This window comes from Amphiprion ocellaris, chromosome 3 (assembly GCF_022539595.1).
Source record: "Amphiprion ocellaris isolate individual 3 ecotype Okinawa chromosome 3, ASM2253959v1, whole genome shotgun sequence".
Classification (NCBI taxonomy): domain Eukaryota; kingdom Metazoa; phylum Chordata; class Actinopteri; family Pomacentridae; genus Amphiprion; species Amphiprion ocellaris.
Window position 1 is genome coordinate 21578488 of NC_072768.1, and position 60948 is coordinate 21639435.

General features: G+C 39.6%; 1 protein-coding gene across 1 annotated transcript; it reads right to left on the reverse strand.

Moving 5' to 3' along the window:
- Positions 1 to 9217: 9217 nt before the first annotated feature.
- On the reverse strand, positions 9218 to 60360 carry pik3c2a (phosphatidylinositol-4-phosphate 3-kinase, catalytic subunit type 2 alpha). The gene is made up of 33 exons (XM_023288273.3): positions 60210 to 60360; positions 55176 to 56428; positions 44278 to 44369; positions 42529 to 42689; positions 37366 to 37486; positions 35706 to 35817; positions 35404 to 35483; positions 35098 to 35161; positions 34409 to 34555; positions 34269 to 34302; positions 33824 to 34064; positions 29872 to 29994; positions 29299 to 29466; positions 28843 to 28960; positions 27844 to 27986; positions 25959 to 26150; positions 25723 to 25816; positions 25451 to 25545; positions 24408 to 24588; positions 24194 to 24298; positions 22286 to 22378; positions 21879 to 22008; positions 21061 to 21197; positions 20259 to 20428; positions 17341 to 17497; positions 15586 to 15695; positions 14850 to 15057; positions 14592 to 14716; positions 14232 to 14349; positions 14059 to 14140; positions 11660 to 11766; positions 11435 to 11560; positions 9218 to 11298 (listed from the first exon to the last, which is right to left on the reverse strand). Exons 2-33 carry the CDS (start codon positions 56340 to 56342, stop codon positions 11116 to 11118), a joined length of 5184 nt encoding a protein of 1727 aa, XP_023144041.2. The 5' UTR covers positions 56343 to 56428; positions 60210 to 60360; the 3' UTR covers positions 9218 to 11115.
- Between the last annotated feature and the right edge of the window lie 588 nt (positions 60361 to 60948).

The window sequence follows — 60948 nt, forward strand, 5'->3', positions numbered from 1 at the left end:
TGAGCAGGAGAAGGTGAGCTTCAGAGTAGAAATGAGATGGAAACCTTCTTGACCCGTGTGGTGAGGTCCTGTACCAAGAGTTTGAGCAGGTTGTGAAGAATCTGTAGTTCTTTGGTCTGAAAGCACAAGAAGAGTTGACTCATTATAGGAGAAAACAGGAGATAATGTTGGTTCTTCTGTCACTCTGCAGTTTCCTTAGACTGAATATCAAGTTTATATTTTAAATGATTTCCCATGTGAGCCCAAGAAGACTTCAATTAACTCCCTCCATCCCCTGGACACGTTTTATTACGATGTTAAATCTTTTTTTTTTTTTTTTTTTTTTTTTTTTAAACTGTTTTTGAGTTTTAATCATAGTTTTTACTCTTTGCTTGTTTAGTTTTGTCATCTGTGTGAAAGGTGCTAAACAAATAAAGTTGAATTGATAAACTGAATAATTGATCAACTCGTGATTGTGACAACAGAAGTATTTTCATTGTGATTTAAGGGTTTGTTTCATTTCTAAGATTGAGGTTAAAATCTTGACAGAAAAAAACTACAGAAATAAACTACATTTAAAAAAAGCAATTAAATCAAAGGAAAAAACATTTAATACAAAACTTTTAAAAAGAAAACTAAACATTAAGTACAATTAAATTATATTAAACAGACAAAATATTTAATTAAATAATTAAACAGAAGATACAAAACATGTAATTATGAAATTAAACAAATTTTTTAAAACAAAAATATGAAACATTAAAGATGAAATATTTTAGCTAATTAAACATTTAAAAAATACAATTAAACAAGAAGAATATTAAACCTTTTTTTAAAATACAAAACATTTAATTAGATTATTAAACCTTTAAAAAGACAAAACATTGAATTGAAAAATTAAATGTTTAATTAGAAAATTAAATCTTAAAGACAATAAAACTTTAAATAGGAATTAAACAGAAAATACAATGAAGCATATAAAAAGGAAATTAAACATTAAACGGTGGTAAAACGTAACCTTCTGATCTCCACAAACTTTACTCTTAAGTGAAGAGAATCAAAGTTTGTTGAGGATTTCTAAAAAACCCACACGTTAAGGTCTGAGAAGAACTCAGATGGACGGTCTAAATGTGAAATCAAGACTCATGGTCACAAGTTTTAAGGCTTTTGTTAACCAGAAAGTTCAAACTAACAGAGAAGTACTGAGAAACTTTTAAAATTTCAGTCCTCAGACTGTCTGAAGGTTCAAACTAACAGAGAAGTACCCAGGAACTTAGAAGATATCAGTCCTTGGACTGTCTGAAAGTTAAATCTAACAGAGAACTACTGTGGGACTTAGAAAATTTCAGCCCTCAGACTGTGTGAAAGCTCAGGTCCTGAGGACTCAGGAGGTCTGGAGGCTTTGGAAAGTCTTGGAACTGAGGGTTCAACCCTCCAGCACAAAGGCTGAAGTCCAACCTCCTGAGAAAAAGGGTCGAGACGAGACTCAAGTTAAAAAAAAAAAACTCGAAAATGTCAAAAAATAGATGATAAATGCGCAAAAAAAAGAAGAATTAGTATCTGAGCAAATAGCTCAGGGGATAAGAAGACAGACTACCAAGTGGAAGGTCACAGGTTCAAGACCCACCACCGGCATTTTCTTTCTTTGTCTTTGTCAGAATTTTGAGAAAATTTAAGAAGGGTCTGGTCTTGAACCAGCGACCTGCAGCTCTACAGGCAAATCCTTAACTCACTGAGCTACAGATCAGATGAAAAGAAATAAATTCGTCGTCCCTTTGGCATCGTAGTTCGTGAAGTGACCACATGGGCAGAGCCAAGGCGGAGTCTGGGTGGAGTCAGGGCGGAGAGTAGGCGGGGAGGTGGGTGGCGGCCTCCCCCCTCTACTCCCCCACCTCCCACCACACCTTCCCCCGCCCGACGAGTTCTTCGAGTCTCCATGGGTTTTCCCGAGTTTCTTGAGTTTCCACGAGGTCGGAGGCAGAACAAGTTGTCATGAAGAGGTGTTAAAGTCGGCCAGGATGGAGTGACTTTTTACAGCGACAAGAAGGAAGACGACGAGAAGAGCAGGTCTTTAACCACCATCCATAAAATCCATGGAGTCGCTCCAGAGAAATGAAAGAAGGTCAATTTTTATCAACCTCCATCCAGATGTTCAACTTGATATCTCTATTTTGAGATTTTTAGCACCACAAACCTTTAGTATCACATTTTATTATCATTTATTAGGACTTTAGCAGATTGAGTTTTTGTTGAGAAACTTTATTCTTGTCGTCGTGGGACTGCAGTATTTAAAACTGTTCCTTCTATTTGACCTCATGTTTATTAGTTCTAGTGGAGAAAGTTTGAATTGTCAATTAGTCTCTTAAAACCAAGTAATAAATTGGATTAGTCAAGAGGTTTAAATTTCTTATGTTGTCATATTTTAAATATGACAAAAAATATAAAGTGTCTTGAGACAATTTGACCTGTAATTGGCGTTATATAAATGAAATTGAATTAAAATTGTATGTATCTTGTAACGTTGGAGTAATTCAGCCATATATGCTGGAAAACACATTTTCTTTGACCATTAATCTGTTGATTGTTTTCTCCAGTAATTCATTTCTTGTTTTGGTTTACAAAATGTCAAACCCAAATATATTCAGTTTACTGTCATAAAAACCAAAAAGATTTACATTCATGATGCAGGAATCAGGCAGTTTCACTTTTTTATCTTAGTTTAGTCAGAAAGATAGATGATAACGTGTGAATTGTTGCAGCTTGTGAGCCGTAGAAGGTTTTAATCTTTGGGGCTGAGTGTCAAAAAACATTTAGAAACCAACATCAACAAAACACTCAAATTTGAACATCATTTGCACGACAATGTCAAATTAAAGGACATTTATTTCCAACGTAAATGTGTGATATTCATCCTCTGGAGCTTTCTCTTCACATCGTCTTCCACCTGGACTGGTTTGGTCGGGAGCATGTGCAACAAACATTTGAAAAACTGCACTTTACCATCAATGAATGACACTGAAGTTTAATCTCTACATAAATGAGACTGAGTCTGGATGTGCTGCTCTGTCATTAACTCCTAAGTTTAGGGAAAGTTCAAACAAAAGAGGACAGTTCAGATAAGACTTGAGAATGAGCTTATTTTGAACAAACATCTCAGACTTTCTGAGCTTCAGCACCTACAGCAAGATATTTTAACAACAAGCAACTCAAGAGATCCAGAAGTTGGAGAGAGTTAGCTTTAGCTGAGCCAAAGAACATGTGGGACGCTAACCTAGCAAACATTTCAGACTTTTCTCTGTGTATTCTGAGAAATAATTTCGTATTTAATGACAGAGCTACACATCTTAACTCAGTCTCATTAAAACAGACTCTAATTCAGTGTCATCCATCCATATTAAAGTGCAGTTACCCAAAATGTTTGTTGCATGAGATCCAACAAAACCTGTCCAGGTAGAAGGACACTTTGACAAACAGGAAGTGGAAGATTCCAAGCAGATTTATAGAAGGGGGAACCAGACTGTACTAAGTGTGGTCGAGTATAGAGGGGTGTTTTGTGGGTTTTTAAGGCTGATAATGATTATTAGTGAGACATTTGGAGTAGATATTCATTTGCAGTAAATGAAAGTATTTAAAATCTTTGAGTTAAACTTAGAAGAACACAAACTCTAACAGGAAAATTTGTGATACGTTTTTGTTTTGTTTACAGATGTTAAGTTAAAGGAGTTTTATTGGTGACGTATAACCAATCAAATCACTCCAGAAGACAGAGCGACCACAGGTAGATTAAGGTTCAGAGCCAAAGTAGCGCCATTTTTAAATGTATTTATTACTGTAAATCAGTAAAAAATAAAATACTGATAATCAGTAAATCAGTCAGCCCACAATTACAACAATTCTACAATGTATGTCTCTTTGCTTTGACTTATTATTTGTACAATATACGATGTATATGATGGCGTTTTTTCATACCGAAGGCTATACTATGATGTTTTCTAAGAGACATATGATGCTACTCTGTTTGTTCTGGCACTGGGCCACTGCACTCCTCCACTGTTGTTTTCTGGATTGTACTCAGCTGCATGCCTTCGTCCACCTGGCCTCCGTTGACTCGTCCCGCCTGCCGTCTCTGGAGCTGAAGCTGGATTGGAACAGACCAAAGTACAGTCCAATCACGATGCCAGCTGCCTCTCAAAAGGCTCCTTCATCTGGCAGGTGGCGGCACTTCTTCTGAGGGGAAGCTGAGCTGGCCCGGCAGAACTTTGGAGATGTGTTCCAGTGGTTGGTGGATGTGTGGGGAGATAGAGAGGGACCTTTGAATTGTTCACAAAGGAAAACAGGGAACCCACTGGTAGTTTTTGTTTAGGATGCTACTGCGGTGTGTTTTTGGGCTTGAAGAGGTGAACAGGAAGAGGTTTTTTTTCCGTATTGATTATCTTTTACTTTGTTCCTGGTTGGAATGCCCATCAATGTCAACATGAAGTTCACTTTTAGTTCTGTTTATTTATTTTTATTTTACTAACACCCATTTGCTTTTAACCCCCTCACATGTTGTGTTGTTGTAAACTTCCTCTTTCAAATAAATACTCGTCTCACCCTCTGGAAACCAGTGTTTGGACTGTTTTGGTGTTGCTCCTCACCTACTTCAGACAGCCGGGACAAAACAACGTTTTGTGGACCAAAGGCTATACTATGACGTTTTTAGAGCGACATGCTACACTATGACCTTTTTTGAGCGACATGCTACAATGACGTTTTTTGGGCAACATGCTGCACTATGACCTTTTTTGAGCGACATGCTATACTATGATGTTTTTTTGGTCGTGGTCTTTCTGGTCCTGCTCCAGAACGCCTTCATCAACTACGTCTTCTTTTGAAGAGACCCTCAGATGCTGCAATCTCTGACCTTAAGCAGGAACTGCTACTTTCACTCTGTAACGAGACGGTGGTTATTTTAAAGACCCAGCTCCTGGCGGCTTTGAGTGAAAGTTTAACACCCATCAAAACAGAACTACAGACAGTTAAATCTGAGCTGTCGGTCAGTATTTCAAACATCAAGTCCGACCCGGCTGCCCTAAAGCACACTGTGGGTGAAACGGAAACTTCACTCTCCACATCACCGACGACATCGTCACACTCCAAAGCGGAGCACTTGTCTGCTGAACTTTTAAAAGTGGACAATAAATGTGAAGAATGTGAGCAGCAGCAGCCTGTGAGCAGCGGAACAGATGTGATCAGAAAGAAGTCATTTTCTTTTTTCTTTTCTTTCTGGTTGACTTGATGCTGTCAGATGCAGATGTTGGAGCTGATTCTGATCTTTCAGGATAAAACGCTGCTTTTCCTTCACAGACTTTTCAGGAAATTATTCTCTCGGGTTTTCTCTTGTATTTATATTTTTATTATCTGTGATTATTTCATTATTTCTTTATTGTAAAATAAAGTTTGAGGCATAAAGACTCATTCAGTTATTTTATTCCTGAAATCTTTTACATAGCAGAACTAAACTTCCATTTTCCTTCTTGTACTTCTGATACTAGAACTAAACGTATCTTCAACACGGATCATCTGCTTTTAATGAATCAGCAGCAACATCACAACAACAAATGAGACAATTTTCAACAAATTAATGAAACTGATGTCATTTAAAAATATCAGTCTGCTTTAGTGTCAAATTAAAGCTGATTACTGACAACTAGAACATTAACGTTACCGTTTTAATCACATTTAAGTTTCCTGAACGTTACATTAATGTCAACCAGCCACAGTTTTATGAACTTAATGAACCACATTACAAGAACACAACACACTTCAGCTGTTTACATGAAACTCAACACATTAGCTTGATGCTACGTTAGCTTTAATCATGCTACGACTGAGCAGCTAGCTCGGTTAGCATCGCTAACATTAAAGCTAATATTTACTATGCTAACTTTCTTCTCTGGTCAACACACACTGAAACAAACTCCACCAACATCTGGAGTGCATGGCACAGATTACATCTGACACTAAAGCTGCATATAAAGTGCATTAAAAGCGGCACCGATACGAAAATAAACATTTACTTACCGAACTATTAGAGTCCTTTCAGTGTCTGCTGGTAGAATCAGTCGAAGGCAGAAAACTGGTTAAAACAAGCCAACGGGCAGGAAAACTGTCTGTGGAAAATGTTCTGCTGCTGCACCGATAAATAAACCAACAGTTATTATATCAGAATTAATCCAAACGAGGAGAGCAGAGTCTCTGCTGCCTCCTCCACTGGACCTGTCAATCATTCCAGACCGGACTGTCAATCAAGTAGTCCCGCCCCCTGGCTTTGCAAAACTTTCACGCTCTATAAAAAATTCAGTATTGATTTATTTTAAGATTGGCCACCTGATCTCTCATTTTGACCATGAAAACTAACGAAAAACATGTATATACAGTCTATGCACCGTACTCTGTTTGGCTCCACACTTGCTGATGACCACTTCCGGTCTCAGAAAATGAAAAAACTGACCTTTTTTCGTTTCTCTCTCTTACTGATTTTACTTTCTTGTTATTCTAAATATAAAACGAAAATCAAAGCATTTAAAAAAAAAATCGTATATCCCTTTTTGATCATGAAAAGGAAAAACGCCTTGTATTTCAATTTTAATTTTTGTATTTTAAAACGAAAATCAAATAACCACTCGTTTTTTGTTTTTCAATACCCGTTTCAGAACGGAAAATCCAATTACCAGATCCGTACACGGACCAAAAAGGCACGAGGTTGGAGGCAGAACAAGTTGTCATGAAGAGGTGTTGAAGTCGGCCAGGATGGAGTGACTTTTTACAGCGACTAGAAGGAAGACGACGAGAAGAGCAGGTCTTTAACCACCATCCATAAAATCCATGGAGTCGCTCCAGAGAAATGAAAGAAGGTCAATTTTTATCAACCTCCATCCAGATGTTCAACTTGATATCTCTATTTTGAGATTTTTAGCACCACAAACCTTTAGTATCACATTTTATTATCATTTATTAGGACTTTAGCAGATTGAGTTTTTGTTGAGAAACTTTATTCTTGTCGTCGTGGGACTGCAGTATTTAAAACTGTTCCTTCTATTTGACCTCATGTTTATTAGTTCTAGTGGAGAAAGTTTGAATTGTCAATTAGTCTCTTAAAACCAAGTAATAAATTGGATTAGTCAAGAGGTTTAAATTTCTTATGTTGTCATATTTTAAATATGACAAAAAATATAAAGTGTCTTGAGACAATTTGACCTGTAATTGGCGTTATATAAATGAAATTGAATTAAAATTGTATGTATCTTGTAACGTTGGAGTAATTCAGCCATATATGCTGGAAGACACAAAAAGGCACATGAGAACGCTTTACATGAGTAACAAACGATTTTCAAGACGTATTTCTTAAGAAAGCTAATTTGGTTCTGACAAAACAAACAAACAAAAAAAACAGCTAATATTTAATTAATTTATAAATGTACAAATGTTTTTTGTTTGTTTTTCTATATGTTCTTTGTTTTATTTTTTAAATTTTAAATACTTTTTAGTTTGTTTTGTCACCATTTAGGTTTGGTTGCATTTTGCTTGTAACTAATTTCTGTGTTTATTACGCTATTACTAAATTATTACTACGTTATTATGATTTATTCCTAAACTGAGAATAAATTCTGTGTTTGTGGTTTTGATAATAAAATGCAAGACAGAAAACAATGAAGGAATCATGAAGTTGGCTTGTGACTGCACTGTCTTTGAACTGAACATGAAAAATCTTAATAAAATACAATGAAGTAAGCCTGAGCCAGCACAACTTTCACCTGTATTAATGGAGGTATTCTTCATCAAGCTGTAGCCATGCTGTGCTCCTGGTTTAACTGCAGAGAAGCCTCACGTTTTACACACAGTGTGGCCTCTCGGGACAAAAACATCCTGAACCAAAACATAATCGCAACATGTAAATGGTGTGCTACTTCAAATCTGTATTCTAATGTTGTCAGCAAAGGATTCAGTTTAGACAATTGTGCACAAAACGTTTTTCAGCAGTTCATCTAGAAACAAAGTCACATCCACCGACTCAATCGACACCCTGATCAGGTGAGGTGGCTTTAGGGGACAATGATCAGATATTGGCTTGTAGCTCTAAGGGCCCTGAAATGAAGGTCAGCTTCATTACCAACATGGAGTTCACATTCAAGATATAAGACACAAGACAATGACTGCTTCTTATGGACTTAATGAGTGTGGTTTTGAGGCTGGCATGTGCAGCCATGTGCTGTTTGGTGGCTTCTCCTCGCAGCATTGGGTGAAGACCACGGTGAGGCCTACAAGACAGAAAATAATAGTTTTAGTACAATGATTAAGTGATTGGACGCAATTTATAACTGAGTGCCTGTTGAAGTGGGTATGCTGCATTGTTTAAAGAATGCATAAATTGAAAAGTTTGACATGACTCACCTCTCTTTTGTCTTTTGAGGAGAGGGTGAGAAGAAATCTCTTCAGGTGATAAAATAAATTTATTGCTTGATGAGGATGTTGGTAGTCATTTTTAGGAACTGGATATCCAGTTTTAATGTGTGTTATTATAGTTAAAATTAAAGACATATTGTATTGTTTGGAAATCCTTGTGTTTATTTTCTGTTAACCCTTATGTTGGTAGGCCTGAGGGGCTGATTAGGGGGATGCCTATAAAAGACTGCCAGTTGAGTGAGAGCGAGGAGAGGGGGAAGGAGTGCCACAAGACATTAGTTAACCACCTTTGCTGTTTGTGTTCTTTTAATGTGAATGTTGGTGAATAAACGCCAGGTTGGTCTGCATCTCATCTCGTCTCAAGCTTCCTGTTTTATCCAACCGCAAAACGGTCATCCTAACAGGCCCTTAAATGCAACTTTATTCAAATAACAGGATGGCACACAATGAGAGAAAGACAGGAGAGAGCTGTTTGGCCGTAACTGGCACTTGAATGTCTACATCTCCACTATTCATTGTCTAAGAAACTCTTTCAGACATTTCTGGATGAATGTGTCCAGCAACATAATCCCCAAAATGTCTGCCAACTTAACCACTTTATTCTGTGTTCAAAAAATACTTTGTCCCCTACACTAAAAAGAATGCATAGAAGTTAGTCAATTATTACATGCCGTGTTTATATTTTTGTTCAGTATATATAATAACACAATCTAAGATAACCAACAGTGTCTGAAACTCATTAAATTCACCTTCGTCCAACAAATTTCATACATAACCACAAAAGGACAAACAATTGTTCCAAAAACATTTAATTTGCTTTAGGAAAGAGGGATTACAGTACACACTGATCCATTCGGGCTAGAGGTCACCAATTAAGAATAAATAACTGGCCGTGTTAATACAAACTCTGCTTGCTTGCTTTGTACAGTTACTAAAAGAGTGGATCAAGCCACTAATATTCATAGTGTGACATCATGACTGTCTTGTAGATCTTTAAAAACCTTTTCAGATAAATCCATCTTAATTTCTTTATTAAACATTAACAACAACTTTAGATTTATAGTTAGCAAGTGGAGAGAAAAGCAGCTAATCTCTTGCTCAGGATCTTGTTCCCTTTTTGTGAAGATGTTTTCGGTTGAAGTTGCCTTTTCAGTGCTGATCTGCATCATTTCAGAACATTCAGGACCTTCTGGCCCTCATAGGATCAGACTGGTTCTGGATTTCACTGGCAGTTATTGCTAACATTGAACCCAGTCACTCATCATGGCGTCATTGCACCACCTCTAGGCACTGCGAGTGAGTGTGGTATTGCTGCCTGAGCTGAAACAGCCTCACGTCCAGACTCCAGGAGCAACGCGGTTCTTGAATAGTGGTTTTGAACCACCTGAAGGAAGCACTTAACTGATTTCTGATCAGCGTTACTGGGCAACCATAATCTCCATCCAGAGCAGAGCCAGAATGTGTTCCGAAGCTTATGATACAAATTCCCCTTTAAGGTGTGCTGTGTGAAAATAGTCAAGTAACACCACGAGCGAAAGACAGAGTAGTGTGCATTTAGTGGCATTCCACTGTTACAAACAACCTCTCTGGTTCCAGTCTGGCAATAGATCTGCTCTGGTAGAACTGCTGATATAGCTTTATAGAATATAGATTTTTCTTTAATAAGAACATATCACATTGTTAATAAAATATATATAGTAATAAGGCCAAGTTGAGCATTAAAAAGAGATTGTGAGCACAAACAAAGGCACCCTGATCAGCTCCCTACTTGGGAGAGTGGTTTGATTTACCGTCCTTTTCATTACGTTTGGCACATTTTTGGGGAATCATAAGGTCACTGATGATTTCCTGGAATCTGGTTTGTTGAATTATTCTATCCAGAAGTGTCTGCTGTAAAGCAGGAAACCCTGATGCCTTCTATTTGTCTATATAGAAAATAACAAGGAAAATGTAAAAATGAGCCCCTTTTCTAGTCCTTAAAAAATAAATGTGTCAATCTATATATACTCTTCTGAAAGTAAGCCGTTTTGGTCCTCTAATATCAAAATGTACAAAACATTACAGCTCTTCGTTATACTTAGGAAAAAGAGAGACGAAATAAGGAGATTGTTTGTCACAAAAACAATCTTGATTAGTTATGAAGGGAGAAAAAAAAACAGTAAAGAATGGAGACCATGCTCCCCTTTCAGGGTTTGTGAAATGGCCTGTTTGGTCGCCCTTCGAAGGTGCGTCTGAGAGAGTTTTTAACGCATTCATGCCATATGGGAAGAACCTCTGGAGCAACATGATAATTACATGCAAACTCATAAAATTCAGCAGAATCAAGTCAACATATATGTAGTTTGTGATACATGCTTTTCAGCAACAAGCACAGCTGCATTTTGCTATGATGTCTTAAGAAAACTAATTACAACAAGACTGATGTGAAAGAAATGGTCAATTTGGTTTGTTAGATTTCAAAATAAAATATTGCTGCTTATACCTCAAATATAACGATGTGTCAGATCCCCCCAAAACAAATTCACGTCCATCTCCAGACTCCCAGGTTCTGGAGTAGTGTTTTTATGAACTGAAAGCTGAGGTGACCAGTATTTTCAAGTAAGGTCGCATCTGCCACATTTCCCATATGATTTGAACGCAGCTGCTGTCGTCTGAAGAGGCAGAGTCAGAGTCATGAGAGGCAGGTGGGGGTTAGAAGTAGGGAACGGCCGTTAGTTTGTACCACTTGACCGTCTCCTTGCTGAGGTCAAAGTCTTTGAGTCTGAGCGTGATGCCGCCCAGAAAGTAGTTCTCACGCAGTGACTCAGCACTGAGCACGCTCAGTTGCAGCTCCCGCAGACCAAGGGTTTCTTTGCTGTAGCCACTGTACACCAGCTGTGGGAGGAGAAGCCAGAAAAGTGAGCAAAGTGTGTCTGTTTTAATTGTTGGCTGTACAGTTATTCATTTAAAGAATAAATACATAGATTTATGTAATGAACTATAAATGTAGGCATTCATTGTTTTTCCTAACCATCTCATTGAAAGTAGGGTTCCTGGTTTTCCTCGAGATCTTTGTCTTGCGTTTGGAAGTCTTGTGTGGATCTGGAAGCAGGTAGGTTTTCACATATGGGTTGGGATCTGTTCCATCTTCAGAAACCTGACAGGGAGGAAAAGGGTTAATTGTGTGACAACAGGTGGAGAAACAAGAAGAGAAAGAATAAAATAGGAATGTGTTTGAAATCAGTGCTGTGCTTACCAGGTCTCTAATGTGCATGACCATGATGAAGAGAGTGCTGTTCCTGTAGGAGATTGAGAGCTTCACTTCTCCTTCCACCCGGCCAGAGGTGGGACTCAGTGGAGGCTCTGCAACAGTAACACATCACTGTCATAAAATTGGAATTACAAGAACACACACATTTTTCCACAAGGAATGCAACCTCCCAGACTGTCAAGAGTTCTACTGTAACATCCTGAGGTGTGTAACATTTGACACAAACAACCTGAACTGCGGTGCAATGGCAAGGTGTGACTGGCTTCCACGTAGGTTTTTTGCCACAGCAACACAATCATGGCTCCTCACCCACTCCACTTGCTAGATTTGGCTCCCTGTAACTTCTTCCTCTTCCTAGCCATGAAATTCAAGTTGAAGGATCACAGTTTTGACAGTGACAAGATTCAGCACTCATCCCAGATGGTGCTTGACGTGTTTACATAACAGGACTTCCAGGGGGTGTTACTAGTGTAACAGAAGCGCTGAGATTGTTGTATTACTGCACAAGCAGACTACGCCGATGGGGATGGCAGTCAAATTTAAATCAGGTAGAGTTTCTGATTTTTATAGGCACAGTCTCACGCCCTGAGCGCTGCCAGAATATATTTTTAGAACTCTGGCTTACTGGTGTGCACACCAATCAGTACAACTAAAATGGGGCAACAGTGTCTCAGCCACATTTGGCATTAGAAGTATGATCTTCTACAATCTTATAATCGTCAATAATTTGAAAAAATGTAATATTGGGAGCATGATTGGTAATATTCTTGTGAAACATATTATGTAGGCAGATGATCTTGTGGTGCTTTATCCATTTAGCATACAGCAGTGCCTCATTCAACAAGAAAAGCACTCAGAGAGCGCAGTACTATGTCAAGGCTGCTCAGTTGTTGTATGATTTCTGACGGATAAGTCCCGTTAAGTCCGCAGCAGTGGATTTGTAGTAGGATCGCAATCATGTGATCGTCAGCAGGCAGCTGACGTAGCGTTTACTTGTTGTCATGGTTACAGTGATGTTGTGCCGCTATCTCGCAATGATATAGAAATCTTTAACAAATCTGTGGATCCAGACTATAAGCTGCATCACTGCCAAAATCTAATCAAGTGGTCCTTGTGTCATTTCTGACTTTCCATGAAAATTTCATCCAATCCAATCCAGACTAACAGATGGACAAACATCGTCACATAACTGCTGCGTTCCTTGGCAGAGTAATTATACGTGTATGGTATGGAACAAAATATCAAATAGAATGCTGGTAAGACATAATCGTCAGAACAAACAAGAAGGAATGTCTAAAAATGTTCTGACTTCAAATCGTCTGATAAAAGTTTTAGTGGCAGTAAAAGTCAAATACCCTTTTTTTTTGTTTCATTACAGGACAACTGACGGTCATGGTGACACTGGGATGGTTGTGTCTTTGTGAGATATTGACTTATATTCTTTTAAAACCACATATTCTTACTGGGTTTATGTACAAGATGTACAATTTCACAATTCTACAATTTCATTTAGCAAACACTTTTATCCAAAGCGACGTACATCTGAGAGTAGAGACAACACAAGCAAGGATCTAGTCGGGAAAAAAAAACCTGGATGAGAGCCATAAAACAAGTTCAAGTGTGATAATAGCACTGTGGTGTCTATGGGCAGTGCAGATGTAATAGGATTTTTTATTTTTGCAGTCTGTCAACTTCAGAGGTTCAGTGAAGAGCTGGGTTTTTAGTCTTTTCTTAAAAACTGAGAGGGACTCTGCAGATCGAACAGAGTTTGGTAACTCGTTCCAAAACCAGGGAACTACAGAGGAGAAGAGTCTAACTATGGACCGGCCCTGTTGTTGTGGTTGCATCAGGCACCTTTTGTTGGCCGAGTGTAGTGAGTGGAAAGAGTGTAGACCTGAATGACAGAGTTCAGATAGCAAGGAGCTGTTTTCATTGTAGTTTTTTATGCAAGTGTCAGAGTTTTGAATTTTATGCGAGCAGCAACTGGAAGCCAGTGAAGCGATCTCAACAGCAGGGTGACGTGCTGTTTGTGGCTGGTTGAAAACCAGACTTGCTGTTGCCTCCTGGATCACCTGCAGAGGTTTGACCATACATGCAGGGAGGCCTGCCAGTAAGGAGTTGCAGTAGTCGATGCGTGATGTTATGAGAGCCTGGACCAGGAGTTATGCTGTATGTTCAGTCAGGAAGGTTGTGATCTTCCTGATGTTGTAAAGGGAGAATCGACGTGACCGAGCAACAGAGGCCACATGATGTATTTTAAAAAGCGTCTTTATTTTATCTTGACCGAGTGTGGAAGAAGTTTGATTTAACACTTGTTATTTTTGAGTTGCAAAGAACGACTAATATAAATATTAATAAAGAACAGCAACAGTGCAGGTACTTACCAGCTGCTTTGGGCGTTGCATCTAAACCTTCTGTCTTGTCATCCCGTGCAATTGGATGAAAGAAGGTGTAGATCAGGTCACACTAGAAGAAGACAGCAGAGATTACTTAATCAACTGGTCCTGGTGGCTAACAGTGCAGTAGACTGATAATGAATGTGTGTGATTATGTGTACCTGGGTGACCTCTGTGGAGCTCCTCATCAGGTTGTGGACGTAGTTGTTGAGTTCCAGCTTCCTCTTGGCTGCTACTTCTTTAATGTGGGTGCGACCGAGAACCATTTTGTTTGGGAAACTGGAGATGAACAGAGAAGCAAGGTATATTTAATTAATCTGCTTCTAGCATCTGCACAAAAGGCTGATATAAAAGCATAAATTAATTATTGGGGTGACAGCATAATGGTAGTTTGGGTGTATTAGTTAAGTATCTGGCTAGCCAACTGTCGAGAAAGGCACTATATTAGAGTTTTGCTTTCAGAGGAACACATTGTTACATGAAAAATGATATAGTTGTTCTTAGTAGAGACGATGGCCTACCTTGGCAGCTTCCAGAGAGGGAAGAGGATGGTCAGTTTATTGTGGAGCTCCTGAAACTCATCAAAAGTGCGGAAGACAAACTGAGGCTCATTCTGGCCTTCCCTCAGGATCCTCACCACGTACGTCTGCACAGAGAGCACAGGACCACAAACATGAAGTCTGGTTTTACCACAGTCAGTAAAATCCACATATGAGATCAAATGGGAAGGTGGAAGACAAAAATGAATGAAATGAAAATGAAAAATTGGTGGGACTCACATAGTGCTTGTCAGGGTTGTATCTCTTCTGGAAGGAGAAGATGGAGGCGTGGATGATGCGTCCCTCCTGTTTCAGAGTGTATGTCTTCGGGGAGAAAGACAGGATTGGCTCATCACTGGCCGGAAGACCGGAGAATCGTAGCTGGGCAAGGTTGTGGATGAAGAAGTTGAACTTGGTGGCCACACTCCCCAGACTGGACTCTATGAGCCTGAGACAGGAGGAGAAAGATGGAGGGCGAAATGACAATATATGAGGGAAATAAGAGCAAAACAAGGCAACTCTTTAACAATGCAAAGCACAAATGTCAATATGCTGTTTTAACTTGCAACAAAAATTTCATAAAGAACATTTTCCTACAACTTGCTAGTTTCACTCCAGTCTGACTGATCTTAAAAAAACCCAGCAGGCCTGGTACAGTTAACGGATTCTTTTGTTGTCGTTATGTGAGGTAGTAGCTATTCCTGAACCTATATTGCCACCTGGTGGATTTGGAGTTTGTAACAAAAAAAAGAGACAAAAGAAAAAAAAAAGAATTGAACTTTACTCTATTAAAAACAAAGTGTAGCCTAAACACCAGCTGGTCACATGGGAATACTTGTAAAAAGAAAGGTTTTGAGGATTTAAAAAAGTCTGTGGAATTACATTAAACATACGACATGACACATTTTCACTGAAACATGACTGAGGAGTGATCAGTCTGAACCAGTGCTGGGAGAATAGAAGTTGATACATGTACCTGGTGAAGAAGATGGTGGCCTCAGCATCTGTGTTGTGGGGCTGAAGGGCATCAAACACATACTTTAGATCCTGAGAGCCAGTCAGCTCTGGGAGTCCTGATGATGTCATCTATGGCAGACAGAAACACAGCATTTGAAGAGAGATGAAGACATAAGTTTGAATAGCTTTTTTGTGTGATTTACTTTCAAAGTACTTTCAGATTTACTTTGTTATTTACCATTGTTTTGTACAGTACCATTATTACATAAAATCTGCATGTGCAGTACATGTAAGAGAAGCATTAATCTTAAAATAGCACACATTCATAATAAAGAAGATCAAATTAAGATTCAATCTCCTAGTCAGAGACTGAGAGGAGTGTGAATGTAGATAGTCAGTGTTTCTGCTAACTGCCAAAGTTATTCACATGAGTGCTGTGGATTCTGTTTAAACCCCCCTAACTGATCCATTATGCAGCAATTCTCTAAGCAGAATTCAGAGATGATTTAAATTTTCAACGTTGCATTGAAGCTATTATTATACAGTGTTATGTTTACTTTGTTGTCAGTGTGTATGTTGAAAACCTTGATAATAACTACTTTACGTTGGTGTAGTGTACTTTATGTAAAGTTAGCATTGCTGTAATGTGTGAGGTTAATGAGGGCTGCACATCTGAGAGCAAAATCATTTATGTTTCTTAATATTATTTATTGATGCTGCTATGTAAAAGGAGGAAATATTCATGTTACCTTTTTGGGTGTTTTTTAATTTAAGAAACTACTAGCTAGCAGCAGCCATCTAGGCATTAATGTTCTTCCCTGAGTACAGAAATTCAACAGCATTTGTCACTCTGCTCTCTGACAGCTCTGTAATGGTAAATTTATTGTCCTGTCAGTTTTATACGATGGAAACTAAGTAAATGAACAGTATTAAACAATTTTTAAAAATTATAAAAATCCATCTTTTTGTGCTATCAGCCACTTTGCTTGATGAATCTGTCATTTTGGAAAAAATTCAGACACCAAATACTATGTGACCATCATTTTTGTCCACTGCCTTCATTTCAACTTTATTTTATTGCAGTTTTACATAATGCACTCATGTTTCACAAACCCACTTTCATAAAACTGCTTTAGAGAACTTCTGATATAACTGCATGGCTACGTTTCTGGTGTGTTTGGATTGTTTTACACAAACATGAGGCTCTATTTTTTTTTCTACCAATTTATATCAGTGAGTTGTATAATGGAAAGCACTTCAAACTACAAACTAAATTCTCCAAAATGATCCAAAAGTTAATTCTACACTAAACACATACACTCGTCTCTTAAATAAATACTGTGAAAATGCAGCAATGACAAGGAGCTGCCTACTGTATGCAACACATTCTACAAAAAAGACATTTATAGGACAACAGTGAAGCACTGTTTTATTATAAAGGCACAAGTGCATTTTTTGTGTGCATATCTTGTTATTCTTGCTCTTGCAGGTGCAAAAGTAAACTACGTGGACACTTTCTTTCCAAAACTGGCAAGAAAGCAAAAAAAAAAAATGAGAGAACAAAACACAGTGGTTAAGATAAGTCAGCAGCAGCATAAAGACAAGAGAGCAAAAATATAGCACGAATACTTCACGACTACTTCAACCAAGGTATCGCAAAAAACATGGCATCTGTTCATCCCTAATGCAAGCAGCTATGTCAAACTGTGCTGTATTCCCCCTGCTCAGATATTCTTGCTATATCCTCATATGTATGGTGTGCGTTCTGTCTCACCAGCGACAGCAGGTTGAGGAAAAGCCCGGAGTGCTTGCGGATGAGGTTGTAGGCCTGGCAGCAGAGGTCTACAAACAGCTGGAAGCGACTGGTGGGACGCTCGCCTCCGTTGATGACGTACGCCATGTCAGAGGTCAGAACGAAGGGAGCCCGGTCTCTGATGGGAAACAAGGAGGGGAGGCAGTAAGATTTAAGTTCAGCCTCTGGTTTGGGTGAGCCAAGAAGTTAGAGAAAGAGGCTCGTAGATCGAAGGTCGTTGGTTTAGATCTCTGACAAACTGGGAAAACAACCAAAAAAAATAAAAAAAGTGAATATTCAGCAATTAAGTACAAAGTCTGTAAATACTTCAGAGAGAAGATGCCCCAGGGCCAAAAATAGACAAGTATAGCTGTAACTCAGGCAACCTGGGCAGTGTGTGTGTCTCAGCTAAAAACCAGGTCATGCCTGAAAACATACATTAATTTTGCTGTGTAGCAATTCAGCAGCTCCCACACCTGAAACTCAGTGACCCACAAAGGAATCGTTGGTAATGTGAGTGTCAGACCATAATTATTTAGACAGTTTCTTATTGTTCTACAGGCTTTGTGTGTCAGTATATTCAATTTGAAATAAAATAATAGATACAACAGTAAAGTGATATACATAAAATCAAACAAAGCATCATATTCAATATTTTGGTGATGGACACTTAAGCACACATTACAACCAGGACATGGAACAGCTCTAATACCTTTGTTCTTATCACTGTAATGGGCAGTCAATAGGTCAATGCTTTAAAAAAGTGGGTGTATTCATTTACAATTCTGTAGCAGAATAACATTCCCAGCTGAAATCAGCTCATACAATACCTTCTATCCACACTCTATGACTACCTGGTAATAATAAAAATTCTGATACACTGGGGGTATAATGGTACACAGAATCCAGGGGTTGGTCTGGAGCTTGGTTTTGGAGTCATGGTTTGATACCCTTACCAGAAGTAAAAAAACAAAAAATGTTATATTCATCAAAAAAATGAAACTGCCTATTTGGCCAGAATTCTTACTGTGGCTGACTACTCTGTCAAGAAAAACAAGGAAATAACAAAGTCTTTTACTGTCAAGCATAAAATGAAAAACAACATTGCAACAAAATGGCAAAACCTATTTGGAGTTAAATTAACCATCAGTCAGGAGTGCAGTTACAGCTTAAAAAAAAAAAAAAAAAAAAAAAAAAATCGCACAAAGTAACACTGCTTTTTCTCTTTCTGTCGACACTGGGGACACAGTCATTTTGTGTGAATAACCTTGATTGAACTGTCAGTGGACAAAGCAAGTGGGGGCTTAATATTTATGCTCAGTGTGAACTCCACATGGTGGCTGACCTGTACAGTGGGAGCAAAGAGGTCGCAGGCTCTGACTGCAGGAAGGCCGACCGAACCATGTAGTGGGAGTTAACGCATCATACATATTTAATAAAACTGACAAAGTGTGATACAGCAATTGCTCTGAATCAGACCACGAAGCATTAGTGAGGGATGAAAACTGCCCAGTGGATCTCTGGCAGCCAACAACCCAGCACTGAGAGTATTTAGCACAAATGCTAGACAGGGAGAAAAGCATTATCAAGCATGCATCTCAACCTGAACCTGGACTTTTTAACTTTGCTCTCATCCAGCAGGTGTTACAGGAAGCTCCACACCCACACTAGCAGGTTCAGGAAGGCTGTGACCCTGCCGAACTTCACACCACAGCACAGTGCATTACTGTACTCATTAGTGGACAGACTTTGGAATGTTTTACTAGCACTGCTCATTTTGCACAGGCTAAACCTCTCATGTTGTTCAGATAACTAATATTCATAGCTTGCATACAATTCACTGTACATACAACCCTCATATATGCGCTCCTCTTTCCAACTCTGTCCATTTCATGTCTATGTATGTCATACAGCATTTCATACATTATACCTAAAAAATAATCTGCATGTATATTGTTCTCCACTGTCAATAACACATAAAGTAAGAACTAGCATCACTTAGGCTGCAAAATTTTGTTATATCTGCCTGGTAAATAAACTATTCTTTTGCACTTCTGGTTATATACTAACTGCATTTCACTGGATTATTATTGTTGTTGCCACAACAAAGAAAGTTTTATTAATTGATGGTAACCAAGCAAACTGACGTGTGAAAGTAAAATCAGTCATAAGCTCTTAGGTTTATTTACTTATAAGTTATCTTTTAGCAATCACTTTTATGTTACTTTAGTTTTCAGTTGAGATTGACCAGTCATCTTTTTGCTGGAACGTGTGCAACATGACTAGAGGTCAAAAACAGGGATTTTGAGGCCCTCCAGAGGAATGGAGTGACTGGAAGAAGAAAGTGCTTTTTGTCTTTGGAAAGTTGGGATTCTCTGGACATGGTATACTGTATGGAAAACTGATCATCGGGTTAAGCTTACAAAACCATGCATACTGTCAAATGAAAAGGAATCGTTCTGTTTCCGTAAACAATAAAAACTGCTACATTTGTGCTTCCCCTTTGAGAATATGGACAAGCTGCTATTCTACATATTGTATATAATGCTCCATTTACCAAAAACCCAGCAAATTATTGCTTTTGTTATTTAACATGTTAAGCGTGATGGCAATATTTCCACAACAAGTGCACTGCCAAAATGTTTCGGGTTGAGCTTACGCTATAGAATTTTCATTACAGGACTGTACGTAAATAGACTTAAACGACTTCAGCAGTAATTTTCAGTTTACGAGGCGTACCAAACCCACAACCTTTCATACCCAACCTTATTTTGTTTGAGCTGGTTACACACACTGTCACATCTGTACGCTACATGCTTACAGAAAACCCTCACAGCAAACCAAGCATATTTTATGTGACAAGTAATTGCACACATGTATACATGTGATTTCATTATCACCTTTTGAAGCTGCCGAACATCTGTGCATGGCCCAGGAACTTGCCAAAGTCGATGTGAAACATATGACCAGTGGAGCGCAGCATGATGTTGTCATTATGGCGATCACAGATGCCAAGTACATAGGTTGCAACACAGCATCCAGCACAGGAGTAGATGAAGTTTTCCGATGCCTAGAAAGATGGAGAGAACAGAAGAGACATTATTTTTTTGGCTACTGAGCAAGTTTTACAATATTTCTGTGTAATATTTTTGTCACGGAGGGCTGAAACTTGACTGCAAAGGGGATTGCCATGTTTTCCATGTTTTTCAAGCAAACACCAGGATTCTGGAAAATATTCTTGAGACTTTGGTAGACTGCTAAAGTTCAGGGTCAGATTTTGTGCAGTAAATTGTTAGGGTCAGAGGTTGGGAGTTGGGAGTAAGGTTTCACATTTATAAGCGGCAAAGGTCACAAAGTTTTGCGACTGCTATAAACTTCAATAATACACCAACCGTGTGCGTTTATCAAAGGAATCCTACAGTATGACTTTCATAATTCTGCCTTTTCTTTCCATAATAAGACATTAAAAAGCAGCTTGTGGTGTAACTGAGATTCAGGATGGATGTGATTTATGCTGAGATAAATAGCTACAGTATGTAGGGAACAGAATAATGCACAAAAAAATAAAAAATTGAACTGCATGATAGGATTACATTTTTCACTTCGTATGCAATTCATCAACAGCTGCCATGGGTCCGGAGTGGTAGCTTCACAGCTGTTCTCCTTCAAACACACAAGTGCAAGCATATCGTTTGTGTGTACCTTTTCATACTCATCCTCAGCAGGGTTGTACTTGCGGAGCCACTCTGCCAGCGGCTTGTCCTTAAAGGATCCAGTGACACCATACTCCACCTGGATCTTTCTAAGGGTGTCAGAGGACGGCACCAGCTCCACCATACCTGAACAGCAAAGCTTGTATTAACACAAGAACGCATGCAAGCTCTGTGCAGCTCATCTTTCCTAATGTACTGTATGGCCAAGGATGATCAGAAAGTCAAACTGGCATCTTCTCAAAGTGGAATGACATTTCCATGACTTTACATGGATGTGCGCTTAACAGTCATTTAAAGCTCAATGTTTCAGTATCTCTGTTTTACAACATGGTCTAGGAAACAATGGTGAGGATGCTAGAAACTCTAGTGCTGATGACCAGAATACTAGCGGCTGATGAAATGACATGAAACAATGGATAAAAAAAAGAGAGAGAGAAAAGTCGAGGGAGCAAAGCACCATGTGTGGAACAGTGGCATCTGTCCCTCCAAAGCAGTCAACCAAGGAGAAAGCAGATAGAAATTCCCCAAACTATTTTTTTGTGATTACAATTTTAACAGTTTAGTTAGATGACAGGACTGGGTTAATAAGTCCAGTCAGTGCCACCAGTGACAGCAACTGAATATATCCTTCTAATAAAGCAGCATTTCAGTGAAAAAAACAAAAAAACTATTCTTTCGTTGGCCATTTTAAACTTAACAGGCAAAAAGGTCTAGTCGGAAGTTTCTACAACATGTCTGTACTTTGATTATAAATTTACATTTAAAAGTTGACTTAATGTAGTGTGCCCATATGTGTTTGTCTGCTACCTTTGTCCTTCCCGGTAGAGATGCATTTGAAGTTGACAATGCGGAGGTCCAGCCCCTCCTGCAGCCAGATGCGATCCATGATGCGAATCATCTGAAGGGCCAGCATGTCCTGCCTCAGGTCTTCCCCCACCTGATGCAGAAAGAGACAAACAGAAAGGCACATCACACAAACACAATGCACTTTTGTTAACACTGGTTTGATTTCACTTCAGCCACCAGGGGGTGCAACATTCAGATGAGAAGCTTGTAAACAACAGTTGGTCACAACAAGCTTGGGTGAACCTGATGACATTTCCCCACTTCAAACTAATTGAACGTGTGTGCAGATTCACAAGAATTGTTTCTCAGATACTGTTGGAATTTCTGTTCAGTAGATTCATTTTCAATAATGTGTGTGCATGCAGTACCTTGAACATAACGTTGATCTCTTCTCCCAGCGGGTCAGCGTTGACCAGTGCCAGCTTGAGAGGAACTGCGTTGGAGTTGAAGAAGGAACAGGCCTACACACAAACACAAGCAACATGACTTTATTTGCACTACATCACACTGTTATGCTGTTTTCAGACACACTTTAAAAGAACCTAGTCTTGTGTTTCCTCTATTATATTCCTTTGACTTATTGTAAGATGCTTCAAAGACTGATCATGTTGTTTCAACCATCCAGAAGACATAAATTGTTATCACTGTGCCATACAAAGACTGCAGTAGAATGACAAATTGTTTTTGAGTAAAGACACATGCAGAAAACACTTTATGTCTCCTAAACTCACACTGATGTGGTTAGATGTACAGGGAACTCAGACAAACTGTCTGATCATATCCATGTGGGATGCATGTATGTAAAATTGCAATAGAGGTCTACATTAAAGTAGGATTTAAACTATAACTGCCTCTATTCAGACTGAGTTTTGCAGGCTGCTGAACCTCAGAGGTAACCAGGATGATTCAGACACACTCCTGTGTCCTCTCCCACAATACCTTTTGTGTCAAGTCCTATTATTTATGAGAATACAGTGCATGCAGATGTTCAAATATACCATGTAGGGCATCTTGTTATCTGTGGTAAATATCTGTATTATATTTGAGAATACAGGCATGCATGTGTTTCATATTTTGGTGAAACTGTAGCTTAATGAGCTCGTTTTCTCAGTGGTTTTAACCTCAGAGGTTAGAAAGACTATGTGGCTGTTCCTGTTTCGTGCACAAAACTTCAATCCAGGTTTATTTCTTCTGCTATGCATTTCTATACTGTGGTAATGTTGTGAGCTCAGAACAGGCAATCCTTTGTAAATCAGTTTTATCTGGTGCGGTGTGAAAGGTGTATTGACCTGAATACATTTCTAAACACCAGCCCAATTCTGCAGAGACTCTAATTTTTGCTCATACAAAACTGACAACTTCTCATTACTCATGAATTGTGTGTAGTGCTGCAGAAGGCACTTGGACAGTGAAGCGAACCCAGTCAATGGGTATCCTACATTAAATACAGCTTCACTACACTGAGGGTAGGGCCCAACACGGCAAAAGTTGTTTGCTACATCAATCATCTATCCATCCATTATCTATAAATCGCTTAATCCTCATTAGGGTTGTGGGGGGGCTGGAGACTATCCCAGCTGACTTAGGGTGAAGGCAGGGGACACCCTGGACAGGTCACCAGTCTAACACAGGGCTATACAGAGAGACAAATAAGCACAGTCACATTCACACCTACAGACAATTTAGAATTACCAGTTAACCTCAGCTTGTCTTTGGACTGTGGAGGAAGCCGGAGCACCCGGTGAAAGCCCATACATGCACAGGGAGAACACGCAAACTCCACGCAGCAAGACGCAAACCAGGGATCTTCTAGCTTCAAGGCGACAGTGCTAACCACCGAGCTACAGTGCAGCCCTGCTACATTAATCAGATTTTCTTTTTTTTTTTTTTTTTGACATGACTGCCATCTAATTTTATTAATCTGCAGCCTACAGTTAATAAAGCACATAGCTGGTGTTGGCAGACAGCACTAAGGATGGGCCAGTAGTGAAACGGTCACATGGAAGTGTTTCTGGCTACATGTATGTTCATGGTAGCGTTGTACACTGATCCTTAGATTAATTTCAGAATGCATTAGAAGCTGTTCTGTGCTTTCTGCTCCAGAAATGTTCTGGAAAATGCAGCTTGTGTGGACGCTAATGCACTACTTGATCAATAAGCTGCTGAGAAGATATTTGATTACCACCAGAGAAAGCTACCTAAATTATTAAAACTGCTTCTTGTAGCAATGCTACTTCTTGCAGTGATGCTACTGTCTAACTGTGCTTGTGTGTTACCTTGATGTTTAGCTCCTTTGCCACCAGACTGGGGCTGAGCGGCAGCCGGCAGCTGTTTCTCTGGAAAAAGTTCTGAACGTTTTCAAGACCCTCCTGCAGCGCTACCTAAACACAAAAATATACACACACATACATAGATGTGAATACAGACAAACACACACAATTAGAGCCACATATTATTTGGTCTTGAGCACAAATGCACACACAGACTGACCTGTCGTGTGGATCCCCCGGCCTGTCTGACCCTCTCTGCCACAGCTCCCAGCAGGGTGACCAGGTGAGTCTGTTTCTCGAGCTCCACCCTCAGCTTGCCTCCACACAGACACAGCAGGGCACCCAGCACCCGCTCATAGCGCCGCCCCCAGGCTGGATCCTGCACAGCGTCCTTCAGAAGCCTGCAGCAATTACACACATCGCAACAGCTTAAATTTAAGTGTAATGTTTTCCTGCATTTGAACTTGCCTTCATGCTTTCACTGGTATCGAAATAAACTAGCCGTTGTACAATTGCTAAGTTTTGTTATAGCAAAAGTTTGAATGTGCATCTCAGCAACACCTCTAGGAGCTGGACTCAATAGGTAGGCTACAATTACAGCATTCTGTTCTGAAAGCCTCAGCACTGATTGTTTTAAAAATATGCTTTAATAAGTAACATTAACAACCTAAACAAAAGAAAACAGGAACTGAGGCAAACCTGTGGTGAGACAGCTAGCCCCACAGACAAATGAGAAATACAGCACAGGTTTAGGGCTGCACCTAAGACTGCTGTCATTGTCAAGTAATCTATTAGAAAAGATGCTGATAATTTTCATTGCTTAATTTATATTGTGTTTCGTCCACCACTCAAAGACATTCGGATTACTCTCATAGAGTAAGAAAAACAAAACTTTTTAAATTTAGTAGAAAATGCAACTCAACAAAATGAATACATTTGAGGGGTTAGAATCAGACAATTTCGATTTTTTTTCTTACTGAAACCGTTTAGTTGATTATTAAATAATTTCACAATTAATTTATTACTCATTGCAGCTCTACACAGGTCTGATAAATAACGCCATTTACAGCAAAGTAAACATATTTGCACGATATGCATTTAAGAGCTCAGCTCTAATTGAAATACCATTTTTCTTCTTCATATGCTCTGGAGGCCGGTTTATTTACTTTAGCAGTGAACAAAAAGATTTATTGCAGCATTTCATCTTACATGTTTGTCTGGCTGTGTTGACTGGTTGCATTTGTTTCAATGTCGCAGACTCACCAGTAGAGGTAGTGGGCGATGTTGACGTTGCCTTGTGCTCTGGACAGCAGGAACATGACAAGGGTGTTCTTGAGGTGACACTCAAACTTTAAAGCCTGGAAGAGACAAAAAAAAGAAAAGTGACTTTGCAGTGTAACTGAATGAATCATGAGTGAATCAGAAACTTAGGAGTAAACAAACAAGTAAGTGAGTAAGAGTTTTTTTTAAAAGTGCTAATAAAGTATATATAAGTGTGTGTGTTAGTGTGTGTGTGCAATTTTTGTTTGCTATACCTGTACAAGCTGTGGTAAGTAGTCAGCCAGCTCATCATCACTGCTCTTCTCAATCCAACTAACAGCCACACTTCTCACCTCAGTATCTGCAAATCTACACAAACAAACATTACAATTAGACACACAGCAGACAACAAACAAAAACATAACACACGTATTACATTAACTCTACACTGTATTATAATGTAATGCATATTCTATATTCTATCAAGGTAAGTATTGTGCACAGTGGGTACTTTGAATCAAGAAGCTCCAGCGCAATGACGGGGGGCAGGGCAGGCCAGTGGTGCAGCAGGGAGTGGATGTGAGCCATGCTGGCCCAGTCCCAGCTGGGCGCACTGGCCAACACCTTAGGGAGGCTGCTAGGGTGGTCCCTCCGACAGTGGAGCCGATGGTCCCATAGGAGCTGATGATCTGCCCGCTTCAGCCTGGAGACGGAGCGAAAACAGACCAGAGAAGGAGGGAACATGGTTTGAAATTTACTTAAAAATACAGAAAGACGCACATTACATGAAAAAATGCAACTTTCCCCAGCAAATTGTTTTACCTGATTTATTCATCATATCTAACTCAGATGTTTCTTATTTAGTCTTTCAGTTTCACTGTAAAAATAAGCTAAAAAAAAAAAAAAAAAAACACACACACAAGGGGACTCCAAAAGAGGAGTTAACCTGGGATGGATCAACAATAATGATTAAAACAGACCAGACTAAAGAAAGACCACTTCAGTAAAATCCCACATATTCCAAAGTGAGCAATGAATTCTACACACAAAGTACACATAAACAACAAATATAAACCCCACAAGAAGGACCATCACCATCTTGTTATTGAGGAAACTTGAAAATATGTGTGAGAGTTTGTAAATGTGTACCTAATTGGAAATATAAGAAACAGAAGAAAGAAAACATAAAAGAGCTTAAGTGTTCAGATAACCTTTCCTGAACAAATAAAGGAACAAATAAAGGCAAAAGAACATAGCCATATATCATATCGTGAGACCTGTGTTATGTTGCACAAGCAGTCCTCTGATGAGCCACTATGTCAATGTTTGAAGCTGCACTTTAAACAAAAATCTTGAGGTTAAATTCCCACATGTATCTGACCTTCCTCTAGCAATAAAATTTAAATGTCTGCTTAAGGGAAAGACTACTACTACTACACACACACACGCACAAAAACGACACATGACATATCACTGGAAATGCAGCTCCACAACTCCTGTGCTCAGAGGCTGGAGAAATGAATGGGCAGGACAGAAAACAGGCGGTGAGAGCCCAGTGAGAGAGGGCTCTGTGCTAAAGTGCCGGTTGAGTCTCATGGATGTTGGCAGCGTGGAGAGGAGATTTGGCTGGCAGCAGGCATTTAGAGAGCATTTAGTTAGGCCGGGAGCAGCTGGAAGAGAACAGACACACTGGAGCAGACAACATACAGGCGTTTATGGAGATGTGTGGCTGGCAAAGTCAGGGGCATCTTTTAAAATCTCTTCTTAAATCTACTAAGTCAAACTGATTTTGGGTGGTCTGAGAGAAAGTCAAAAAGCTGACTGCTGAAGGAGATACATTTACCTTAAAATAATGTTCCTCTGCATGTTTTAAGAAAAATAAAAACCCATATAACTCTAAGCCATGTCATTTTTGTATGAGCCCAACCGGCAGCCAGTGTGTTATAATTATAATTTGGAAGCATATACATTCAATTTGATGAGAAATTGACACACTCCTGTACAAACTCACATACACGGCTTGATACTCATTTATGTGCATGGCAGTATGTTGAAAAGAAAAATACATATTAGCCTTTGGACTCATCCAGATGCTCATATTTAAATTCAGCAAGTTAGTCCACTCTCTAGCACTCTGCTTCCAGTCTCTTGTGTTTGTACAAGAGGCACATCTGTTTTGCACATCAGGCTGAACAACATTAAGACCACCTCTCAAGTGGCATTAACTGATATCAGTGCTTTCATTTGAAATAATTTCTGCAAACCAAATTCCCCTTACAAACTCCTCTAGCTGAAAACAGCACAAAAAGCTGGCACATTAGTTGTTGAAGCGGTTTATGAATTTTGCATTGCAGTCTCCTTTTTATAGTTTTAAAAACATGGGAAGATTGTCCTACCCAAAATTGGAAGCTCGGCTGCAGATTTTCTCCAGTTTGCGTCGGAGGTCAGGATCCAGCTCCTCCAGAGTGTGGGGCTCTGGGCTGGCGGCCTCATTGGGTCCAACGTATAAAATATCCAATGCTGAGCTGGGGAAGTCCACCTGATGGTAACATAAACACCAGACTTGGAATCAGTTTATTCCCCTGACCTAAAAGTAAATTAAGAAGAATATTTGCATATACCTGTACCACTCGTGCACTCTTTATATTATTTTTTAGCAAAAGTATTTAGCATTTAGACAGGTAAACATGCTTTGTTCTTCATATTCTGTGCTCACATGTGGCTCACAGTTGACTGAGGGTTGTGAGCCGCCATTCAGATTGAGTGTGAGTTTTATGTCAAGATTATGAGTAAAAAGTTGAATATGCAAATATGCAAAGTCCAAAGGTATCAACAGTTGAATATATTTTATAAACGCAGGTAATGTCAACATGGTAGACTAAGGTTTTTGCACAGTGAAGAGACTTCCTTTACTGCTACACAGCAGCTCAAAAATGTACTACATGATGGTGCCATTTATTTTTCCTCATCAATGATCAAGAGAAGACTTTATAACAAAAGCAAACTTCTTAACAAGAAGCAAACCTCTAAAGCAGAAAATCTATATTCATAGAAGCAATATGTGATCAGTCAACCAAAATCCTCAAATCTCACTCTGTGATATTCTATCATTCAGCAGGACAATGATTCTAAATATCTAACACATAGTTCTTTCTAAACTGATGCAAACAAACTCAAATTAAAGCTAAGACTTGATATTATAATGTATGCATGACTTTATCGAATGGAATTTTGTGATTCAGCATAAAGAAAAGAACAAAAAAACATGTAAGCACCAAAATACTTCTGGACTGTATCTATGATAATTTCAAAATAGTTTTTTTAGCACAAGTGCTGGTATTAATGCATCATTATCACACATCTATACTGATGCTATTTCAGACAGTTACACCAACCTGCAGTACAATTCTTTCTGCAGGTACCCTCTTGCGGCTGCCTGTAGAGCCAGCGGCAGCAGCAGCTCCCTGGGCAGATGTCCACAGACACAAAAGCCGGCTGCCCCTGGCTAGTACCCTGCAAAATAAAGTCTGAAATAAACAACAACAAAACAAATAGAAGAGCAAGTAATGTTACAGAAACTGTTTCTAACACTGTGGCAAGGATGTAAAGTTTTATGAACTTTCAATGACATTCTATAGATGTTACAGGCTGCAAAAAACATAGTTTATTCCAAGTTTGTTAATTTTCTTTTTTAGTTTTTAACACGATTAAAAAGTATGGATACCTTTACCAATTCCTTTCTGTTTAGGACAAGTTTGGATGGAATCTCTATCATATAATATGAATGTGTAAAACAGAAAAAAACACAAAAGGATCAGTGTAGCTACAGCTGACTGGTTGGACCTTCTCACCGTCTGAAGTCAAAGAGGGGCATCGAGACTTTGCCCAGCAGCTCTGGAGCCTTCCTCTGTTTGTTGGAGTCTGGAGAGCCGCTGGCGTTCTGGTTCAGCACCCCAAACAGAGTCAGGCTCAGTATGGACTCCAGTGGGAGCACAGCTACTGCTATGGGGAAATTGATGCTTTGGGACACAAGAGTAGCATCAGCAACATGGAGGGACAGAATAAACAGCACAATGTTGTAGGAAAGGAGAGGAGAGGCGAGGCGAGGCGAGGCGAGGCGAGGCGAGGCGAGGCGAGGCGAGGCGAGGCGAGGAGAGGAGAGGAGAGGAGAGGAGAGGAGAGGAGAGGAGAGGAGAGGAGAGGAGAGGAGAGGAGAGGAGAGGAGAGGAGAGGAGAGGAGAGGAGAGGAGAGGAGAGGAGAGGAGAGGAGAGGAGAGGAGAGGAGAGGAGAGGAGAGGAGAGGAGAGGAGAGGAGAGGAGAGGAGAGGAGAGGAGAGGAGAGGAGAGGAGAGGAGAGGAGAGGAGAGGAGAGGAGAGGAGAGGAGAGGAGAGGAGAGGAGAGGAGAGGAGAGGAGAGGACTTACAGTTCGTCCCATTTGATGTGGTAGAAGAAGCTTTTGTATGTGCCCACTCTCTTGGACTGGACCGGTTTAAACAAGTTTTTGCCGTTGTGGGTGAGGGAACACATCAGGAAGTACTTCTCGTAACTGAAACAACACAACAAATATCACTTACGTGTCTATTTGTCGGTGATTAAGCGCAATCCATGTTCTATTGGCTAAAGAAATACAGCAGACTCAAGTAGAACACTGCTGGTGGCAGGTTGCTAGGATACGGGCATGAAAAAGGTATAAAGTACAGTAAAAAGTTGAAAAGAGTTGTTTATTTCAGATCTTACAATTTCTTTTAGGGTGCTTTCTTAAATCCAGAAAATACTGAACATCTTGCCTATTTTAAGTAATTTCCTTCATCACAAATTCTTTCCAATAACTTACACAAGAGTAACACAATAGATAGATTAAACCTTTATTGATCCTGTAGCGGGGAAATTTTCGATTTCAATAGTGACTAAGGAAAGGGGCAGCTATTTGCCAAGACCCTCCCAACTATGTGACTAGAACCAGCAAAACTTGTCAAAATCAGTGCACTGACAACAATGAATGCCTATGTACTGCTATTATTAAACACTGAACACCTAACACAAGTGATATTAGTATTCAGATGATCCTTTATGTATGTAGTGAAGCTACTTTGTGTCACCCACGCAGACTGAGAAGAGGTCTAATCAGGCAAGAGAAGTGAGTGTGTGGGTGGACCACTGCAGTGCAGAAGCTCTAACTGTAGAAATTTACAGCTCTACCTCAGTCACACAGTTGTACACACTCAGTCACATCACAAGCAGCTGAGGGCAGGTTCACACTATAGAGCCTTTTAAAATCCTAACAATAATGTTAGTCATACACACTACAGGATGGGAAAACATTGGTGCATCTCATAATACAAGACACTATTGAGATTATTGTGCCAGAGGGAGCAGATAGCAGTGCACTACCTTACATGATCTCACTGGGAAGCAGATGGCAACAAAATAAAGACTGTCTAGCCGCAACTTGTAATGCCAATAATAATCTGCAGAGAGAAAAAAGCAGCAGGTCTAAGGAGTCTGATGAGGAAATCATTGGGAAGATGTTAGCTCAGGTTGTACATTTTAATGATCAGTTTTAATATATGTAGCCTCAAAGACAAGAACGCTTACCATTGCTTGGTAACAGTGTCTGCTGCTACGGGCACTTCTACGATAATTGTGTCCATCCCGATTTTAACTTCGTAATATCAAACTTGTTTGAAATTGTTAGGGCACCCCAGATGAATCTGCAAGCAGTGTGGGAGGTTTAGGACTGGATCAGTAAACCCAAATATCCTGAGCCAAACATAATTTTAGATCCCCAGACCAGATATGTTTTCCAATAGTCAGGAGACATAAACCTGGTTTAAATTGGCCAGAAGCTCCTACAGTGTGAGCCTGGCTTTATTACAACCAACTGGATCAATTGCTCACTGAGCAGCTTCAACTGAGCCATTAAGCATTAAGGACTTTGATCAAGAGTGCCAAAGTGGTGGTAATAAAAGTCAAAGGCAAGATGCCAGTTTCAAACCAGCAACCCTGTTTTCACAATTTCACTTCTCTACCACTGCCTCTGTTTGGGCAGAGCTTTGCTAAGACTAACACAAGCTTAGCAGACTCCGTGCACTAACAGATCTCTTCCCCAGCAAGCATTTGAGCTTGTTGGATAGACAAAGGTGGAACTAATTACATTAAAACTGCCTCACTTCTATTGAAGAAGTCCCAAAAAGTCATATCAGTGAGCCAACATACACAATAACAGGGTCCTGGTACATTTAAATGCAATGGTTATTATTAGTGATATTAATTACACACGAGCTTTAATTTGTCAACAATGTAAGGGTGACACTGGGATCTGCAAGGCAGTGAGAGAGATCTCTACCAAGCATGGTCAGTACACTACAGATTTAATCAGACAACAAGAGAAAACGCCATTTATCGACTCTAAATGCTTGCAGCCATATACAGCACTATAACTTTAATAAAAGACACCAAATTGATATTATATATACTAACCTGAACTGGGAAAAAACACAGTTAAAGATATTTCCTCTGTACTTAAGAAGGATTTGTATTTTCAGAGGTGATGCCATTGAACCTGAATCAACCAGCCCCAAGATACAGCACTAAAAATATAATTTTTATTAAATACATATATGTATGAGTAGAAAGTGAAAATACAATCACATTGGTTACACATTTTCACTACAACTGGCTTGATCCATTGCTCAGCACCATCTGTGTTGGCAGCTCCAGCACGAGTCATGGTGTCTCAATATGTTAGCAATGCTGTGGCATCTACTGAGGCTCCAGATGGATGACACACTAGCCACAACAACGTAGAATACTCAGACCTCAATAAGGCAGCATTGTACTCACACTATAGCACAACATATATGCCTAGCTACTTGTCTGGGCTTAGAAATGGCGAATTCACTGTGTCCCTCTGGCCTTGGGTTGAGAGGAGCTAAATATTTTTGGAGGTGTCTTTGGAATGACTGCCACTGCAGCAATGTTTGGTGGTGGCTTAAAATAGCTGCTGGAAGAGGCTGTGCTGGAGTAAATAGGCCTGTTATTAAGCAGTTCCTCTCTCTATGAAGGCCTCAAAGGCTGAGCAGAAAATTGCTATGGACGGAAGGCACGGCAGCAATCCAAAAAAGGTCTCATAGACACGGTTACAATTCCTATACAGTTTTTAAAATTTCATACTGCTTAGGTTTAATCTGGCTATAATCTCATGACCAGACGGGGTCTGGGTTGGTGTTCAACATCTCACACACACACACACACATACACACGCAAAGGGTAAAACATTATTATACTCAGCTGCAGATTTTGTTTTATTACTGAGGCATGGCTGTCATACATATATATACATGTATACATGTGTGTGTGTGTATATATATATATATATATATGTATGTACACATATATATATATACACACACAAACACACACATATATATATATATATGTATGACAGCCATGCCTCAGTAATAAAACAAAATCTGCAGCTGAGTATAATAATTTGGTGCTAAAAATACCCTTTAAATGTTTTTTTCCCTACAGCAAGACTATAAAAATCATTTTTCATGCATTTTTAGACTTTCTGAACCTGTGTAAGATCCTTGGACCATTGAGGGGCTTGTCAGAAATGTACTGATCCTGGCCACTGATATGTGACAGAGCTGGGAATGGAAAATTTGGCTCAGCTCTGTTCCAGACACACACAGGAGATAAAGTCAGGGTGAAACTGGACACTGGCATGGAAAAATAAGACACGGGGAACAACACCAGAGCCGTTTGTTTAGGAGAAGAAAACAGGGCTTTCTGCTGTGACAGCACAGCTTGAGAGACTGTGCTGTAATATTGAAGTATCACAGAAATACACTCCTCAGTTCTAGTGGCTGACCAATAAACTGTTATCGTAAAATAGCATGTTTGCTGCACTTTATATGACTGGCAGCTTGTGAATTTAAACTTATTTCACTAGTGCACTCAGTGGGATTTCCTTGGGAAATTAACGGATCATAATTCTGAACTGCTTTCCATGGCTTTCTGTCTTTATCTTTGATCCTATCTTGCATAAGTACTGTACAATTAAGTGAAATGTGGGTGGCACTAATAATACTAAGCAAGTGGGAGATCATGCAAGAACAAATGGATGAATAATAGTTGTAATTATCTTACATCAAATAATAGAGTCATTCAAATTACTACGTGTGGATAAGATTTGTGGGAAAATAAAATGTTTTGATTGAATATTCATCAAACCACAGGCTTTATGGGGTTTCAAGCTATCATGTAGTTACAGAATAATCCTAATACAGGATGCAACTGTTTACACCTTTGTCTTTAAGTTTCAGTTTAGTATATTGTAGTAAATCTGTGTTCATCCTCTGACTGTTTACCTGCTGACCCAGTTGGCCGGGATGCCGTGCAACGCGAACAGAGTGAACTGAAGGTGGTCTGTGGTGCCAGAAGCTTCTTTGCTGCTCCTTCCCTCCACAGCTTCCCCATCTGCAGCCTGGGGCAAAGAAGGGGAGCTGAAGGAGGCTGAAGGAGGACAGAAGGAGCGCAGGTAGAGCTTGGCAAGGTCGTAAACAGCTTGCGTTAGCAAGGCCATGCTTTCCTCCACAGGACTGGTCACACCTGTCAGGATCAGGTTGGGATCAGTCAACATTATGCATGGGATAGCAAACAAGTAATGTTTATTTTTTTCCATTGGACTGCCAAAAAAGCGGGCAAACGTAGAAACATTTTTCAACACAAACTATTATTTTATGCAGTCAGCAACATACAACCTCTAGATGAGTTAGGAGTCTGAATGTGACTGTGTACGTGCACAGAACCTACCATTTGATGACTGACCAGATGATGTGGATCCCATCTAGAAAGCAAAATATGTTCAAAATATGGTTGTACAAAGATATGCTTAAATCTAAACAATACTATGAATATGTTAGCACAGTGTAGAGTATGTGTGAAGAGCCTACCTTGGGTGAGCGTGTTCTGGGTAAATTGACAGAGTGTCGTAGCCTTTTGACTGCCTCTGTGATGGCCTGGGTCTCCACCTCATCTAGAGCACAGCAAAGGTTCTTCACAGTCTGCACCACCCGGTCCACCGTTTTATACTGGGTACTCTGAATACAGAGAAAGTTGAAACAGCTTTTGTGGCATCACTGTTCAAATACTCCAACAAGGCTCAAATAACACACTTGATCATGCTAAAAGTATATTATTTACTACACATAAATACTGATGCCATCATCAGTCTTTATTTGGTTTGTGAGTGGTAGTGTACTCTCGGTTCCTGTTCTACTTTACAGCTGGATTCAATAAGCACATAAAAACCCACAATGGCTAAAAACCAGATGCTTAATTTCTAGAAATCCAGCCTTCAAGGAATGGCCTGCTCTGTTCACGTAAGGTGTTTGAATTGACAAAAAACCTGCAAGAGATTTGAAAACTATGTCTGTAGTCCTTAAAACTAATATTTAATTGTATTTCAATACAAAGGACTGTAGATACTTTTACCATACAGTATAAGCAGCTAGTCCACACATGTAAGCTATTACTGTAAGTAGCTTAACAGTACACGAAATCACACTAAGGGAAAAGCAAAGAGTTCACACTTTCTATCCCTTTCCTTTCACATCCAGGCTTGCACAGGAACCATACGTACCTCATTTTGTAAGCAGATGTTGACTTGATTGTGGTAGCCTTCCAAATAGTCAGCCAAACCTTGTCTGCAAATAAACACACCAATATTTGACTTATTGTCAGTGGTTTTCAGATCTGGAGAGAGTGTAGACACATTATTTCGGTTAACTAAACGACCTACGGGCCTTACTTCAAGTTTATTCTGAAGACCACATTAACGACAGAGGTGAAAGAACACTGAGATAAAATTGTGATATCTCCAAAGGGAGTCAGGCTTGTTTCTTCCTAACATCATTTTTTAATTAAATTGTTTTGGACATTTTAATACCTGGTGACATTCTCCTTAAAAGGCCTCTCCACCTGGCCCAGGGGCTTCTCTAAGTCAATTGGAGAGTTGTCATCTTCCACCTAAGAAAAAAAAAACAATGATTTAACAACTATGCATAAATTTAAGCTCAGTGATATTATTATTTCCATACAAACAGAATTAAGAGCAACATTTCAACAAATGACAATTATGTGTTGTAAATTTCCAGTAATCTTGGTGGGACAACTTGAAATGTCCTATACCACAGTTCAGTAAAAATCTCCTATAAAGAGCTTGTATGCCTGCTTGATAGGGTAACTTACACTGCGTGCCAAGTCCCTTCTCATGGTTGAGTGCGAGAGCAGTTGTAAAGTGATCTCATTCTCCCACTTCCTGCAGTTCTGGACGTACTCATGGCTGCCCAGGCTGTGTTTACTGTTGCACAGGGTGGCAGAGAGGCAAGTTTAAGAATACTACTACACATTTAACGTAGGAATAATGATGAGCAGTTATTGAAAAAAGACACAAAGACATGTAGAATTCCTCCAAATGAGTAGACTTTGTTAGTTTTTCATTTTTAACTGTAGACAGTGAAGATTACCTCCTAATGCCACGGACACTTCTCAAAACTGTGAAATAATATTTCATTATATTTGTGCCAATTTGGAGAAAAAAATATACAATTTACATCAAGCTATCATTATTTTCTTAATTTTTTTCTAACACAGACTTTGGTGTTGAAGCAACATGTTGCAAAAACACTCGTCACTGCTCTCCCAAATGAGCTTCTGGCCACCTACAAAGACCTAATGAATGAAAAACATTTCTTGCAAAGATATTTTTAAACAGCCACAATATTTTTCATTCTTAAGAGATATATTTGTGTAAAGTTGCACATAATGAACCTATTGGATACAGAGATTGTGTTTGCCACAAGGAGAAAGGTTACTGTGAATTTTCAGAAATAGAAAGACAAAAGTGCTCATACAAGGCATTTAGGTCTTGCTGTTTCATCTGTGTGTCTGGGGATTTTCATAAAATGAACTACCAGGAACAAACATTACCAATGTGTGGCATTTTGCTGAAGGTACATAGCCTCAGGTCCCATTATGAAAATCCCGTCCTTGCTATGAATACTGATGAAGAAATGATTTAACTGTTGAAATCATCAAGGCTTTCGTAGCATTTTGTAACTGGCATATCGTAAGCAGTGGCTATCAGGGTCAGTTAGAAAGTATGTTTGCAATTATTAAAAAAACAAAAGAGATCTTCAACTGTTCCCATAGTTGCCTCAAGAATTGACAAAAACATACTTTTTGGTTTATGGAATGATTACATGCATAATGCAGTTACTATATAGAGTATGACCATTATGAGTGTGTCTAGAGCAAAGTTGTGAGTATTAGTTCCAGTACAGCACACACAGCATTCATCTGTTCTGCAGCTCCAATCACGATAGACGAAACATGTAACCTGGAACATTTGATTTAGAACCTGACTGATAGTATTAGCTGATACTGGCCCGTCACAGATATATCAATCTCTGGGTACGTGTTGTCCAATAAGAAAAAATTACTTTTACAAATGTTTGTTTCTGTAACAGAAAAAGATACTGGTCCCAAATGTAGTATCATTTATCCTCTACTTTGGGTGTACTGGGACTTTAAGTACTGGTAAAGGGAGGTAACCATTCTCATGTATCCCAGATTAGAAGGAGAATTTCCATGGTGGAAAAGGGTAAGGGCCGAGATATAGAAACATCCTCCAGTTCTATTTGTACAAGATTTTGGGGGGTGTGCCAAGGCATGAGTGATAAAATAAGAGAAAAAGATGGAGAGATGAAAGAAAGATACTAAGACACAGAGAGGGACAGACTGATGAAAGGAACGAGGGCATAAGAAAACAAATGAAGCCTATTCCAAATTCCTAGCAAAAAGCGGTTTCTTACAATTCCTGAAATGTTAATGTTTTGGAGATACTCACTTCTGCAGCACCTCCTCTTGGCCACAGACTTTGAGCAAGTAGCTGGAGAAGTCCACCTGGTCCAGGTCATCGTGGACCCAGCAGAGAGTCTGACTGATCAACAGCTCCACTGGAGAATTCACTGAAGGAGAAAGAAACGGATGGAGATGTAATAGAGAGATAAGAGGGTGGGATGGAGAGAAGGTGAGCATGGAAGAGTGGTGAAAAGTGAAAAGACAGATCAATAATTCGAGATGAGGAAAAGTAGGGGGAAACAAGAATGAGGGAAGACAGATGAATCAGAAAGATAAGCTGCTATGTGTAACATACTTTAGCTACAGCAACACAATAAAATGTGCATTAACTAGACGAGGCCTTGCTGTGGCAGTTAAGATTTTTTTAAGTTACAAAATTTGGATCACTCTAAGCATCATTTTGCAACAATGAATTTAGCATCTGACACACCAATGTGAATTAGAGGTTTCAGAGGTCAAGGGTCAGTCACAGTCACGCTACAGTATCATACAATTTACTATTTAGCTGAGACTTATACGCAAAATGATCCTTCAGTGGTTAAAAAGACTGCTTCTACAGGCGTGGGAACTAAACTTTAAGTTTGAGAGCTATCAGAAATCTTCTTTAACCACAAAACATCCTTCCAGGTTTTGAACGGCTCACGTTTAATATTTCAAACCAAACCTGTTCTCAAATCAAAGAAATTCAATCAATGATATTCAGTGAGGGGGATTTGGGGTCAGCTCTTGGTGTGTATGTACCCTCCAATATCTGACAGATCCGGCCAAGAGAGGACTGGGTGGAGAACGTAATCTGACACAAAGCAGATTATTCTTCTGTTTAGCTACTTCTACAGAGTTTTTAGCAGACACTTAATATACACAAACACAGGCCAAGAGATACAAAGACAGATAGAGTCTTCAAACACAGAAACATCTCAGCTTTGGACTAAGCACTTCATGACTCAGGTTATTTAACAGACATTCACAGGGAGGGAGACCACCCCTGGCTCCAGCAATAACAGACCTCCACCCTTCAGAGGAATGGCAAGTCTTTTCTTACTGCGTAGACCAGTACTATATGCATGTGTGGCAGCGGTAGTGCTGCCGGCTTTACACATGTACAATAAGAGTGTTTTGTAACAATGCAATCAGAAAGGCCACGCCACACTTTGGGGGCGCTCTGAGGTGGTAATGGAATTCCCAGCAGGGGATTTTTGAGGGCACCAGTTAAAAGAAGCGAAAATTCCTCTGTCGCATGCTGTTAACCATTTCACACATGGTTGGGGAATGGTGTTGGCAGGGTTACACACTGACAAAAATACAAAGATTCAGATCCAATCAATTTCATGTAGGATCCATGTTAGAAGAGCTTGGCGAGAGAGCAGAGTAAGGCCTGAGGTTTCTCAGCACTTTTTAAATCGACAAGACAAACAGTGTTAAGATGTGAAAAAGATGGCTTTAATTCCTCGATGACTCAGACCAATTAGAGATTTCTGCTTCTGAACAAGTCCAACTGTCAGACAGACTTTGAGACAAAAGGAGACACATAAAGGCAAACTGAAAACAGCAATTAGAATCAAAAGTGCAGAGTAACAGTATAACAATGGAGCAGAGAGGGGAAGAGTTGAAGGCTGGTGATTCATGACTTAGGCATAATGTAATGTGAATTACTGACTCCATGATACTAAAAACTCCATGAACTCCTTTCAGCTCAGCTCTTTGCCATATCTTGTGTTACTGAACTCTCACCTATTAATCTCTTGCATGTCACGCTACATAAATGCAAACAAATAAGCATGTCAGCCTTCACAGTGAATGTGCCTATATACAAAGTAAAAAGTTATGCTGACATGTCATGGTTTGTTCTCACTATAAACATTTGCATTAGTATCACTTTCTACCAGTAAAAGTAATTTTAAAGGCTGTCTTGTGTTCATATCCTGTCTGAAAGACGTAAGAAATAGTGTTGCCGCTTTTCCAACAACTCAGCCGCAGACAGTAACCTGAGCCAAACTCCCAGGATTTTCTTCTTTCATCATTCTTCTTTCAAGTATTTCATGTATAAGGCCATACATGCAATTCTCTTTATCTGCATTTCATTTATACTTTATCTAGTCTTCTGCCTCTTCTTTCTCCATGAATACCATTCTTTGGTTTGTCTATCTCAGTAACTTCATGTCTTTTTTTGCCGTTTCTCTCATTTCATTTTCCTCTGTTCTGACACTCCTCCCTTCCTCCCTCACTCCATGTTCTCCCTCTCTTTTGTATTTCTTTAATGCAATGCCTTTCCCTCTCTCTCACTCTCCATCTCCTCTCTTCTGCCACAGCATGTAAGGAATCCTCAGAAGCCAGTTGTAGTTCCCAGCCAAGCCCGGGAGGAATCAGGCAACTCCCTTTCTGCCTGATCTCCTGAAAATGGGCGAAGGCAAAGATTTCAGAACATCCTTATCTTATTTCCTTATCTCATTTCTGAGATCAACTGCAATATAAAGTGGCATCACTACTGCCTTTCTTTTCCACACAATTGCTCAAGAAAATTCACCAGAAGTGTATGCAATATCCTTCAGCAATACTGCCAAAAGCTGAGCAATTTAAACATTTCCACATAAGATAAAAGATGTTCAGCTGCTGAGAGAGAAATAAGAAGATAGAAATTCAATAGAAATTGTGACAGGGGCAAACTGAGAAAAGACAAGACAAAGAAGATGACAGGAGCAGGAAAGAGAAAAACCAAGAATGGACAGAGAAGAGGTTATCTTATGTGTCATTAAATACTGTAGTCGTTGTAAATATGACGAGTTCAAGAGTATTTTTTTGAACAACGGATCAAGACAGACGAGGAGCCGGTGCAAAGAAACCTGAGTCAAGAAAACAAGAGCACACTGAGAAAGACTTGCAGACTGAGAAAAGGGAGGATAATGTGAAAGAGGAGCAACCTTCCTGTCCTCTGTGTCTTTCTATCCTTCTGCCCAAACTTTCAGTAGAACTGAGGCCTATTGTTCCTGAGAGCAGATTAGCGTCCAATCAGAGGAATCTGACCATTAACTATGTAGGTCAACTTTGCTGACAACATGGGAAGTGAACTAGGAAACACTGAAATATATGTCATACTAGGAAAGAGGGAAGTGTACCTAGGAAGTGACCCAAGCACTGGGATTAAAGAAGGTGAACTCAGCAGAAGCAGGAAGATGAGATATACTAAGCTTCAACACAGGAATGTAGGAAAGGGCAATTAGGATGTAGAATGAGGAAAGTAATAAATATACTTCCTATAGGTTGTTGTTCTTGAACTGGGATATCCAGAGTGATGTTAAGGTCAGTATGAGAGTCTATTATATATGCACACTCTGAAGGGATGTGTAGAGGACATTTTTGCGTAAAACTAAATTTGGGTTTGTAGTCAAACAGGAAACAATTCTCACTTGTGTTGCTAGATATACAGTGGTTCCTCGTCTGTCATGGGGGTTACGTTCCAGACCCCTCTGCAATAGGCGAAAATCAGTAAAGTAGCGACCATATTAATTTTATTATTTATATATATTTTAAGGCTTTATAAACCTTCCCCAAACACTGTACAGCAACACTATGTGCAGCGATTAGCCATCTATGTGAAATGGACAAGGCAAGATGCAGAATGCTGCAACACATGGGAGACCGATGCTGCGGTCGCTGAGCCAATCAGCGCCCAGCACTGTACGCTACGCATTTTATTTCGATTGAATTTTATTGTAATATGTTTTTATTATTTCTTTATATATTTTTTTCTGCTGTTTTCGATTTTTTTAGGCTAGAAAATGCTTGTTTTACCGCAAAAATAATTAAAATAACAGCGATTGCAGAGTCTGTCGCTATGACTGAACTGTTGTGCTGCAATGCACCATGGGAGTTTGGGGTGTTGGGGGTTTGAATGTCATTATTGTAGTTTATGTTAGTGTTACAGTGTTATTAGTGTTTGTGTTTTATTGTGTTTTTGTGGTTATTCAGCCTAGTTAGTTTGGTTAAGTGTTATGTTGTCAGGACCGTGAGTGTGAAGAGTCGTGTGTTTGATGACTTCATGCCACATTTTCTATAGTGTTTCTCTGTGTGTGTGTCAAAAAGCATCTGCCAGTTGCACAGTGTATAAAAGGCAGTTATACTTTCTCCAGTGTCATTGTTCAATGCAGCTCGCCACAATCATAAATATATAAAAATATCTATTATACCACAAAATCAGCGATATAGCAAAAAATATGCGATACCAAATGCTCTTTAAAAATCAGCGATACAGTGAGACTGCGAAAAGTGAACCGCGATATGGCGAGGGACCACTGTATACATAGGTAATAAAGCACTGTCTGACAGCAGGCATTCTAACATAGACGTAAATCAACACATGGACAAACACACAGAGTGGGCTGATGCTGATCCTTAGGGACCCACATATACAGTGGTGAACTTGGTCACACAGTTGGGATAATATGTCTAACAAAGAGCCCAGTGGATTGGCTGACAGCCTCCATCGTGCTTGGCTTCACATCCCTAAAGACTTGTCAGTCACAGTGGTTGTTGATTTGTGTGTGAATAACGAGGGGTTAGCCAATTACAGCTCCCAACACCCAGGGGCCAAAACCAAAAATCTTAGTGGGACCTTGGGAAGAAAAAAAAAAAAAGTAACTTCCAATCCCTTTTGCCCAACATGGCTACTCAATAGTGAGGGGACAAACCTTTATTTGTGGTAATGGAACGTAGCATACTTCCCACGACAGAAAAAAATGAAAAGAAAAATGAGGTTGGGAGGGGGTGAAGAATTTGGCAGCAGTGAATGTTGTTTCCTCCTTCAGAGCTCGCTTATCTGCAATCTGAGCTGCTCACTCTTAAAGGCAAAGGGTACACAGTTTCTTTTTTGGCTGACTTAAATGTGATGATATACCATCTGTGTAGCGCATTTTCTACATTTTGGCATTAAGCCATTTTTGTAACTGACTTGAGGTCCTTTCTAGAAAATATTTCAACAAAACAGTGTGTGAGCACATAAAGATGGCATAATTGTCATGATTCATGACATGCCACAACAGTTGGTTGCGCTATGTTGACAATCTACCATGTATTCTTGTTTTATAGCTAGTAAAAACTGATTTAAAGACTGCTCACATGACAGACATTTATTGTCCCTGATTTTAATGCTTACCATCACAGGTGAAGGTCACTGGCTGCTGAGATTCAGAGATTTCAATAGAAACCTTGACAGAGCAGTTATTGTCGCCTCCACTGTCTCTCTGGGTGATGACAGGGCTGAGGACGAAGCCGGGGTTGGTTGCAATGTCGCCATGAGGAAATTTGGAACGCAGGCTGGTGGGGAAAAAAAAGGAATCACAGCAGAAACAGAGTCAGTGTTTTTTTTTCCCCATATTTTAGTCTACTTGGCCAGTGAAAACATATTAGGGGAAGCTAAGTCCAGCCAGGCGTATGAATCAGATCACTTGGATGAGACTATTTAATGCAGCAAGGCCAGTCTAACAGAAGAACTAAATGGAGGGGACAAAGCAAAGAAGAAATAAGGGCAAATATGAAGAGAATTCATTTTTATGTGCACATTGAGAACATTTGAAATTTATAACTTCTACCTTGAACTACTAAGTAGAAAATAACTACCTCCAATAAGTCATCACTCTGCTTGTGATGTTGAGCCTGATACTATTTGCTTGATGATGAAGATGCTATGAAAATACTTTTTTGTTTACACACCACTAAAAGAGTAGTCAAGTTACTGATAACTGCAGGCTGTGTAAAGCGTTACTGGGTGGATGACAGCGGGCGTTTACTTTTTCATGAATATGAAAGTGGATTCCCCAAGCGCAGCTTCATCATCGCTCCACCCAAAGTAACCACTAGAGTGAGAAATTCTGTACAGCCACAGGAAATGAACAGAACTGCAAAACATGCAATTATGTGTATACATGCATGAAACTCTGTAAGTGCGCAGTTGCACTCACAAACAAGAAAAAACTGCTGTATTTGCTAAAAGCAGCAGTTGTAACATGTAGCTTTTTCAAAGAGTAGCGAAAGAACTCTACAAAATATCTAATACTTTGCGTGTTCACTGAATTTTTTTGTACAAAAGTTGTAGCTCTGTACACATAGATGTATATTATAAACAACTAACATTATTACAGAATTATTACATAACTAGATCTAAAACAGGTTATTGTAATGATACAGCTAAGTACAAGACAAATTGGAATTTAATTATATCTGTATCTAATTGAACTATTTCCTGACAGTTTAGGAACAGATTCCAGATAGCTTTTATTGCTGTTGTTAATGTCGAGTAATGTCATTATGGCTGTCACCATGTCACATTTTCACAAATCCAACACGATGATCGTGGCCAAAAGAATTCACAATAATGATATTATTGCAGATTCTACAGATATTTAATGACAGCTACACGACAATATGACAAATACAATGAATATTTAACTTAGTTTACTGTGTGTTTATAGGCGAATGAATTACACTTAAAGTATGGATGTAGGTAGGGATATGTAGAGAGAGTCTGTAACTGTAACTGTACTGAAGGTTGTTCATATGTTGGTGGATCTACCAGACAATTACTGGCGCTGGATAATTTACAATATTATCATCAATGCTTTGTTTTTTTTTTTAATAACACAGTTGTCATCAATACAATGTATCTCGTAAGAGAGCTAATATGGGCAATAGTCAACGTTGCCCATAGGTGGCGGTGTTCTTTCTCTGTAAGTGGCAGTTGGCATCTGTTAAGCTAATCCGAAAATAACTGAATGGCTCCCCCTTGTGACAAATCTGTAACCTGCCAAATATATGTGTATGAGTGACTTAAAAGCTACTTCTATAAAAAATATTATCAAGAAGGGATGAAGGTCAATAACAGGAAGGAAGGAAGGAAGGATCTTACGCTGCTACATCCTCACAGAAGCCGACAATCTCCAGGTTCTGAGCGTCCTGTTCCTCCATGGCGACATTCTTTACCAAACCTTTTCTTTTGTCCTGCAGAAGCAAATAATCACACAAACACACAGTCAATGAACTGGAATATACATGAGTAATCTGCTTATAAACTTCGAACAGAAGCAGCCCACATACAAACAGGCAGGACACAAAGAAAGGAACTTGTTTTGTATGATCTTAGATACAATTTTTCTTGTATAGAATGTCCACATTAAATCTCATTACATCTATTTAACAGCAAAAGCTATGGACAGCGTTGTTAAGGTTGTTATGGTGATTTGTGTTTCGGGATTGCTGAAGGGGCAGCTTAAGTAAAAACACCCCAGAGCTATGAATCCTACAGAGTAAAAAAACATGTTGGCAAGGGCAAAGACTTGACACACATATACATCTTCAGCTCTTTTATGCTGCTGTCTCCTAAACTCTGATAAAGCATTAGTTTGACATTTAATTAAGGTTTAGTTGTTTAATGTTGATTTAAACAGTGTCTCTTGCACACATTCCAGAGGATGGATTAGCTTTCTGTTATATCAGAAAAAAAAAGTTTCATAATACGTGGAGAAGATCTTTCACCTCATCCATTTTTTTTTTACTCATAAATATTTTAAGAATTGAGTTGAAAGAGCTATAAATCTGTTTCTTTCTGTCTCTCACACACAGACAAATCCTGAGACACGTCCCCTGGGAATTACTTGAAGAGATTCCTGGAAGTTGGCCTGCTGCCTGGAACTCAGAGCTACACTCTGCTTTTTACTGCTTTCTGACTGCCAGCGACTGAGGAATGTGCTTCCTGTAGCACAGGAAATGAGAAGTGAAAGGACTCCGCCCCTTCCTACTTTTGCAGACGGCTCAGGCTCTGAGCCGTCTGCAAAAGTGCTCAGTCATGGCTTGGATATCTGTGACTCTGACATCACTCCCGAAGAGGGAGAGACCAGTGTGAAAGCAAGAGAGGCAGGGAAGAACAGGGATGAAAGAAATGTTTGGAATGTCATAATAGAAGTTCCTCCCTTCAGAGATTTCTGCTGGATTCTGAACACAGAGGCTTTTGATGCACCGACAGCTTGCCAAGTGTTGGGTCAACTTGACTTCTACATCTCCTTTTTAAGAAAAACTTCATGCTGTTGATGATCAGTTCTCAATAACATCAAAGAACATAACCAATATAGCGTCCTGAGGCGGTCTTGGTCTGTCAAAAACTTAAAAACATTCCATTTACAATCACAGCAAATAATAGACAGAAAAAAAAAATCCTCAAATGGCAAAACTTGGAATCAGAAACCGCTCGACACGTCTGCTTAAAAAAGGCTTACTGAATATTACGCTCTGACCGACTAACTCAATACTGTCCTGCTTGTTTCAGTTCAACATAAAATGCAGTCAAATAATCGTGCCCCTTTTAAGTCACCTGGGCATCATTTCTGAAATTCTCACCCTCTGTCTGAAAAGCCCCGTTGTAGCTATTCCCTCTTCAAGACTCCCTTCCCGAATAGCTCAACATGTTTGGATTGGTCAGCTGGTTTGACAAAAGCAAAACAACGTTTGTAATCTACAGTAACCCCAGAGAGATGTAGCCCTAGCACAAGTGGGTGCAGCAAGGAAATACTGACGAACTCTTAGGAAGCTGTTTATTTGTTGTTTGCAAGTGGGCCAAAAGGGCTGCTAGGCAGGTGTTATGCAAATGTGCTACATAACGTCCTAAATAAGTAACAGAAGACAAGCCTGGACTTTAAACAAGGCATTTCGGGCAGGTAAGGAGCAGTGTTTTATGCTGGACAAAATACCTCCCTTGAGCGTGGACTTTGAACTTTGTAAGTTTACAGACCTATTGCATGCACAAAAAATATACAAAATAAACTAAAAGAAAGAAGTAAACCTATTAGCAGAATGCAGGCTCTTTAAGTCATTCAAATTAACCGTAGCGGCTCTGGTTCAACTCTGGTCAGTCTCATTGTTGTATGATGGACCTCTTTTTCTATATCCTTTGTTTCCTGTCAACTGTCACTGTCAAATAAATAAAGGCAAAAAAAAAAAGAAGTTCAACATGGTTCACCCAAACTATCTTTTAGATCATAACTGTGCAGGCCAAAGAACAGAGACCTCCTGTTAAAAAGCTGACCTGACATAACACCAGGAGATAAAAATCTCTAGACAGCATGGAGCGTGGAAAGGAGGCCAAAGCCTGAAACCAAACCACCTGCATCTCAACCAGGAGACAGAGGAGATTGAGTTCTTGCTTTTATGATTTCTGTCATAAATTGTCAAGCTTCACATGGCAGTCAGAGTTTGAATATTACTGTTTACATATTACTGTACAGTAACTACAAATACTTGAGTCAATTTCTATACACTTTCCAAATATGTGCAGCAACCTTGGTTGAGGAGAGGAAAAATATAAAGCAAGTATCACAGAGAGGTGACGGAGAATAAGAGAATCGGAAAGGCAGGAAGTAAAAAAAAAAAACAAACAAAAAACTGATGATCAAAGTGAGTGAGACAGAAAAAGTGGGGAAGGAAAGAAAGACAAAACCACTGGAACACTACAAAGCCAGCAAGAAACGAGTCCAGCAGAGCACATCAACAGTGTTTATGTTTGGAGTCAGGACTGCTTCAGCAAAAACAAACATGGGTAGACAATCCAATGAGGCCATGTTTAGCTGATTGTCACACTACAACACACACAGACAGACACACACACACATTCAAACACACATGCAGTGAGCTGTACAGTAGGACAGGACCGCCTTTGTTCCACTTGATCGATTTTGTTGCAGCCGGACTGAGAGCTCCGGGTGTCAGAAGTCATGGGAACAACTTCATATAACTCACACGATGACTAATCTTTCATCCTTTCTCTGCTTTTCCTTGGTTGTGTCTCACTGCCGACTGCAATACTGGGAACATGCTGTACAGCATAAAGGAAGATTACAATATCACAGTGGCTAGTCATAGAGTGAATGTTGTGGTATGGGATGAATAGAGCAAGTCACATCAAACCTCGCACCGTCTCAGTCAGATTAGTCACGTCTTTTATAGTTCAATTCATCTCTATGTAGTGGAATCAGGGCAAATCTCAAGAGATTCTTGTAATTTGAGCTGGTTGCTGACAGAAACCTAAATGGAAATGACTATAATCTACAAAAGTCAGTTGCAGAATTTGATAAGTGTTAGTCATGATTTTTAAACCCTAACTATACAGCACTACTATGTACTATGCATGTACAGACTAACAAAACTCCTCTTGTAGCACAGAAGCAAGAGGATTTAAATAACACTAACTTTATCTTTGTGAATTTCTTCCAGTTTTCTCACGATGGCTTTACTTTATGCAATTTTACATTCCTGGAGAAGACAACACATTTGAAATCTTTCCACACTCTTCATATCGGGGCTCTGATATACCAGTGCAGACAAATGTCTACATTGTGCTGATTCAAGTCTGAAAAAGAGTTTCTTTTCGTCCTGGGTGTCCTAAATCATTTACTTGGCTACATTCTGCCCCAGAGTGAGAAACAATCAATTATGAAACATGTGATTCCTGGTCCTACAAAATGACACAGATGTAAAAGTATTCATGCTATTTTTCTTGGCTAGCATAAGCCTTTTGGTTCACTTAGGAGAACTATTATGCAGCTTTATAGACACACTGAATGATGACAAAACATTTTTAGAAATCTGTTCTTTAGCTGTTGTTTTGGAAAGACATACTATGACCTTGAATATTTGCTTTTTCCAACGAGTGCATAAAGATGATGGCTGTGACGCCAGCATTACTGTTTACTTGTCTGCATTTTTTTTTTAAATGGTTCTGGAAGATTTAAGTATATGCACTTGGTTGCACCTTGCAGAATACCTCTCTTGTCAAATGTCACTTTTTCACAATATAAACAAGAACCATGGTGACATTCAAGGACTTTCTAATATTGCTGGTGTTGAGATCATAACCACAAACTTAAACCTGTATTCCTCCTGCTGATCAGCAGGGGGTGACTCTTCTGGTTGCAAAAAAAGTCTGATTGTATAAAAGTCTGAAGGAAAACACCTTACTTCTTTCTGGATCTGTTACCTCTTCATGCATTTTCCTAATGATTTTACAGTCTTAATTGCAAATTCAGGTCTCCTTCAATACATCATGATGCTCATTTTGTAAATTATGGTTACATTTTGAATAAGCAAGGACACTGTGGCAAGTTGATCAGGTTCAGCTTTGTGAAGTTCATGCAAATGTGTAGTGAAAATTGAGTGTATCTGCAGCCTGAAAGTTTCAGAATGTTTTGCCCTAAGTGCTTGTCAAATGGCCAAACAGCAGGTGAACATCCTTATACCACATCTTTCTGAAGTCAGAATTTGAATTAGATAGTGATGAAAGCCTTAGGAAAAGATTGCCTGAAATCTGCTGTCATTTCAACAATTTATTGGCGCCTCATCTCTCTGACAGCAGGCTTTTTTGCCTCCAGGAGGATTTTCCATAATCTGTCCACTGTTAGCACTACAGAGCAATGCTTGCATAAGTGAGCTCCAGTTTTGCTTGTTGTGTTGAATGCACACAAGGACATAGATGCATGTGCACGGGGGAAGCAATACATTGTTGTGCCAATGGTGTCACACTACTACACTGATCAATAGGTAGCAGCAACGCACAAAGGAATGCAGCAAAAATCCAGCTAATCACCCACATACAAGTATGTTTTGTATTCATGACAGTTCAAAGCTTTGTTTTGGAGCCAACAATCTAGACCAGTGTAGTAGTTCCATACAAAAAGGAGTTAATAAATTGATTTAAAATACAGCAAACAAAGAAACGTGAGAATAAGCAATATTTTTTATCAGTATGGTGGATGATGCTTTCCAATTCTCTTCAAGTAAATTATTTTTATTTTTAATTAGCAAACTTTTTTAGCTCATGATATCAAGTTGCTCACAAACTGAATCAAGACCACTTGGATTCAACTGTATAACTCCCAAAGGCTTTTCATGTTTGCTGCTGATACACTAGAGCAGACATTAAAAAAGGCCAGTCTTTATAGGGAGAACAGTGAGCTTGAGTAACTTTTTGTTTTCTCCAGTGGGACACAAACACACAGGGAAGCCTGACTAAACACCTGTGGCAGAGGTGAAAGGCCGACCACAGCTTCATCTGGCGGCTGCTGGTAATTCCATGCCCAGCATCAGTACCGAGTTACAGTACACATCCAGACATCAGAGAACTAATTACGTCTACGCCCGCCTAAGGAGAATAACCCCAGTCTGCCAAAACCAATCCTGCACCCAAATAGTCACTAGCAACTGTCGATGTCTGATCAGTCAACAAGTTCTGAGAAGCTACACAGCAACTTCTAAAATCCTAGTACAATGTGGCAGCCTAGATCAGAATGTAGCTGTATCAGAAGGGGAAAACTGTGTTTAAATATCGAGCTATATTTCACTCTCAACATGAAAGTAACCTGCAAGAGTCAACTTAGTGCAAGCACAAAGAACTACAGTCCAGGTTTCATTTTACAGTATTAATTCATTCAGGAAATACTAAGTGATGCTGTCATGCTGTTCCAGCAATTACAAAAGGGATATTGACTGATTTTAATGGATTGTGAATCTGCAGCTGCTCCCGTCAGCTAAAATGTTTTGGCTGCATATGCAAGCAAAGTTTTCTAAACACTTCAGTTTGGATTAACCTTTATCAAAACAACTAAGTGGCTCTGAGAAGCGTTGAGGGTTACATCAGAGGAACTAACTGCTGTGAAAACACTAATCTACTTCTTCTTTCAATAAGGAAGTGAGTGATGGCTATCCAACTCATACTTCCTGTGACAAAGTGAAATCCTTGCCTTAGACAACAATCATAAAGTAGAAACCGCAGTCATGTGTAGAGAAAGTTCTCCAAAACAATGCCCAATTCAACATATTCCCTTAACACTCGTTTGCAAGGTTTTTATTGTGTGTACTAGTATCTGCATTCTACCTGCTTGCTCACTGCATCTTCCACAATACTTCTCCTGTTTTCTGCCAGTAAACAAGGTCAAAGGTTAGGAGACACAGAGCTGTTTGCCCAGTGAGTCACATATTTAACTGGAATCCATGTCACACCCCTGCATTGCAGCATCTCCTAACCCTGCATTTGTCTGATGGGAGAAAATGTGGTGTGTGCTAAGTATGTTGCAGCATCTTGTACTAGTGCACAAGGTGCAATTAAACAACAACAAAAGAAAATGAGGCAGAGTCTGGAGTGGGACGGTGAGGAGGTGTGAGACATGCGGGGGGAAGAAAAGATTTGACTGTATTAAGTTTTTAAAAAGTACAGAGCATGCCAGCATTATGCAAGTTTCTGTTTCTCTCACATACATAGTGCTCTTGAATCACGCATATTCTGATAAGAATCAGCCAGCAGATAATTTTTAGGGAACAGTGCAAGAGCAAACAGGCATACACTTGCTCAACCAATCAGCAACAAAGTAATTCAGTGTGTTTTAACACGACGCCACAGAATCTGATCTAATCTCTCACACTGTTCATCATTAGCATTTATTACTGAAACTTCAGACTAATTTACGCTATAAACGATGTATTAAACCATAATAATTTCACCCAGTATACAATTTTACACCAACAAACATCCTTTGTGTTTTCATATACTTTCCAGCTCTCTGCAGAGTTCTGTTCAGTTTCTGACAGTTTATGCACGCATCTGAATCACGTGTGAGGTCAATTAATTTGAATGTGTCTCAAACCAGAAGTGGTGAAAGATGCATTAACATTTAGTGTTGCTCTGCAAACTGTAAGAGCAAGGTCTGAACAGGTGTTCGTGCGGTGAGGTGTGACGGCTGTGCTGAAGGCAGAGATATTTGTTGACTATCATTATGCTGAGATTATCACTAACCTATGGCTTTACTTCCAAAGGCAAAATCAAAGGTTTAGTAGTCGGGCAATGCAGGTTGACAATTCTTTGAGAACAATGGAAGATGTAAAGTGAAAAGGGTCTTAAGCATATACAATCTATAGTTACAAGTAAAAAACTGAGTGTGAAGACAAAAAGAGCAAGACATCAATATAGAGGCAGAGAGAGGAGAAGACAAAGGGATAAATAATAAAGAGCAAACAAAGACTTTAAGAAAGAGACATAAGGTTAAGGTGGTGTGTCAGAGAGAGGAAGAAGGGTAGACTTGACAGCAGATAGCTTGATTCTCTAAGCTCAAGCTCATTTGTTCCATTTTATACCCCTCTGCCCACACGACCACATCTTACAGTACATTCTTGCCAACAATAACAAGGCTTGGCAACTTCAGGCTGACTTACAGTCATCCAAACACTCATCTTGGAAATAACGGTAATGAAAAAAGAACTCATGTGACATATAACTGCAATTAAAACAAACAGTAAAATAATATACCGTAATCATGCCTCAGGGAGTGTCTGGTGACCTTTTCTGGTTTGAACAGTTCTCAAAACTGTGTGCTATTAAGTGGAGAAAATTTCTGCAAAGGTAGCGAGACTAGTTATGTGGTTTGTACAAACATATCAGCTTACACTTAGTCAACTTGCAACCACACACAACCCAAAGCTGCTGTGCTGATGAAGGTTTCATTAAGCTTTGAAAGGAAGGGTGCAGAGGTGTCTGATGTCTGGATGTGTGCTGTAATTCAACACCAGTGTCTCTGTGACAATCAGTCTACACACAGCCTGTATTGGTTAAATATGTCTGTTGTCATCACATATTTATTGATTCAAAGTTGTGGTAACAAAGTGGGTGATCTACATTGTAATATGTTAGATTGAGAATAGCATGCAGTTTCATATCAGCAGATTTTTAAAGCAAGTTACATTACCCTTATGTCCATGATTGCCTTTTGTCCTCTGAGTTTTGTTCTCTTATACAGCATATTAAAGCAGTGCTCTTTGATAACACTAATGGATCTTATTTTTCTGCAGTCTCTAACCACATTCTGTATTAATGCACTGCGAGGCATTAACAGACTTTTCAAATGAGTATGCATTTCCATACAATAGCACTAAACAATGATTAAGTAACTAAACGCAAGACAGATTCAGTTCCAAGATTAACTAAGTTCAAATAAGTGTCAAATGTCTGTAAGCTTATCTGATATATTCTGTAGTGAAAATGCAGGAAAACACTCCAAAACAATTTACCATCTCCAATCTAACTGCATGCTTTCAAAAATGCTTTGTAACAATGCAAATAATACAACATGTGTATGCAAGAACTATGTGCAAACACTGGTTTAAAGGAAAGCAAGACAACTATTTTCAAAGGAATTGAGGGTATTTTAGTCTTTCCTGGGGAAGAAGGCCAAAACTCGACAACACACTGCCCTCCACCAAGACGTGTAGAGGGCAGTGTGTTGAACTTACTGTCTCAAGAAAAAGAAAGCTTTCAGTGGTTTAGTAGCTGCTGTGTATAGTCACTGTGGTTTGAAGTCTAGTTTCATTATCATGTTCTTGCTTTTGTGCAGATCTAAGAGATATCCACCTCGCTGTTTTCCGACTGTCCTCTTTAACTGTGCTGTTATACTCTTTGTATTGAGCTACCATGTTTACAAACTTAAGACTTCAACCTACTGCTTCAAATCCATAAAATGTTCCTCCCACAAACTACGGGAAGACTTTATTGTCAAGCAGATCCTGAAAGTGTTGACTTTGTGCCTGCATCACAGGTTATAATCACAGCTGTTCAAAGTACAACACATGTATGAAAACTGAAATACAGCATGTCTTTCTACTGAGTCTAATGAGAAGGAAGCTGGCACAGAAACTCATGAGGCCGATTTGTTAGGTCATTCTGTTGCTGCTGTAGGGCACAGGGGACCTGTAAGGACTTGTTCCTGTTTATAAGAACATGGGCGCCGACTGCCAGCCGAGCAGATGGAACAAGAAGCGCAAGCAAACTCATAGCCCATCATAATGTCATACACACAAAGATCGTAGACACAGCGGATGCAGATAAAAAGTGAGAGTGTGAAGGGACATGTCTGAAGAACACTGAGCTAAAAAGGCTCAAGTTACACAACATGGTAGTCTCACCAGCAAGCACATGAACCTAGACATAACATACAGGCAAGAGTAAACAAGCACCATTTCATCCTTTCAAGGAAAAAGACATTCCTCAACCCTGAAAGACACAGCTGGGTGTACAGACTGGACAAGTTGTCTTTATGAGAGGTAAAGTATACGTCTGTAGAGTCCCACACATGGACTTAAAAGACAAAGTGGAGCAGAACATTGAAGCCTGTGGCAGGTCTTGTTTATAAGTTTTCCCACAAGATTTCTTTAATTTATTTTATTTTTTTTTACTTTCCCACACCATGATCTTTCTCAACACAATGTTCAAATTGTGTCAAATTTCCCAGTGGGCTGCAACCATGGGAAGTTCTGGAAGCCAGGGGTTGTACAGTGCTGTGGGGCTAATTATCACTTTGGTGTGAGAAACATGCCACGGTGACCAATTGTTTGGTCATGACACATCACAACACAATGAGCAGGAAGTGGACGTCTCAATAACCGTAACCAAAAAAAATGGACACAATGTTCAATAGAACAGCCTGTCACCACCTTAAATATCAAGATCAGTGGTTACACACTGTGGAGTTTTTGACTGCCGGTGGTAATTCAATACAATATTATAATGAGAGGGTCCAAGTGTTGTTATATTTTGTACTCTGACAGCACACACATGCCTCATTTCTACCGACTGCAGAGACAGGTCTCACCTCAGCCTCCCCCACGTAAACACGCTAGAGGAACTTTTTCAGTATCTGAAAAGCACTTCTAATGAAGCAGGAGGCAGGAGACTGACAGCTTCTGGTTAATCAGACTCCCAGATTCTGATGCATGATGACAAATTTACTTATCTGGTATGTGTCAGTATGGCTGTACTTCTCTACACTGAAAAGCCTTGTCTCATCTAACCATCTCAACTTAGAGCTACCAGCCAAATGACAGATGGTTGTTCAGTTTTAGTGAAGAAAAAATCTGCAGCAACAATATCCCATGCCATTTGCCCACAGCACTGCCCCAAATGAATGCTCTAAATATTCATTTCAAGAAATTAGATCACTCCTGACTTGCATGGCAAAATTAATCACAAAATGTGGTTGAGGGGAAATTGTGGGGTGAAACAGTGGCTAGCTAACCACGGCAAAACACTTAATTACAGGGAGGAGAAGTAAAAAGGATGCTTTGCTTGTGCTAGTGAATGAATGAGGCACATACTCGTTTGTAAGCAAGACGTTGATGGGTGTTTTCACTGAACAAGCATATCACTTGTCCTGACTAAACTTGACTCACACTCATGCTTTGAGAGCTGCAATTTTATTTCCCCATTAATTCTGCAGAAATATATGTATGCTGTCTACAGTGCTGGCATCTTAAAATGCCTAGTCTAGAAAAGAGGTATGTTTTGGGATGATAAATGACCAACACTGGGTAAGTACTGAGGTCGTTAGCCCATTGATTCGGCTATTTTGTTGTGTCCAACTCAGATATAATTGGCAGCGACCTGACGATAAAGACAAACAAGCCCACAACTGTCCTCAGATGCAGAATCAAATATGTTAAAATCCTGATCCCAAGTATTACTTTATATTATGTGACATTGCCATTTTGTAACTGCACCCTGCTCACTTCAAAACAGAGAACAGTGACAAAGTAGCAAAAATGACTGATCTTAGATGACCAGAAGTGCCCATTCATGTGGGAGATGTGTATCCACAGTAAAAAGGTGACAAATAATGCTTGTGCTATGACATGCCACAAGGCTACTCTGGAAAGGCCTCAAGAAATCTTAAAGCAAAACAACATTTTCATTTATAAAACATTTACATTTCACTGTGCTCCTACCTGATTGTTTGGTTTATGCTGGGAGGAGGTCCCTGGGATGTTGAGCGAGTGACTCCTCGTGACGGCGGCTCCTGTTGATGCTCTCCTGTGCTGTGACCGAACTGACAATGAAACTTTCCCCTCCAGTTTGGGGCTGCTGCTGCTACTACTGTTCCCTTCAGTCTCAAGCACCGCATCCCAAGGATCCCCTGCAGGAACTCCTGGTACTGTCTGCGCAGTACCTCCTGATGCCGGGGATGCTTCCTCATTCTCAGCTTTACGCTTTGTGAGTGGGTCTAGATCCAGCCAGTCAAAGCTCCTGATGTGAGGAGATTCCATCACTGCTGGCTGTTGGGGTGGTGGGTTGGGTGCCAGAGAGGCTGTGCCTGCTTGAGAGTAGTCTACTTCAGTGCTGGCCACTCTGCCATTCTTCAAGTATTCTGAGGTGCTGGCAATCTTGTCAAACAGTTTTGCCATCTCTGGGTCCACAGTTGGCTGTGGGAAGACCATTGCAGCAGCAGGCTGGATAGGAGTGAAGGTCATGAAGGACTGCTGCTGCGCTGGCAGTGCCATGAAGGGAGACATGGCAGGAGTGAAACCATTTTGAAATGTGCCTGGCTTAGGGAATGGAGCAGAGGGGAATAATGGGGCAGGCTGATGGGTGGGAGTGGACACATTGGAACTAGATGGGGTGGACAGAACAGGTGTCCACTGGCTGCTCTGGAAAGGAGAGGAGCTACAGACATGGCCTCCAGGGTAGGAAGCACTGAGGTTAAACCCCAGTAGTGATGAGGGGCGGGGCACTTTGCTGTTAGCCCCAAAGTTATCATCAAGTAGGAGCTTTTCAAGCTCCTCATTGGTCAGCTTGTCCACATCAATATCCCTGAACTTGTCCTGCTCTGCCTGTTTCTTGGTTTCTGGGAAGACAATGAGGTCCTTGTCGGGTCTGTTGGTAGAGGATGCAGGTTGAGGAGCAGTAGTGGTAGATTTAGATGGTTTTGGTTTGGAGGAGGATGAGGATGCTCCAGGGCTGGATGAGGGTGCTGAAGTTGAAAGAGTGTGTCTCTTCTCCCTTTGCAATTTCGCTAAAGCCTCTTCTTCCATGCGGAGGGCTTCCTCTTTACCCACAGTCCCCTTTGGCTGGGGGACATCCAGCTTAAACCCATTACCACTTGATATCTGGGCCATTCTGTCAAGTGGAAGGTGGCATGAGCATGACAGCTGACAGCTAAGTCAGTGTGGCCCAAAGAATTGTGGAGCAAGTCTTTAAACACCTAAAAAGAAAGGGAAAGAACATTTTTGATAAATGACTTTTAGAGGTGGTCAAACAGAGTCAAAGCAGGGGCTCAGGAGTCAGGATCAAACCATCAGCCATGCAATTACCACCCAAGGGTAATTGAATGGCTGATGTACATCCAAAACCATGCAAAGGCAACAAATGCCTGCATAGAATACAGTTTGTTTATTTGTAGTTCTTCAGTAAAAGTTTCCCTAGGCATTGTTGAGCATGATTTAATTGCTTATTGATCAACCACTGTTTGTCACATATGCACAGCCAATAATTACTTCTGCTTGATTTGGAGCCAAGGACATCAGTTAGGTCACATAACTGTGACAGGTTACACTACAAGCATCACATTTGAATTGACATTAGATCACAGCAAGCTCTGCTCTTTTCATGTACTTTTATGCTGTACACTTTGACATCACAAGGTGAACACTGCAATTGTTTAACCAAGCAGCCGGACGGACCACATACCATTAAAAAGAAAAGACTAGATCAAACAACTGCACAATATGATTTATAACAAGGAGGTGACATGACTCACCCCACTTATTGGCATGCAGGCAACTTCTGGGTCTGGGTGCTACTGTGCAAGACAGAAGCTAATTTATTTTCATAACTGATTAATTTGTCAATATTTTTTTCGACTAATCACTTAATCATTTTCTTTAGAAAGTATGAGAAATACACGGAAGATGCCCATCATGACCTCATCATCATACTACTTGTTTTTATCCATACAATCTCCATTCTTGATAATCAAAACTATTCATGGTAAGCCTACAACAACAGGAAGGAGCTGGTAGTGTCCCACGTCTACAACATGAGAAAAACATTGCTGCAAAGAGTGTTCTGTGATCCTAAAATGACACAGCGTCTACTCAAAGCAACCATTCATCGGACGATCACAGCCCCAGGGTTGAGTGAGTTCCTTCTCTCCCCAGGCGTCACCGGCCTCTCCTGAGCTTCCCCTCCCATTGTGGTGGAGAAGGCTGGCTGTGCTGGGGTTCAGGCTAGCCTAACACTATTGTGCAGCTGAGGAATTTGGCATGCTAAACAGCCCAACGGGCCTCTCTCTCTCTTCTTCTGGCTTTGTTTCATTCTGTTAGCATTATGTTAGCACCATGGCCCAAGATTGTCTTATCAGCTGTGTGAACACCAACGGGCAGCGACAATGTGGCTGCATTCATTAAGCATTTTACTAGGAGAGCTGAGTGCCAACTTTGCCAAGAACACTGCTTGGGGAAACTAAATGCAGACAAAAAGTCATCATCCTTGGGTGCATGCTGTCCCTGATGGCTAAAATGTCTGCAGAAGTCATGTGCTCTGACAAAAGATCTGTGCATTACTAATTTTTGCACCCAGCAAGAATGCAAGCTCTGACAGATTGCAGCTTTGTATTTAAATGCCTGTTTATAAGGATATAAATCAAAGGGTGAGTGCCCTTTCACTGCCAAAAGTGAGAGCACTGAGCACTAAACAGTAGCTACTTCCTGATTCTTAATATAAACACTGAGTTAATCTGAGAAACTGCTAATATGATCGAAATTGGCTTTAGTCTTGGTTTTCTCAACTATTCTGCACAATAAGTTATTGCAGATTGGGAAATTTAATTCCAATTCAAGTTAGACTCGGACCCTTTGAGGAGAAAAACTGAGGAGATTCAACAAGAGTGATCCAGAATCAAGAAAGCCATATGTTAAAGTCCATATATGGCAAGACAAGACATACAAGAAAAGAAAACGCCACTTAGGAAGAAAAGATGGCTGATACCCTGGAACTCTAAATACTCAATTCAACATTTGAGCATGACCATAGCACTGTCAAAGTGTTCAGAAGATAAAAACTACTCTAGCCACGCACCTGAAGTGAAAATTCTTACTTAAGTGAAAAGGTTTATGGATACAAAAGTCACCATTAATGGAATCACACAAGAGTGTGGAGAATTCTCTGATCCTTTTGCATGATGGTTTGACAAAACAACCATTATATTTTTAAACCCTACACATACAATTTACTTTCATTTGTCCTTTAAGTATCTTTATCTTGCAGTACTGTGGAAATTCTTAATAAGCTTCTGTATCCACTGAAGGTCCTTTTAGGGCTGCATCTGTTTATTAGATAAAAAGTCTCTGTAATATAAGTATAATTATACCATCTATGAACACAACTTTACACACATTATTACCTTCTGAAACTAGAGAACATCCTGTAGAGTTTATAGTATTGCTTGAATGGTTTGAACAAGGCTTGGCTGCAAAGCGTGGCCTAAGGTTGCACTCATATTTTCAGTTCATACCTAATGAAAAAAAGTGCAAAAGCTAGCAAAACACGGAGCAGCTGATTAAAGTACAGCGAAACATTTTTACAAAGGAAAATAAGTAACCAGGTCCTAAATATAGATGTGTAAGTTATATTTGGTGGCTCTCAAGAAAAGGAAATACAATAAGACTTCTTTTTCTGTGCCAGGCTGTCTCCCAAAACACTGTCTGTAAAGAGAAATAAATGACTGATAGGCGCATTGGAGCACCAGAGAACTAAAATGCCCCATGTTGCCCACTTGGCCAGAATCTGACCAAATAAACTGTACAAATGCAAAATTGTGCTTACCCTTATAACTACTGAATCCTCCATCTGCATTCACAAATGCACACAAAACAATAAAAGGTCCAAATTTATCCTGTCTTTTAAAATATAGGACCTTTAGTTGAACACTGGATTACACATTGACAGACGAGCAGCAGAACATGCAATTACTGCTCATATTCAGCTCCTGTTCAGATTGTATTATTACAGTGTTCAGAACAGAGTGTGAGTGTCTTCTCTAGTTAGCTGTATTCTAAGGAGGACTCAAGGTTAATATTCAGACTATACAATGTTAATGCTATCTGTAATCATGTGTTTTATGAAATTGTATTGTCCCCTTTCAAATAAACTAAATTGAAATTGAAACCTCCACTTTTCCTGGGATAAGTGTTGAGAGAACACCATGTTTCATTTGCTCACAAGCGGTGTTAGCTAACTTCAATCTTGCTCTCAGCCCATATTGTACTTTTTTGTAAAAAAAAAAAAAAATAAATAAAAAAAATGGAAGACAATAAGAATATAATGGATGGAAACATGTGTGTCATAACACAATCAACTAACGCTGAAAAACAAGCCTTTTAGCCTTCAAAACACATTATTTGTACACAGCTCAGCTAGCTAGCTAACCCCTCGGCTGATGCTCACCTGACACCAAGTGATGTGTATTGTCAATAAGTATTTAACGTTTGCTGTTTTAACACTGTGCACATTTTAAAATAAAGGCTTTACTGTTGGCAATACGAGATAACAGTGACTTATAACAAATATAAGTAAGAAAGTTGCAAATTAACCCAGCTAGGCCGATGAAATGTCTCTTCTTAATACTTCGAGAGCTGGTTTTTGGAACTTTAACTTTGTTGGATGCTAAGTTAGCCGCTAAACCTGCTAAAACTGAGCGAACAATAAGCGAACGTACCGTTCACACAAACATTAAACCGACTAAATTCAGCTCAACAACGATCATTTACACGGCTGCTCACTACTTGGTAGGACACTGATTTAATAATTTAAAAGTACCCAGACAACTGCTCTGGTCCTGCCAACTACCCACAACAAGGAAGAAACGCAGCTTTTCTCAAACGGCAAACGCTCGGGAACGACGAAACCACAACAGCGGATTTCAGGCGACTCCGAGCTGAAACTTTTACCCGCAGACATGCACTGTAAAACGGGTTACTCCTCACCTTTCAGCGGTGCGGCGTTTGGAGCCATTTTTCCTGCAGCTGCATTTTTCCATCCACTTGCAAAGAGGAGACGTCAGTTCCTGCTGAGGTGGTTGCTGGAGGTTTGGTTGGACACAGTTGGATAATGTTCCTGCTCGGCTGGATGCGTTTGAGGTCGGTTCACCGGGAGAGCAGCGCCGCCGTGTGGAGCACAGCGGCCGGTGTCCCCATAAATCACGCTGTGAACTGTGACGGATGTGCAGTAGTTGGATGCAGCATAACAACATTACAACACTGCAATAAAAATGCTTTTAGATTACACCAGTAACGATAATATGAAAACACTATCTAATGGACATTGATGTGTCATTCAAATGTATTAGTTTTCAACACATTTAAAGAGCATTTTGCTGATTTCTGCTTATTTAACAGAGAATTTTGACCCAACTTGGTTTTTATATATTAAGTAATTTATAATAATAATAATAATAATAATAATAATAATAATAATAATAATAATAATAATAATAATAATAATAATAATAATAATAATAATAATAATAATAATAATAAATCTATGGATGATAATTCTGAGCATAAATATGGTATTTTATTGATATGATCATGGCACTGGTTGCATTATATTATGTTTTAGTTTAGAAGCCAGTGGTTTAATATATAATATATACTGCCAGGTTGTTATTGAAAATGACAAATAATTTACCTGGTTAAATAAAGGTTAAACAAAACATAAAATAAA

Coding starts and splice junctions, on each gene's coding strand:
- pik3c2a (XM_023288273.3), bottom strand. CDS start 56,342: ATGGCCCAGATATCAAGTGGTAATGGGTTTAAGCTGGATGTCCCCCAG. Junction 24,589..25,450: donor ATCGCCCACTACCTCTACTG/GTGAGTCTGCGA, acceptor TAATTGCTGCAG/GCTTCTGAAGGACGCTGTGC. Junction 20,429..21,060: donor CTGAGGATGAGTATGAAAAG/GTACACACAAAC, acceptor CCATCTTTCTAG/GCATCGGAAAACTTCATCTA.